The sequence below is a fragment of the Gobius niger genome (genome assembly GCF_951799975.1).
Source record: "Gobius niger genome assembly, chromosome: 6".
NCBI classification, from domain to species: Eukaryota; Metazoa; Chordata; class Actinopteri; order Gobiiformes; family Gobiidae; genus Gobius; species Gobius niger.
Genome location: NC_136857.1, coordinates 21958666 through 22017833, shown reverse-complemented (window position 1 = coordinate 22017833; position 59168 = coordinate 21958666). Strand labels below are relative to the sequence as shown.

General features: G+C 43.2%; 2 protein-coding genes across 3 annotated transcripts; both read left to right on the top strand.

Annotated features, from left to right (window-relative positions):
- The first annotated feature begins 9831 nt into the window (after positions 1–9831).
- cacna1fb (calcium channel, voltage-dependent, L type, alpha 1F subunit) lies at positions 9832–46407 on the top strand. Its single transcript, XM_079557532.1, has 51 exons — positions 9832–10080; positions 15853–16094; positions 17101–17201; positions 17295–17400; positions 19978–20117; positions 22836–22981; positions 23092–23244; positions 24349–24545; positions 24715–24818; positions 25542–25693; positions 25797–25868; positions 26277–26358; positions 26436–26462; positions 26541–26701; positions 26848–27073; positions 27631–27838; positions 28108–28228; positions 28383–28458; positions 28549–28603; positions 28735–28795; positions 28872–28974; positions 29123–29252; positions 31274–31333; positions 32232–32338; positions 32421–32508; positions 32614–32721; positions 32837–32889; positions 33050–33196; positions 35131–35332; positions 35528–35686; positions 36136–36246; positions 36367–36450; positions 36629–36757; positions 37819–37884; positions 37993–38084; positions 38719–38878; positions 39198–39325; positions 39431–39527; positions 39695–39797; positions 40284–40391; positions 40731–40861; positions 41456–41569; positions 41654–41699; positions 41958–42183; positions 42383–42484; positions 43059–43237; positions 43430–43539; positions 43628–43787; positions 43921–43983; positions 45552–45649; positions 45717–46407. Exons 1-51 carry the CDS (start codon positions 10059–10061, stop codon positions 45990–45992), a joined length of 6192 nt encoding a protein of 2063 aa, XP_079413658.1. The 5' UTR covers positions 9832–10058; the 3' UTR covers positions 45993–46407.
- A 2285-nt stretch (positions 46408–48692) lies between these two features.
- Positions 48693–57725, top strand: LOC306963888 (synaptophysin-like). 2 transcript variants are annotated; one of them, XM_079557646.1, is made up of 7 exons: positions 48693–48848; positions 52504–52569; positions 56047–56171; positions 56262–56460; positions 56629–56820; positions 57015–57224; positions 57573–57725. In XM_079557646.1, exons 1-7 carry the CDS (start codon positions 48831–48833, stop codon positions 57636–57638), a joined length of 876 nt encoding a protein of 291 aa, XP_079413772.1. In that variant the 5' UTR covers positions 48693–48830; the 3' UTR covers positions 57639–57725. The 2 variants fall into 2 exon arrangements, with proteins under 2 accessions (XP_079413772.1, XP_079413771.1); XM_079557645.1 differs by having other exon boundaries at positions 48694–48848; positions 57570–57716.
- Positions 57726–59168: the final 1443 nt, after the last annotated feature.

Genomic DNA, 59168 nt, shown 5'->3' with positions numbered 1-59168 from the left:
CACCTCCTCCACAGAGTCCAGGGGGCAGCCCAGGATGGAGCTGGCCCTCCTGACCAGCTTGTTCAGTCTGTTCTTGTCCCGCTCTGTGCTGCTCGGGGCCCAGCACACGGCAGCGTAGTGGAGAGCAGAGGCTACCACAGAGTCATAAAAAGTCCTGAGCAGAGGCCTGCTCACTCCGAAGGACCTCAGTCTCCTCAGAAGGTGGAGGCGACTTTGGCCCTTCTTGTACAGGGCGTTGGTGTTGTGGGACCAGTCCAGTTTATTGTTGAGGTGAACACCCAGGTACTTGAAACTGTCCACCTCCTCAATGTCCTCCCCCTGGATGTTCAGCGGTGTGTGCGGTAGTGGCTTCCTCGTGAAGTCGATCACCATCTCCTTCGTCTTACTGATATTCAAGCACAGGTGGTTGCGCTCACACCAGTCCACAAAGTCTAGGATGACTGACCGGTACTCCAGGTCGTTCCCCTTAGACACACAGCCCACGATGGCGGAGTCGTTGGAGAACTTCTGGAGATGACAGCTGTCCGTGTTGTATGTGAAGTCCGATGTATAGATGGTGAAGAGAAACGGTGAGAGGACGGTGCCCTGTGGGGCCCCGGTGCTGCAGACGACCACCTCAGACTCACAGCTGCGCAGCCGCACATACTGTGGTCGGTCCATGAGGTAGTCGATGGTCCATGCGGTGAGATGTTCATCCACTCCCGCGTCCTCCAGCTTCCCCCGCAGCAGCGCCGGCCTGATGGTGTTGAAGGCACTGGAGAAGTCAAAGAACATGACCCTCACAGCGTTCCCGGCGTGCTCCAGGTGCGTGAGCGCCCGCTCCGACAGGTAGATGACAGCGTCCTCCACTCCGATGTTGGGTCTGTAGGCAAACTGCAGCGGGTCAATGGTGGGGCTTACCACAGAGCGGAGGTGGGTGAGGATGAGCCGCTCCATCGTCTTCATCAGGTGGGAGGTCAGGGCGACTGGTCTGTAGTGGGCCGGTTCCCTGGCGTGCGCTGTTTTAGGAACCGGGATCAGACAGGAGGTCTTCCACAGGACGGGGACCTTCTCCAGGCTGAGGCTCAGGTTGTAGATGTGGCAGAGGACCTCGGAGAGCTGGTCTGCGCAGGTCCTCAGCAGCCTGGGACTGATGCCATCTGGTCCTGCAGCTTTCCCCCGCTTCAGTCGCCTCAGCTCTCTCCTCACCTGGTCCGGTGTGATGGAGAGGGGGGACTGGTGTGGGGGTGGACTGCCGGGGGTGGGGCAGGTGCTAGAGGAATGCTGTATGCTGATTCCTGGTGAAGGTGCCAACGCAATGGATGAGACATGCCAGCAGATTCAGAGTTAAAAGGTCATTTTATTGAGGTGGAGTTGTAAGTGGGGGTTATGGGCTTGGGGTGGAGGTATGGTGGGCCATGAGGGAGAGCAGTGGTTTGTCTAGGGAAGAACAGAGGGAGAATACATCAACGAATGTGACAGGTGGATGCACACTATAGCTTAAAAAGGTAACAATAAAGTAAAGATAGAGTTCTGGGGTTATCGGACTCACTGTCATTCACACACTGTCTCCTGGAAGTTGGATGGCTCCACCATGCAGCTTGAGCAGGACAAAATGGCAGAACAGGTGTGCTGCTCCCCTAATTATAGACTCTGGGTGGAGCCAGGTAGAGGCTGAAGGAGGGCCAAAGCAGGAGTAAAGGAGAGGATCCACAGGAGGAAGGGAATTTTCCACAAAAGGACAGCCGCCCCCAAATATGTACTACAGATTTGAACAAGAAAATCCCAAGGGTCCAATCTAAGGCTTTACATCATCCTGGAGCGGGGCTAGGGCCACAAGTCAACAGTGTAGGGCGTACATAAGTCTGCAGAACGATCAGCATTTGAACAGTGTTCGTAAAGGTTAGGACTGGCCAAGAAGCACGGGGAAGAAGAGGGTCTGAGGAAGGGCTGCTTTTTGCCGCCCCATTTGGAGTAGCTGGGTCAACGATGGTCAAATGTTCTAGCCTTTCGTCCACCAAGTCCCCCCAGGATTTAAACTTCTGGATGTCAGGGGGAACACTTTCCGGTGATAATGGAGGATTACCACAAAAGGCATTCCTTTTCAGCTTATTCCCTGCATCGTTAGAGGAATGAATAGGCCAGAAAGGCCACTGCTGGGAAGGTAAGTGCAGTAAGGGGGGACCTGTGTTCCATTGGTGTGGAGTGGTGCGTTCAGCAAGAGTTTTACCCCTGGAGATGTTTTTTATGGCATATTGGTCCTGGTTTGGTTGGGTAGTGGCTTTGGGGTCGAGAAAAGGCACCACATTCAATTTCCAAGGTTTCTCAACGGGCTGATACAGAGTGATGACAGGAGTAGTAGAAGAAACGAAGAATGATTGCACCCCCAGGTCTACTTGAGAAGGCTGATCATCAGAAAGCATGGTTGGGCCCTGCAATGCCCAGCCCAGGCGAGTATGAACCGCTGCAGGTCCTTTCCCCGGACCTAAGCGGACCTTCTCCATCGGACAAACAAGGTGGGGATGATCAGAACCTATGAGAATAAGAGGCTGGACCTTCTGGAAAGCAATCAAGGGCAAATCATGCAGATGCCTGTAAAGTCGGAGGACTTGGGGAGGGTAAGTCTGAGGGGCAAGCCCGAGTGTATCAGCTGTAAAGGCGATGCTTATAACAAACTTCTTGGTGGTATTACAAGCTGGCGCTATATTGAATGTAACTGCCGCCCCGTCAATGAACTCTGTACCTTGTTTCACTGTTTTTAGCAGCATGGATTCAGCCGCCCCATCTAGTCCCAGTCTACGAGCAGCATCAGGCAGGAGCATGGTACGTTCGGAACCATCGTCCAGTATAGCATAGGTATCGAGATTCCGTCCTCTATAGCTTAACTGAACCCTCACAACCTTTAGCAGAACCCTTGAGCTACAACTGGACCGGAAAAGGCAAGAGGTACTTTGCCCAGCTGGTGGCTGATTTACATCATGCAGGACTCCCAGATGTTTACTTTTACATTTGGGGCACGTCTTCTTCAAATCACAGTTGACAGCTCTATGTTGGCGCGCGCATCTCCAGCACCGATCATTGTTCTTTATCCATCTTCTGACATCCTCCAGTGATAACTGCCGAAAGTCCGGGCAAACACTGAGATAGTGATCCAAAGCTGCACAGAAAGGACAGGGCTGACTGTGACGATTATTCTCTTGATTCACTGGTGAGGCATGTGCCTGAGAATGGCTTGCTCCATGTAGGACTGTTGCAGAGGCTTTCTGTGGCTTCGAAAAACTGGGCCGGTGAGATCGGTTGTCCTCCTTGGGTGTTTGACCCATATCCCTGGACTGAGAGACTATCACTTGGCACTCTGCTTCATCCTCCAACCAATCAGCAAAATCCATCATGTTGTAGGGGACCCCGGGCCGATTAGTACGACAAAATCTTGCGTAGTTCGCCACATATTCTGCAGGCAGTTTCCCAAGTAACTGCTGGACATGTGAGGCACAAGCTAGCTCAGCCGAACCCTCTCCATCTTCTAAGGACTGTAGCATGCCCACAAGAGCACGAACCCGAATGGCAAAGTCGTTAAAGCCGCGGGGGTCACCGGGCCGGACTGACGGGAAGCCAAGAATTGCAGAGATTTCTCTCAATGCCAGCTGTTGTGGCTGCCCATATCGTTGTTGTAAAGCAGCCATGGCCCGGGTGAAAGGAAGAGGATGGTGGGCATAAGCTAGAGCTAGATGACGAGCATTGTCAAACTTATGATGGTCCAACAAAAGGTGATATTTAAACTGCTCACTCTCCTCAGGGGATACCAAGTTGGACAGGGCCATTTTAAGCATAACAAACTGTTGGGGGTCATCCCGATCAAAGGATGGAAAGGAGGGTGGTGATACATGGTAATGTCGAGATGGTCTCAAGGCCAGGGCAGGTGGATGCGGAGGTGGCTGTAACGGTGGACCAGGTAAGTATTGGTGACTTGTATCTCCACTATGCCTGTTAGAAGAGACTGTGTAAGGACGTGCATAGGAATCAGCTGAAACAGCACGATGTTGTGCCGAAACATGCACCGAAGGCACAGGCAATGCATATGGATTCAAGGGAGCTTGAGGTTGTAGGAAAGGTGGCTGAAAACGATTTCTAACCATTGCCTGCTCAGGAACATGAGGTGCCTCTGAAGGCCTAGAGCCAGCTCCATAAACTGGAAAGGCAGTACGAGTAGCCTCATTTAAAGAAGGGGGAGGGGCATTAGTTAAGACATTTGTCCTGCCCCTATCTCTATACTGGGTCTGATGCTGAAAGTCAGAAGCATAGCCCCCATGGGCCAAGGAGGAGGGGGGTTTTGGGGCACAGGCTGCTGAACTTAAAGCTGTAAAAGAAACAGTGGTTCTCGGATCCACTGGAAACCCATAAGCTTGAGATGAATCAGGCATTTTCCGATGAGGGTCCTGATAATGCACACCCATACGGTCTGTTCCTGGTTCTTCCACCTCTTCCTCTGAAGAATCATCATTAAACTGGCCATGTACAAAATGATTCTCCTCTTCATAGCATATGCCCGGAGAAGAATGTCCACTAGTCTGAGTGCCCTGGGCTTTAAATTCAAAGGAAGGCAGCCCAGGACCAGGAGGGGGAGGTATTGTGCTAAACAGACTAGCTGGACGTGCACATGCGTTAGGATCCTTAACATTATGTACAGATAACTCCCGCTGAAGCTCCATAACAATGGGGATATTCTGTACCCAAGGAGCTGAAGCCTGAGTGTCTGGAGGGGCAGGTCCCGGCCCTTGATCCACTAAAGTTTACACTGTCCGCCCCAAGTTGAATAAATCCTTTAGTTCATTAATTTCTCCTTTTAAATCCTTATATCTCATATCCTCTTCTGTGGGCCTGGATGGGGGTTCATCGCTGTGGTTAGAGGTTTGAGACATGGTTGGAAAGTTGGATTGCTGGTAAAAGTTGGGCTGGTAAGTAAGATAATTGTCCAGATATTTTGGTGGTTTAATGACACGCTGGGGTCTTGCTGGTGGGGGGTGCTCCTCATCCATTGAATTGGTTTATATCCGGAGTGAAGGACCATGAAAAATATAAGTAACTGTAGTCTTGTGATGTATGCTGATTCCTGGTGAAGGTGCCAACGCAATAGATGAGACAGCCAGCAGATTCAGAGTTAAAAGGTCATTTTATTGAGGTGGAGTTGTAAGTGTGGGTTATGGGCTTGGGGTGGAGGTATGGTGGGCCATGAGGGAGAGCAGTGGTTTGTCTAGGGAAGAACAGAGGGAGAATACATCAACGAATGTGACAGGTGGATGCACATTATCGCTTAAAAGGTAACAATAAAGTAAAGATAGAGTTCTGGGGTTATCGGACTCACTGTCATTCACACACTGTCTCCTGGAAGTTGGATGGCTCCACCATGCAGTAGGGTTGGGCGATGTTCCCTTAATTGGTCGTTGACGATGTTTACAGTGAACCATCGTGATGGACGATGATATCGTCCATTTCTCATTATAAGCATTTTTTTTTAAAGACATTTGCATAGCCTATATATGCTGCATATTACTATGTATGTTAGGAAAATGTGAGATTGCAGGATAAATGGATCTTAAATAAACATGATTTGAACAGAGTCACGGACACGACTTTTGCAAAAGAAATGTGTTAAAACTTGTGCGCAAAGTCTGAGAGGAGAACGACTTATTCAGAGCGTGAACTCCAAGGCTCTTCTCCACTAATACAAATGTAAATCGGAGCTTATTATTTGCATTTGCTCAATTTTAACGTAATGTTTAAGAAACAGTGGGTGAACGGGACAATATTTTGAAGTTTGCGTCGTAGCCACATTTTTGAAGCCGCTCCACGCGCCGCCCGGTCCGTGTGCTCTAACCTCTTAACTCCTGCTGCACCGCGCCTTTCTCTCTCCTCTCTCTCCTCTCTTGTTCCTTCGTGAGAATAGTCCACGCGCTCAGCTAGCTCCGATGTGAGAGCCATCTCATTTTAAAACGGTTTCAGTTTCAATACGCAGCAAAGCAAAACAAAACCACGCGCTGTTAAACTCTGAGCTGCAGAGAGAGAGAGAGAGAGAGAGAGAGAGAGAGAGAGAGAGAGAGAGAGAGAGAGCCCCGCGCGTCATAAACAGAGCAGCTGCGTCTTTACGTTAATAATTACGGCTTCACATCGTGGCTTCTGGCGGGCTACTGACGCTAGCGCGCATATTAGTTACATCAGTGATTTAATTTACAGTGCAATCCCTGCAAAGTTTGTAGGTTTGCAAGGCCTACAGAAGACCAGTGCGTGTTTTTGACGGGAGGGGGCGTGGCATCACGATGGTGGCGCTCCATCGTGATGTTGCTCATCCATCGCCGATGGACGATGACATCGTCCATCGGCACAACCCTACCATGCAGCTTGAGCAGGACAAAATGGCAGAACAGGTGTGCTGCTCCCCTAATTATAGACTCTGGGTGGAGCCAGGTAGAGGCTGAAGGAGGGCCAAAGCAGGAGTAAAGGGGAGGATCCACACAGAGCCGGTTCTTCCTATACGCAAACTACGCAAGGTGCGTAGGGCCCCCGCAGCCGCAAGGGCCCCGCCTCTCAGTCAAACTACGGTGTTGTTTCACCGATTAATCAACGCGTTGTTACGGGGACAGGCTCTTCCAGCGCGCACTCACTCTCCGCCTACTTCGCCGCATATAAAACCAAAATGGAGCAGTCTGCAAGTGGATGAGCAGGAGAGACCGACCGCCGTCCCCCTGTCTCTTCCAAAGCACGAGTGCTTCTCCGCTCGTGTCCCGCTCGGCCGTCTGTCTCCCGGTGCTTCGCCTCATGCGCGGCTCCTCCGCGGCTGCATCATGTCACCCGTGTCCGGGCGCTGCTCTCATGTTTTCTCTGCGCAGACTCTGGGCTGCAACTCTGGGCCTCACTCTCATTTAAACTCTCTTCTTATTGTGTTTGGTGAGTCTAGGACAGTAGTTTGGCGAGTAGACGAGAGTAAAAAGCCGTGGTCCGTGGTCTTTTTGTTGAGTTGAATCCACATGGTTCTCATGAGCACAGTAACTTACAGTAACTCTGGTTCTCTGAATGTGCAGAGTCTAAAACGGGTTCGGCGACTCACAGGCAAATTCTCAGCGGTAAGACAGAAACAACCGTCAGGAGCAGGTTTCAGTTAGTTTTAAATCAGCGGTTCCCAATCTGTGGGTCAGGGACCAGAGGTGAGAGAATGGGACCATTTGCCATTTACTATTTTAAAAAAGGAAATAGACTAGTAGTCGTCCTAAATACCAGTCTCACAGTGGTTTAGTGGTTGGTGGTCCTCACACAGGGGGCAGGGCCTGAATTGAGGTCTGTATGTTCTGCTTCTGCCCTGGAACAGTGGAACTGTTTTGACCATAAATGGATTCTCTCTTCGTCGAATAGCCATGGGACGCTACTGTAGGGCCCCTGTGTGGATTTTTGCTTAGGGTCCCAGAAGGGCTAGCACCAGCTCTGGATCCACAAAAGGAGGGGGGATTTTCTACATTATAGAAGGAGCTGAAGCTTTTTCTGAAAAAGACAGACTCAAACAGAGTACATTTTTGAGCTCAGTATAATCGTATACGCTCCTTTTAAGTCGACAATTTGCCATTTGGAGCAAATCCTGGTTAAAAAAAATAACTACAAATTTAATTTTCTTTTTTAATTTTGTAATTAATTAATTTATTGGTTTATTTGGTCAGGACAGTGCGTGCTAATTAACATACATGGGTCTCGTGCATGTAAACATGCCACACTGGATTGCAGCCTTGGGCTTATTTCCATCCGTTTTTAGTGGGAGGGGAAACTGTTTTTTGATCACAATTGTTAAAAGCACTTTTTGCAACATAATAAAGCCTTGGACGGGCTCGACCAAGCGCCGGCCGCAGTAGCTTTAAAGAGCAGCTCAGCGCGGCTCCACGAGAGTACCCGCGCTGGGCCTGAGCGAGTATATTGGAGAGCCTTTGGGGACCCACACAAGGAGAGAAGTGGTCAAACCAGGCGCACCTGGCTCCTCTCGGGCGCCACCTCAGGCTGACCACCACGGTGCCAAACCCGCCCTCCAAAACAAGTGCTGTCCACCTCCATGGCCTCCAGGTAAAAGATCGCCTCCATCCTGCGGTGTCTGTCGGCTTGGTGTTGAGCGCAGGCTACTCCAGCTCTGCCCAAAATGTCCCCTTTGACCTCGCCATCGCCATCCGTAACTCCGGCCAATGATTATCTCCATACATGTTACGTCTGGCAATTAGTGAGCAGTGGAGGCGGGGCTTGTAGGTGTAGCATTTGATCGCTCTCTTCACTCACTCGGGCGCATTACATCGCCCATGTGAAATCAGATCCAACCGTCTCAAACTATAAAAGGAGTTCACCCCTCCCACCTGAAAATGGAGCTCAATTGTGAAGATCCAGACCCTCTGTATGAAATGAGTATGAGGTAAGACCAGGCTAACTTTGACAATTTTTATTACATTATTTTTAAAAACCCTTCGTAAATCTATCGATCAGGCCAAACCGTATTAAGGTTAATTAGACCAATGTAACAAAGATACTCCATCAACTACTGTAATTGTCATTCACCCCATTTAAGACCTGTTAAACCTTAATAATGTTGATGCTTAAGTGTGTGTGTGACCTCAAATTTTGAATAAATATTCACATTTGCATTTAAAGTTTGGGTTTCTACGTGTTATTGTGCTTTGATTTCATCAGTATAGTTTGAAGATTCAAGATTTCATTCCTTCAGATATGTGTTAATAGATTTATATATGACTCTATTCCTGAATGTCCATATTAATCTGTCAAAGAACAGAGTTTGAGCGATAGTGTTCTAGGGTTTTGTTAGGATCTGGTTCTTTTGTATCACGCGAGAACAGTTGGATATGGCCAAAGCAGACACTGGAGATATAAGCTGTCTCAAAGAAAAGGCTTTTATTGCCATTGTTCCAGTTACAAAGAAGTAAAACCAGCTGGTGACTTCAGAAAAAGAGAAGAAGTCCAGACCTTTTATCTCCTTTTATCCCAGTCTTGCTCCTCTGTGCTGAGAGGGTGACTGTCTATCTGTGAGTCAGTTGTTTGTGTCTATGAGTTTGCAGATTATCTGTACTGTACGTTATGTTCAGAATGATTAAAGGCAGATTCTTTTTGCACAGGCTCGTTCAAAACTGCACTAGTTTTATTTTTTATTTTGTGTTAGCCGTATCCACCGTTACGAACACGGGGGTTTCCTCCAGTGAAGTCTTTACGTGTCACATAATGTTTTTAACCTGCTCCAGTCACTTTTACTCTCTGTCCTTTACGAAAGCTTGAGCGATCCCTTTATTGGTGTGGGACCCTGCTAATTTTGACTGTAAAAGATACAGGACAGGAAGTGACAACCAGCCCCATCCGATCACCTGATAAACCATATGAGCTTGAAATCTCAGTAATCATTGAATTCAAAGCTATAATTTTTAGCTTTTTGCAAGATAGCCTATTATTTTTTTATAAACTAATCGCCTTTAGGCTTTTTAAACAAACACATCCGAAGGACGTTTTTTTGAGTGAATTAAAACATATTTCAATCTTGTAGGATGTTGGGTAACATTATGAAGTCACAGCGCCCCCTAGAGTGTGGCTATTAAAAGATGTGTGACAACCAACCCGTGTGACGACAGCCCGGTCTCCACTACAGAGTAGGCTATAAACCGCTCCCTTCTTAACTCATAGCGACGAGCAAATTCCCTTTTCCATTCTCTGCCTCTGTACTACCATCTCTCCCTTCATCTCTGTCTCTAATCCCTCGTGCACTGCCGCACGTGCACTCTCAGAACCGGGCACACGCCTCTCTCACGCGTGCGCGCGCGGAGGCAGATTAGTGCCAGGAGCAGGAGCGAGCATCACCGCGGGACCAAACGGGACTGGGATGTTTTTATAATTTCGGACGCTTTTGTGGAGTATTTTTTGGGGGGGTGAAACAAAACAATGGGAATAATTTTGGTGGAATGAGCGGATTGAAGAAATGCGACTGGGATAAAAGTGTGAAATAAAAACTGAAGTGAAGATGGAGAGAGCAGAGCGGGAGCATAGAGTTTGAGACCGAGATGTACGACGAGAGACGGAAAAGTAAGAAACGCATTTTAATAAACGCCAACATCTTAACCAAACTAAAATAAACTCATGCTTTTCCCACAAAATAAACAGCCACATACAGCAACGTAACGTCATATGAAAAACAATTGAAGAGTGAGCCTCTTTACGTGCTTTGGTATTTATTGTGTAAAAACAATATAACATTGAACCATGTACAATTATTGTCTTTTATTGGCTCACAACGCAAAAAAAAAAAAGCGCAAAGAAAAAAAAGCATTTAAGTTTGTAAGAAACTGAGCTCTTTAAAAAGTCTTGTGGCTCACTTCTTGCCCAGCTGCGGGTAAGTGACCATCAGTTTCCACATTCTGAGGATTCCTATAGGTTTTATGCTGAAAACATAATCATGTTTTATATTTCTGTTGATATGCAATCCTATGCAGGTGACTTACTAATTTACCCTGGGGAGTTGAAATTATGCAGCCTAATGTGTGTGTGTTTGTTTGTTTTTGCAATTTAAGATGTCAAATATTTAAACTTCACACACCGCTTCATCATACCCCGTGGCTCACTGTGCCCTGCTCTCCCCTTAGGTTCAGTGTTGTTCAAAATGGAGATACCTAAGCCAAAACAATAACAATCAATCTTTAATTGTGTAGAGCTTTCACACATAAAGCTGTGGCTCAGAGTGCTTCTCACAACAAATTGACAGCAGACGACCAACCAAGCATGGGTCGGCCTGTCGCATGAGGTTAACAACATGGTTTCTTGATTGTATTATGTCAATGATTTTGTCACTGTGTTTTATCCACGTCTTCGATTAGTCCTTTTCATCACTTGTCTTAATAACACTTTCTTCACACTTTCTTACACAACAGCCCCTCAGCCGGTACAGTAAACAAAAAATCTCACTCACACAGTTCCAAGCACTGGATTCTCAAACCTGTCCTGCTATTTGTTAAAACGGTTTGGACATACACGTGTGATATTAACTCTTAAGGTTATAATTTTAAGCCTATATTGGCACACATTTTGCTAACACAGCCTAAACAAAAACACTATTATGACTTCAAAATGTGCCAGAGTTCGGTCGCCATGACTCTCCTAATCGAGCTCCATTTGAGCCACGTCATTTTTTTGTCTTTTTTGATACAATCTGCTGAAAATCTCATAATTGCTTAGATTTATGTTGACACTGAATTGAACGTCAATTGTTTACCAAAATGTAAGTTTCTTAAGGCTCTACACAAACCAAGACCACGAATAACCCTTGATATGTTCTACTCCCACACAAGCATGGACCACATCTACATTATTTCAAAACTAACCTAACCCTGTAGTTTGGACCTCTACAAGCATGTTCTGAAATGCATGTGATTCTTCGTTTTGCAGTTCATTTTTCTGTCTTCTCATACCAATATCTTTTTTCATCTTCAGGTCCTAAGTCGTTGATGATGAAACTTAATTATGCTCATTCCAGAACTTGCTGTAGACTAATCTTTTTTAAGCTTAATCTCAAAGTTTAACGTGTCTTTGTTCAGTTGATCACTTGGTTTGATCAGAGCAGTCAGAAAACCATGAACGAACCAAGACTAAATCAAATCTCCTTCAGAGACAGTATTTGGTACAAAATGGGTTGATTGATATACCTTGCTGTTGTCAGAGTAACAGTGATGTCAGTCACCCTGGGTCAGGTCTAAAGCCCTGTTTCCACGGCGACCGCATCAGCACCAAAGGCAGCAGCAGCCATTTTGGCTCGGATCCTCCTTAGGGATTAACTTCTCAATTTAGATAAAGTTCAGGAGGGTGAGGAGATAAGTCACAGAGAGGAATGGAGGCTAAACTAAAGGGAATGGCATTTCTCTGTCTGGCATCAAATACAAATTCTTTTGAAAGGATTTTTTATCTATGTACTGTGTGAAAAAAAAATATAAGCACAATATATAAGCACAATATTTGACAGAAAAATTCATGTTTTTTTCCCAAAAAATAATTTGTTCGCCAGTCTGTCAAATGAATGGCTTCTAGTCGCGAGTTAGTCCCACTTGGCTTCCCATTGTGTGCCAGCCAGGCCTGCACCGGAGTGCAGTGATGTGATGAGAGCAGACAGTGTAGTGGACTGAGTGAAGACAGTGCTTGGGATAATTGTCTGGTCCTCAGGCTCCACCAGCCCCTCAGCGGCTCATGTGACTCAAGTCATGTGAACAATCTGACTGCTCACTTAGTCCATCTGTCCCAGACAATATTTAGCAACATCAAACTAACAAAAGACAACAAGACAACATGCTAATGTCTGATAATTAGGTTCTTAGATCTTTTAACCTCATACCTGAGCTGCATCCCATCCTATTCTTTATTATGAGGTCTAACTCATGTGCTTGAGTAACTTTACAAAAGACTACAAAGTAAAGCATTTTTATCTCTTCATGAGTGATATTATTTTGAAGTATTGATACTAGAGTTTCCTAGTTTATTACGTGTGGGGGTGTAGCTCACCTAGACAGTTACTTACCTTTGGAAACACATACATAAGACATAATTTTCACATTGTTGTGTGTCTGGTTTTGTCGGAAAACATAAATGAAATATACATAAACCAGAATTTTCCACTGAAGCAGTCGCTCAGGAGTCCAGTGTTCACTACAGGCTTCTTTACTTTTGCATGAGTCATTATTTGGATGATTACTTTAAACCTGAGTGATGTTTTTTCAACTCTTCCCTTCTCTGTTTCTGTGTGGGTCCTGTACTTACTCTTGGTTTAGTCCTCGTTCAGTCCAGTTTAGTCATGGTTCAGTCCTGTATAGGTATACAGTGATTAGTGATGGTTGGAGTCAGATGTAGGTCACAGCTGTTCTCTGGTCACATGATTCAAACACGCTATTTCGCACCGCACCAAACGAACAGGAGGTTTTACACTCATTTTACATCAATATGTCAATTACGGCATATAATACCACTCATATCCTTGTCCACAAATCCAAAGGTCAATCTGATCCCAGCTTCATCCCCTGGATTCTTCTGCTGTGTCCTTAAAACAAGGCACTCGCCGACACCGAGCCGATGCTACGAATGTGGCGTGTGAGAGGAGATGCAGATTGCTACTTCTGACAGCAGCTACAATCACATTTTCCAGTGGCAATTTTATATAGAGAATAAATTCTGATAATTCTGATAAAGGAAGAGGGGACATCCAAATTCCAAGGATAGAACTGCTACATGTCACATCTCGTGCCCATTCCCACTAAGGAAGTAAAAAATTCTTCCGCAGTCAATTATTGGTTTTCATGTTCTTTATTATTATTCCTCTTCCATCTTTTTCCCGATTTTCTAGAGCTTTCAGCACCTTCATGCTTTGTGCAATTTATGCAAGTTATGCATCAAAATGTTCCGCATGGTGAGGAGAAGGGTGCTATTACTTTCTCGACTTCTGCAACTTACGTTTTTTCCGCAATCGGCCAAAATGTCGGAGATTTTTCCCATTGACTTATAATGGGGCTGCCGCAAATCCATGCTTTTCTGCACTTTTTTCAGCATTTTATGCAATTTCTGCACTTTGTGCATGTTCAGCTTCTGCAACTTGTGGGTTTTGAGAAAAAAATGTCCTTCTGCAGTTTTCCAGTTTTTTTATACAAGAGTTTGACATTTTTGCATTGGTGTGTATGGGGGAATCCAGCCAATGGGGAGACTCCAGGCCTTTCAGCCATTTGTGCAGCTTCTGCCAATCAAGCACTGAGGCCAGTTCAACAGTTTGACCAGTTTATGGAATATAAAAGTTTATGCAATATTAACAATTTATGCAAAGTAACCACTTTATGGGATTTAACCAGTTAATGCATTTTAAAGCGTTTATGCAACTTAAGAGTTTATGCCATTTAGGATTTATGAATTTTAAAGAGTTTATGCAATTTACATAATTTATGCAAATTAACAAATTCATGCATTTTACCACTTTATGCAGTTTATACAGTTCATGCAACATGACATTTTATGCATTTTACCAGTTTATGCAAATTAGATTATGCAAATTAAGCAATTTATGCAATTTGAACAGTTTATGCAATTTCTGCATTCGCTTCCCGCAATTTCGCAGTCAATCGCAATGGCGCAGCCAAGGTCTGGCGGTTGGTGCGGGTGATGGGAGTGAGGCGGTTGGAGTCGGCTGAGCGGAGGCGGCGGGTGGGTTGGTGTTGTTGCAGGAGCTCGGTGAGGTCGGGCGGGGCCAGGTTATGGAAGGATTTGTAGGTGAGGAGGAGGAGCTTGTACTGAATGCGATATTGAACAGGGAGCCACTGGAGCTGCTGGAGGACGGGGGTGATGTGTTCTCTGGACTGGGTGTGGGTGAGGAGGCGGGCAGCAGAGTTCTGGATGTATTGCAGTTTTTGGACATGAGTGGTGGGAAGTCAAGAGAGGAGGCTATTGCAGTAGTCGAGTCTGGAAGTACCTCAAGTGGAGGAGTTCAAGTATCTCGGGGTCTTGTTCACGAGTGAGGGACGGATGGAGCGTGAGATCGACAGACGGATCGGTGCGGCGTCAGCAGTGATGCGGTCGCTGTATCGGTCTGTCGTGGTGAAGAGAGATCTACGTTCCTACCCTCACCTATGGTCATAAGATTTGGGTCATGACCGAAAGGACAAGATCGCAAATACAAGCGGCCGAAATGCGTTTCCTTCGCAGGGTGTCTGGGCGCACCCTTCGAGATCGGGTGAGGAGCTCAGTTACCCGGGAGGAGCTCGGAGTAGAGTCACTGCTCCTTCACGTCGAAAGGAGCCAGCTGATGTGGCTCGGGCTTCTGTTCCGGATGTCTCCTGGTCGCCTCCCGCGGGAGGTGTTCCAGGCATGTCCTAGTGGGACAAGGCCTCGTGGAAGGCCCAGGACACGGTGGTGAGACTATGTCTCCGAGCTGGCCTAGTGTCGCCTCGGGGTCCCCCCAGAACAGCTGGAGGAGGTGTGTGTGGATTGGGAAGTTTGGGCATCTCTGCTGAGACTGCTGCCCCCGCGACCCGGACCCGGATAAAGCGGAAGAAAATGGATGGATGGATGGATGGAGTCTGGAAGTGATGAATGCGTGGATGAGGTTTTCAGCTGTAGACTGGGTGAGGGAGGGGCAGAGGCGGGCGATGTTGCGTAGGTGGAAGAAGGATGTTTTAGTGATGTTGTTGATGTGTGTTTTGTATGAGAGGGTGGATTTAGACACATTTCTAGACTGAGTGCAGAGCATGTCTAAACCAGAAAAACACGTACCACAGTTTAAGAACCTCTGTTCAAATAGGTAGTCTGACCTGCAATATCCAGAAACAGTGTAGTTACACAGTAGCGTTGCACACAACAACACAGCTGTACCAGTGCCTCCACATTCTCGACTGATGGCGAATAGCACTACAGGTGACATCAACCAGTGACACAATTACTGTATTCACTGTCTTATTCAAACGGTACATAAGGGTCCTCAGTGTGGCTTGCAGCGTGATAATTCCAGCAGTGACAAACATCTCACTTGCACTGGTCCATCTCGACCTCCTGAAGCACACGCAGAGCGTCGTTATAGGCCACCCGCAACCTTTGCAAAGTTCCTTTTTTAGAGTTGTGTACAGAGGTTGTGTACAGAGGTTGTGTGCAGAGGTTGTGTGCAGAGGTTGTGTGCAGAGGTTGTGTGCAGAGGTTGTGTGCAGAGGTGTACAATATGACTGACCTGTTGTCGGTGATTATTTATCTGTGTCTCGCTCTTTAAACATTCATATGTTTGAGCAACACTATGGTGATTCTGTGTAACTCTCAGTAACTTGTGCTTCTGCTTTGTGTCGCGTTCAGGTGTTGACCAAAACGGCTACACCAAAGGCATGGACGGCTCCGCTGCCGGGGCGGGAGATGAGGAGGGCGAAGGGGAGGGCGATGGAGGGGGCGGGGACACCGAGAACCAATGGGACGCAGAACTGGATGGAGAACCTGAAGGAGGACATGACGGAGTGGGGATGAAGAGGACGGACACTTTACATTCAACCACCAGTTCAACGGGGACTCAGAGACGGAGGGGCCAGCCGCACAAGAAGCAGGTGAGGGGCGGGGCTTAGGGGGCGCAACAGGCGAGGCTCCGCCCGCTGCCAAAAATAGAAATTCCATTCATAAAAATTCAAATATTAGTCTAATCAACATTGTGCTAACTACTGACTAAAGCGAATATTCAACACGAAAGAAAAAACAAATACCTTGTGAAAGGTTTTTTTCATTTTGGTGTCCATGAGTTACCACATTACGGATTAGCTGCTGTCATTATTTTAAACCTGAATGAGATTCTGAATGAAAATATAACTTCCGGCAACAAGGCGAAGCCTGGACTTCTGAGCTCCATAAGGGATGAGAGCAAGTTGCCAGGTCCACGGGTAATCCAGCGGAATTAGGCAATATTTATGATTTTCCACAAGTGAAAACCCAAATTCAGTGGCTTTGTAAACCAGGAAAATACAATGTTTGTCCGCAGGTTTCAGTGTTTTGTTCAGATACTTTTGGGCAGGTTTGGCCATTGATACCGGGCAACCCTGGTTAAGATCAAACGCTCAGGAAACAGCTATTTTGGATCTCCATAAATTGATGCTACTCCTTTCGGGGTTCTCATGAGCAAAATATACACATACAAACTGATACAATATTCAATACTGAAACACCATCATTGCATTTATTATTAAGCCATTCTCCCATATTTGCCATAGTTTGGTTATATCATGAACTGATTTGAACTTGTTACTGGCAACTATTACACCACCTCTCTGAGTGGTGGCCAATCAGATTCCAGGGATATGTTGTATTTCGCTCCCATTTATGCTTTCCCAGTGGCTCATGCAAACATAATTACAAGTCAGCAACCACTGATCAGCCATTAGTTCTTTTTTTTGAGTTTCTAGCTTAGAGTCAGAAGACCATGTTATATTGTCCCAAGAATATTTATTTATTTAGATTCATTTAGATTTGTTGAGAGATTTGTCTGGTCTCAAGGCACTGGTTTGAATCATTTTGGCTTCTATCGTTGTAATAGCGGCGTTTTTTTTCTTGTCTCTTGTTTAGGTCCAAGGCACAAATCAGGTGCAGAGAGCCCCCAGAGCTCTGTTCTGCCTCCGCCTCAACAACCCCATCAGACAGGCGGCTCTGCACATCGTCGAATGGAAGTATCCTTCAATCAATAAAAAGAGAAAGAAATAAGTTAGAGAAATAAAATGCATTCTTTCAAAACGCCTTTTTCTAAACACATTTCCCTCCAGACCTTTTGACATCTTCATCCTTTTGGCCATCTTCGCAAACTGTGTGGCTTTGGGAGTGTCCAAACCTTTCCCTGAGGATGATTCAAACTCAACCAACCACGACCTGGTGAGTTCCACTGCTCCACGGTCTGATCTCCTCAGCTCTTGCCCCACAAAGTCATGGTTCAAAGTAGGAAAAATACAAAAAGATTTGAGCAAGTTTAGAGATTAGATTACCCAGACGACCAGCTCAAAACATCTCTTGAACTGCCGCTGCTTTTGTAAGGTGTCCTCATGTTTATACATATTCTAAATTCTGTGTCCACACCCTTTCAGTGATTCTAAAGCTAACCCTTCCCCTCCGTGTCAGCCCTCTATAATACAACGCAGTGGGGGTCGGAGGTCCTGCGGTATGTGTGATTGACAGGTGGAGGATGAGAGTTGATCAGCTGAGCCATGATTGGGGCACGCTCTGATAACTCTCTCACTCTCCTGTGTGTGTGAGCGTCTCTCGACCAGCATCCACAGAGATGGCATAGAGAGAAGTGACAGCCCTCCATGCGAAGTAAACTCTTGCCTTTTTCCTGCTGCAATGGGTTTTCTGCACGTCCAGCTTTTTCCTCTCTATCCTTTTTTGTTTTTGTAATTGGATTTGTAATTGGCAGTAATTGGATTTGTACTGTGCATATATGAGTTAAGATGTGCTTGGTGTTCCGCACGAGCTCGGGAGTGTTCATCGTGTGCTTGTGTCCGGGTTGAAAAAATAAAACCCTCCTAAACGCTCACACTTGTTGGGAAAAGAACTCAATGATTCGGGTCAGAACGCGCTGCCTGACTCCCGCACCTGATGTCACCTGCTCCAGGGAGACTGTGGAAACATCAGCTGATGTGTTCGTTTGTGCTTCAAATATGAGTGTTTAGGTTATGAACGTCGCTTCTTTTACGAGTTTACTGTGAGCTCTCATTGTCCTCTGAGTAAAGCGTTGACATTGGTTCGAGTGATAGTTCTGTGGGTTTATATTTAATTATATGAAATTTAGGGCTGCACAATTTTGACAAAAAAACAAATTGACAACTATTGCAATTCGATTTGGGATTTTTTACATTTAAATGCATAAACTCCTAAAATGAAGAGTGAAGAAAGTCATGTTACTTTTAGACTTTAGTCAAACAACATATTCTTGCTGAAATTGCTCCACATTAGAACAATACACAATAATGTAAAAATAGCAAAAATGCTTAAAAAAAGCCAATACAAAAATAGTGTAGAGTGAGCAAGAATCCGAAGCACTCCGAAGGTAAAACTAAAAGTCCTTTATTCAAGAGGGCTTGATTCCACAGCATTACAGTATCAGGGCTTAAAGAGGCAATAAGTTAAATACCCATAAGTCATGTGACGTTATGTCACGTGAACAGACAACATGATACAAACATTTTAAAATATTATTAAAATATTCACAGTTAGTCGACACAGAAGACGTGTCGACACGAAATAATCACTCACAGAGTAACAACATATGTGGATATGTTGATAAAAAGGCAAGAACATCACATACAAGAGATACATATATATATATACATTTACAAATAAACATAAAGAAAACTTGCACAAGTGTGCTAACAATATAGTGCAGAATACACATACGACACCAGCATGTGGAATGTTGGTTCCACATGCTGGTGTCGTATGTGTGATTCATATTATGAATCACATTAGAAGAAAACTGAAATTTAGTGGCTTTCAAGGTCACAATAATCTACTTTCAAAAATATTTAGTTTATGTAAACAGTGCCATTTCTGGAGGAGTTCAGCTTCCACCTTTCCTCGACATTCAGAGTACCTCTGGGGGACAGCTACGTGACTAAAATAATAATAATATAATAATAAAATCCGGGATGGACTCACAGAGCGTCTGTCTAAACACTTTAGAATCTGCTTCATGGAGAATCAGAACTTTTATCTGTTGCAGCTGAACCTGAGATCACAAGGCGCCACAATTCTGATTGGTGAACATCTGTCACTTAAATGCCAGAGACAGAAGAAAAAAACTAGATAAAAATCTCAGCCTTTTGAGGTTAGTCATCAAAACCTTGATTCGATATCAATAAACCTCGCAGCTCTTATGAAAACCCCAAATTCCGAGGCAAAAGCAGCAAAGGACGACACAATCCGCCCCAGTCGGTGTGGTGCAGTTAGACATGTCCAAATTTATGTCTTCAAACGAGAGCTTCCGCCTGAATTGCAGTTGTGTCAGTTTTCATCAGGGAGTAGTAAGCATTAAAACACTCATAATTCTTGCCTCATGAATTGTTACTAGTTGTCCAGCCCAGTGAGGACAGGCGAACAGAGGCAGTCGGATGCTGCTCTCAGAGACAGAGAGATTAGAGTTAATCTGAGAGATGCTCCAGATTCTGTTGAGCGGGTCACACACAAACACACTCACTGTTACTATTCTGAGGATGAAACACTACTTATATCTGTGTGAAGAGGCATGTGGAGGTAGCTTTGATAAACAGGGCTGAGAACATATGTTTATGCACAATTAAAGTTGCATATGTTGTGCCAACAGCAAAATGGAAGAAGTGCATTGGGATTATTCAATACTTTGAACTGTGTTATTCCAGTGTAGTTTAAACTCCCGTAGGATGATGGTTGTGGTCGGGACCAGGGTCTCAGTATTTTGTTTTGGTCTGTGTTTTACAGGAGCAGGTAGAGTACGTGTTCTTGATTATCTTCACTATTGAGACCTTCCTGAAGATCCTGGCCTACGGGCTGGTGATGCACCCGAGCTCTTACATCAGGAACGGCTGGAATCTACTGGATTTTGTTATCGTCATTGTTGGGTAAGTTCTCCTAAGGACACACCAGTTTGAGCCTGTCTAATTTCATGATTGTTTTGAGCTGTAACTGTGGGAGCATGAACACATCTCTAGGGGCACATGCTTCACTGCAGAGACTAATATTAGCATAATTAATCAATTCAGCCTATTGGTTTGGACCTTGTGGCAATTTCTGACCTTTTTGTAATAATAGCTTTCATTTGCTTCAGGAGACAGTTTCTGGTTACACAGTTTAGGATATAAATATAAATCGCAATCTCAGTTTTGGTTCATCTCAATTATTGTTTGGAGTTTTGTCATTGTCAGCCACTCCTGTGGCAATAAGTAACCATTGTTTTGTGTGGTACTTTTTTGGTACTGGAGTGGGAAGCATTTGTTTTACTATGTTTAAGCAGAGAGATGTTGACACAATGAACGTTACGAAGCAAAATGGACGTTTTTAGAGCTTTTTATCATGTTGCAATGTTGTTCTCTCATCAAAAACACACCTGTTTTGAGCCACTCGGGCATCTTTGAGTAATCGCTGGCTCTTCCCCAGTGACTACTCTTAGCAAATCCTTTCCTCACCTCTCAGTTTCTTGCTAAACGTATTTCTTTCATTGCAATATAGCTTCTCTATTTGTACTTTTTTTCTCGTTATTGAAACAGCTGTGCAGCGAAGAGGAGCAAGAGGAGGGAGAGTGGCAGGCAGGGACTTATGGGGAGAGTGCTTGAAAATCAGGAAGTGAAACTGCTGGATTTTGTTTCAGTTGTTTTAGATATAATATTTATTATTTAGGATATTTAATTTTTTAACCAACAGATTGTAAAATAGTGATAAGATGTTTGAGATTATTACCAAATACCTGCACAAAGCATAATACCCACTAAAGGTCTCATGTTCCTAAACCCTAAGATTACTCAGAATATTTTCATTTGTTTTATTATATAAAAGTAAGTAATTGAAATTAGTTCTAGTTTTGCAATATACAAATTGCATGCTGCTATGTATTTATTGTACAACATTTTCACTAGAAAATTCTACTTATGTCAAAGATAAAAATCCTGATTTACTTTCCTTGTCCAGAGCTGTTTTTTGTGTGCCTTGTGCTAAAGCTTTGAACATCACTTTTGTAAGATTTTTAATCCCCTTCATTCATGCAACCGGCGTTGGACCATCTGTGCCTGGTCCAAGGCTACATGAGTATGGTCACTGAATGTACTTTGTTCGTTTAAGACAACGTTTGCTTTATAATTACATAAAAGTAATAAGCTAATCTATTTATGACCACGGACAGGAAGGGGTGGGGGGCTAGCAGGAAATATAGTAAGGAGAGCCCTACGTGACTTCAACTAAAACTGTACTTCCATCCTCGCAGTGATCAGCAGCAGTAGTAATTGCAGGAGCGGTAGTAGCATATGAGAGTGAGAATAGTACTTCCAGGTGACGTGTGGCATCGGACACATTCAGGGCACATTAAGGGCACACAGCTGGTGCTAACTCTGGTCTCATCTCTGAGTCATGGGATAGGGCCATTCTGTCAGTTCCCTGTGGCTTTTACAGCTCATGTCCCACGTGAGCAACGCCAACACAGGTGGACACTCAAACACTATAGAAGACAGCATCCATATATCCACCATCCGTTATATCGTATAAACAAACAAGACAGATATATACAGCGCCTTTACCTTTTTTTATGGCATTCGTTTGTTTTGCCATTGTTTTAATTTCACAAAGTATTCTACAGGATATTGCAAAGTACCTCACTGCGCTCGTTATGCAAGCTAGCTGAAATAAGCAGCAAAAAAAACATGTAGAAAGTAAAAGACAGATAACAGTTAAAATGACTTGTTACTGTATGTTATTGCTTCTTTTTTTTGTGTTGTCGTTTGATTTTGTGGTGTACTCTATTACCGTTAAATGTGGCTCTAAAGTGCCTTGCGGACGTGTTTTTGGAGAGTGGAACGTTGATTTGAAATCTCATGACGGCTAAATATCTCTCATTGTAATATTATGTTCTCTCTGGGTGAACTGGTATTTATCTGGGCAGCAGTTGCCTTTAGCTTCACGCTGCATTACTGCAACAACACAATATAATATCTGACAGCCATAAACGCAGCCACCAGCCCGTGTTAGTCCTGATTCTCTCTGTGTTAGTTTTATTTCCTCTGACACTGTGGACCAGACTCAACAGTGGCTACAAAAAGCACATTCATCTTTAGTTCTGCTTTGTTTTTAGGGAAAATTGTTTATTCTTGGATTAATTCCTTAAATCCTTCTCAGCAACCACTGGAGTCCACCAAGGTTGTGTACTTTCACCTAATCTTTTTTAATACACAATTTAGATCGTGGTTTACAACATGTATAATTATATATATGTATATTTACACATACTGTGAATGCCACTGCACAACAGGGCACACTGGTGTCTTCACTGCTGTGTAACTCAGCCTGGGGTTCAGTGTCAGCTTATCTTGCTTTACTAATGCTGTACTACTTTACTTTCTGCAGAATAGTAGACTAGTGCTAGTTGTAGTTTAGTTTACTTTAGTTTAGTTTAGTTTCCCAAATGCTGTCTAATAGCCACATATAAATTAGTTGGTAGAACATAGTTATTTGTTAACAGAGAGGGTTTTACTGAACACTTGGACCAAATTTCATGCTTGTTTCACAAACAGAAGTATTTTTCTTCTTATCCGTTTGGTTGGTTTGTCTTTTTTATGTTTGTATTTCCTTTTCAGACTGTTCAGTGTGGTTCTGGAGACAATGACACATAAATCCGGAGAGCAGACTCACCATGTGCCGGGTAAACCAGGAGGACTCGATGTGAAGGCCTTAAGAGCTTTTAGAGTCCTGAGACCACTGAGGCTAGTGTCGGGAGTACCCAGTAAGTACTAAAACTTATTATCTCTAAACTCTACAAGTGCTGCTACTGCTGTTCCTACAGAAACTTGTTGAAAAGCCTTTGTCCTGTTCTGATGTTGTTTATTTTCTCAGGTTTACAGATTGTATTGAATTCCATCATGAAGGCCATGGTTCCTCTCTTACACATCGCCCTCCTCGTTCTGTTTGTCATTATCATCTACGCCATCATCGGACTGGAGTTGTTCATCGGACGCATGCACAAAACATGCTACTACTTAGCCTCTGGTAAAGTGTTGTTTGCTGTTATGCTAGTTTGCCTACCCTGGCTTGCCTGCCACTCCTGCTGTTTGTCTCCGTTCAAAAGCAGAACTGTCTGAAACTCTGCTAACAGCCAATCGTATCTCGAAATGTTTTTATAAATTCCAATCAAACGTTTTCCTGAATGTAACGTTGCTTAACAAGAATGTAGCCTTTCCGTGTTGTCAATTTAGAGAGTTTAGGTGACAACAAATTTTCTTCATTGTCCTCTGTATTTTTGACAGTTTCGAACGCTCTCATGTATTACTTTCTGAAGAAGTACATGTTGATGCCTTATCTTCTGTCAGATTGTTTTCGTCTTGTTGTTGCCATCTATCGAAAGTATTTTTGACCGTAATTTCCGAACTACAAGCTGCTACTTTTTTCCCACCCTTTGAACCTTGCGGCTCATAAACCTATGCAGCTTACTTATAGATTTTTATGGTCATACTGAATATTGTGTCATGTGTCACTCTATGGCTGTCCTCCTCCACCGCGGGGGCAGCAGGATGTGTGTGTAAACACCGCTTCAAATGCTCTTGGAACAGCGTGGACAGCTGCGTCTTTATAAATTTTGTTGGTGCGGCTTATATTCAGGTGCTCTCAATTGTCCAGAATCTACGGTACTTTGAAACCGCTATTTCACATTTGTGTTGACCTGTCCTGTCATTGTAAAACCACTAGCTTCTCTGTCTACAAAACTCACACCATCTTCGTCATATCCGACTTTTGCCTCTCAATTTTTGTCCTGTTTTCTTCAATTTTTTTGTCTGGTTTTCGCAGCGATTTTTTGTCTCGTTTTTGTCATTATTTGTTGCTTTCTTCATCGCTTTTAGTCGCTTTTTTATTGTGTCGTTGTTGCTTTTCCAGCACGTTTTTGTCACTTTATTGTTGCTTCTTTGGCACTTTTTTATGGATCTTTTTTGCTTTTTAATCGTGTTTTTGTCTTATAGATTTGGGTAAAGCTGAACTGGAGAAAATGCGCTTGGTTCAGTTGCGGGTTAAAAGATTCACAGAGGATAAACCTGTACCTGTTGGTTTATGTGTAAAAGAATGCCACATTTTCAGAATACTTTTTGATTCTTCCTGCAGAAACCTATGTGGAGGACGAGCCTGTCCCTTGTGCGTTCGCGGGACACGGCAGGGAGTGCTTGGTGAACGGGACAGAATGCAGAGGCCGGTGGGACGGGCCGAACGGAGGGATAACAAACTTCGACAACTTCTTCTTCGCCATGTTAACGGTGTTCCAGTGCATCACCATGGAGGGCTGGACCGACGTGCTGTACTGGGTGTGTGATGCGCTCAGATACAACGCACAATTATCAGAGCGAGGACTGAGATCGTAATGTGTTACCAAGTAGTTAGTCAAAACACAGAGGTTATAGCTATCAAGTAGAAAGCAATATGAAATGGGAACCTGGACTGACTAATTACGTACTATTTTTTCTTTTTCCTCAGATGAACGATGCCATAGGCTTTGAGCTGCCCTGGGTCTACTTCGTCAGTCTTGTCATTTTTGGATCTTTCTTTGTCCTGAACCTGGTTTTGGGAGTCCTCAGCGGGTTTGTACTCCCTCAGTAATGAGGAATTTAACCTCTTAAGCGCCACCTGAACCGAGTGTATATTCTCCAGTTTGGCTTTACACAGATCCTAAAGCTTCTCAAGAAGAAAAATAGTTTTTTAATACAACAAAATATGACCGAAATGTGACGAAAGAGGGACAAAAATGGGACGGAAATGTGACGAAAGAGGGACAAAAATGGGACAAAAAAGATACAAAAATGCAACAAAAATGTGACAAAAATATGACGAAAGAGAGCTAAAAATGTGACGGAAATGTGACGAAAAAGAAACAAAAATGTGACGGAAATGTGACGAAAGAGAGACAAAAATGTGACAAAATGTGACAAAAATGTGAAGAAAAACAAACAAAAATGTGATGAAGATTCAACAGAAAAGCCACAAAAAAGTGTCGAAAAAGTGATGAAAAAGAGTAATGACAACAGGGCAACAGCACAAGGAAAAAGATCAATTTACATCGGTTTTGTAGGTCTTAGCTTTCAAATGAGCCGTTACTCTTGCCTATAGGCTGTATACTCTCCAGTCCAGAAGCTTTTAGATTTGGGTAAAACTGAACTGGAGAATATGCGCTCGGTTCAGGCGTTCCATAGTCTCAATATTTTTTTAAGTTCTTTTGATCAAGTGGTTGGATGAAAACTGTAAGTACAGTATGAACCCAGACAAAGCCTCCTGAATCTTCAACAAATTCCTTTCTCTTCTTACAGAGAGTTCAGTAAAGAGAGAGAAAAGGCAAAGGCTCGTGGAGACTTCCAGAAGCTTCGGGAGAAGCAGCAGATGGAGGAGGACCTGTGCGGGTACATGGACTGGATCACTCAGGCTGAAGACATGGACGACCTGGACGAGGACGGGAATCCACGTGAGAGCCAGGGTCTAGTGCTGGTTTAGAGACGGGGTTTTGTATGGGTTATTTGGTTTAGCCTTAAGCCCATTGCACATTTGTAACGGTTTGCATCTGTCAGATCCGTCTTTAGGTGACTTATCAGATAAGAAGAAGAAGTTTGGATGGTTCAGTCACTCCAATGAGACACATGGTGAGTTTAATCTACTTCTGTAACTTTATCAGACTTAAATTACAATTCTGCTGTGCATGTGGGGGTCAAACATTGGTCATTTCAGCTCAAAGTAGATCAACAGTGAGTAGAGTGACCTTATTTATATCATCAGTTGTTTGTTTACAAAACCTTATATAAGTAGTTCGTAAAACAGATATCAGTTTAGGTAACCACGAAGCTATCTTTAGGTCATGAAAGGTCTGGTTAAGGTGCCAGAGGCCTAATTTTGCCAATCGATTTTCATTCCCACACCTCAAACATCTTGGCTGTATGGATGAGTTTGTGTGATTTTGGGAGAGCTGTGGTACATCGAGAATTGAAAGAGTGAAGCTCTGCTGCCGTGTCCCCTTGTTGATTTGTAAACCTTTTTTTTTTTTTTTCTTGTAGCGAGTTTGCCGGCGAGTGAAACGGCCTCAACAAACACAGAGAACATTGATGAGGAGCACTACAACTGCTGTCAGGCCTGCTGGTAACATGTTAAAACTGATTTACAAATCTGCTGATACTTTTCTCCTTTTGAATATACTTTTTTCTCTGTGATTCCAGTGCTCGGATGATGAAGATCCCCTGCTGGTGAGTTCACTCAGTTATCTAATCTTCTTGCTTTACTTCCAATGGCCTAAACCTCATCTTTCTGTATTTTGTGTAAAGTCGTGTTTTCCGCCGTTGGAACCGCGTGTGCCGCAGAAACTGCCGGACTGCTGTGAAGTCCACCACCTTCTATTGGCTGGTTCTGCTGCTGGTGTTTCTCAACACGTCTCTGTCGGCTTCAGAGCACTACAACCAACCTGAATGGCTCACTCAAGTACAAGGTATGAACTACCAAATATTAAACTACATAAACAATTATTCTTCCTGAAGCATTGGATTCATGACAAGACATTGACCTGAAGAAGAAAATATGTTAGAGCTAATATTTAAATCTTAAAAACGTACTATCCTCTCCCTGTCTCCTCAGACATTGCAAACAAAGTGCTGCTGTCGCTGTTCACTGTGGAGATGCTGCTGAAGATGTACAGCCTGGGTTTGGCTCATTACTTTGTGGCGTTCTTTAACCGCTTTGACTGTTTTGTGGTGTGTGGAGGCATCATGGAGACCATTCTGGTGGAGCTGGAGATCATGCCTCCCCTCGGCATCTCTGTGCTGCGCTGTGTCCGGCTGCTGCGCATTTTCAAGGTCACACGGTAAGAAACTCTTCCTGTTTCAGTCGTTACATTTGATATTTACAAAATTCAAGATAAGGCCACTTTATTTAACTATGAAAATGTACATTTAGTGAGAAGGACTAGAATGATCAAGAATGATCTTCATGTGAGGTTAAGTAGCAAAACCAAAAATCAACTTATTTTCCCCCCTAAAATAAGTAATTAAAAAGAAAATACAGTGTACAATATACCTTAATGATTTAATGATCATATTATTAGATATCTCTAAAATCACCAAAATGTTTTTTGTACAACCCAACATTATGACGGCAGTTGCCTCAGAACAGTTTGGGAAATCAACAATGACACAGACACCAGACAGTGAAACAAACACTGGATATCTGCCTCAGGCATCCCCCGTCCTTAGACCCTTTTTGACGGCAAGAGAAGCCTTGAGGAGAGCCACACTGGAGCAGATATTTACTCCCATGGATGCACAGGCTAGTGATAGGGCTCATATCACACGGGAGAGGTTTACCGTTACTACAATTTTTTTTTAATAATAGTAATAAAATACTATTTAAATTCTACCACAGACACTGGGCGGCATTGTCAAACCTGGTAGCGTCTCTTCTGAACTCCATGAAGTCCATTGCATCGCTGCTGCTGCTCCTCTTCCTGTTCCTCATCATCTTTGCGCTGCTCGGGATGCAGCTGTTTGGAGGAAAGTTCAACTTTGATGAAACTCAGACCAAACGGAGTACTTTCGATGCCTTTCCACAGGCCCTGCTCACCTGCTTCCAGGTAACACTCACACATGGATCTTTATTCAAATAGACTGAATACGACCCCAGCAAAGGGCATAGTAAGACATGAGGGTGATGTGTCTGCACAATGGTGGAAAAAGGCGCAGCAGATGAATAAGGAAAAGTAGGAGAACGGGATTGAGTCAGTATTGATTGCGATCTATTAGTCCGGTGGATTCAGCATAGCAGCTGTCCGTGTCCTCCATAAATATGCTGTATATTTGAAACATATCAATATTTAATCTCTTCTTTCTTGTTTGTGTACAGATCCTAACAGGAGAGGACTGGAACATGGTTATGTACGATGGGATCATGGCGTATGGAGGACCAGTGTTTCCAGGAATGATCGTTTGTGTTTACTTTGTGATTCTCTTCATCTGCGGAAACTGTATCCTCCAAACAGATTACAAAGGTTACAAATGACAAAATGAATCTCTTTCACGCCAATAGATCCTTATTCATAGTGTAACTCCATTGGTCCACTGGCTTTGTCTAGTCTTTTTTACATTTTGGATTTTTTACCGTCCTTATTGAAAAGTCAGACATCCTCCTGAATGTGTTCTTGGCCATCGCTGTGGATAACTTGGCCGGAGGCGACAGTGAGGACAAGAAGAAAGAGTCAGTCTCAAAATAAAGCTAAAATAAATTGGGAGAAAAAGACTATAACTGAAGTGAAGGTTCTGACTTTCTGTTTTTTGCTGTGCACAGTCAGAAGAAGGAGGAAGGAGAGGAGGAGGAGGAGTGCGCAGAAGGAGAGGTCAAAGTGCGTAGCTAATTCACCTCTTTCTGTAGTTCTTTGTTGTGCATTTATTAGCTGATTTAGTTGTTTATATAAGGGGGGAAAGTCACACATTTATACTTAATGCCTCAAGGTAATTTTATTCTTATTTTCAGGTGGACATTGATGAAGACACAGAGTATGAGGAGGAGGAGGAGATCCCTGAAGGAGAAGATGGTGAGCTCTGAATAATTACGTTTTCAATATTACTAATTATTATTTTATTTCTAACCCCACAAAGAATCTGGTGCAGATGCTGGTGTGCAGTTGAAGATGGCCGACCTGGCTCCTCCCAAAGAGAAGGTGGTTCCGATCCCAGAGGGCAGCGCCTTCTTCTGCCTCAGCAAAACCAACCCGTAGGTCTCACAGTTGTGACATGAATTACGCTTTCACCAGAACAGCTCATCGTGTAGTATTTGTGTCTGAGAGCTATTTGGTTATTTGCTAATTATTTGCAAAGTGTTTATGGGTTTATGTCAAGGTTATTTCCCTTTTTTCTTGCAGTATCCGCGTGGCATGTCACACTCTGATCCACCACCACATCTTCACCAACCTCATCCTGGTCTTCATCATCCTCAGCAGCTGTTCTCTGGCTGCAGAAGACCCCATCAGAGCACACTCTTTTAGGAATAATGTGAGTTATAGAAACGTACAGAACTACAAACTGTAGAACTAAATCAGTGCACATTCAACGCACACTTCAAGGTGCTTCTGCGATACTGAGTAGAAGCCACTATTATGACTAAGGACAATAACACTGTATTCTTTTACTCATATGCTTACCCTCATTGAAAGGTGTTTAAACAGTTCAGAACAGATCTAAACTAAATTCTGCATTATTAGTGTTTTATTGCATATAAATCTGAAAAATCCAAGTAGGGTTGAAGCGAGAACTGAGGTAGTTCAAAACCATGACTACTTAAAGGGACTATACAGAGTTTAAAAATGTTAAAACTTATTATTTTTATCCCCCTACATGTTCCAGCCATGTCCTAATGTGGGTCATGAGCCCAGACCTGTTCACCACAACTGCCTGAAATTCTGCACTGTCACTCAAAAAGTTGTTACTTCGGGTCCGAGCTATATATAGAGACTGCAGTTACGCATAAGACCTGAGGTGGCAGTAGTGAGCATAAAAATGACCAACTTGCGTCTCATCCCTTTAAAGCTTAAACAAAGGTGCAGGTCCAGTGGATAAAAGCAAGGCAGGCTAGAATAATAATCAACATAAAAATGCCAAAGAAGCAGGACAGAAATAAAGCTGAGAGACTGTGTCAGATAGACAAGTGTTGGCAAATCTTTCAAGAGTATCTAGGTAACGCTTTATATTAAGGTGTGCTCGTTAATAACTACTAATAAGGCATAAATAAGCATTAGTAATCTGCCTATAAGTGTTTTATGAGCAATCCATGACACTATTTACAAAAGTATTATGTTAATAGGCCATGAACAATGTGCTTGTGAAGTAAATAATGAGCAGTTTATTAAAGGTATTAACCGCATTTTCCCCAGTTCCACTTTACCCAAATCTTTCTTTTCTTTTTTGTTTGTTTATTTATTTAAAACGTACAATTATCAGATTATAATGAGAAAATAAAAGATAAAAAATTGTAATGTAACAATCAATTTACATGCCTAAAGTCTAAAAAGGGGAAGAAGCAACGCAGCCTTAGACCTACACTAAGCTAAACAGATCTTTTTCCTGACTTTTTTTTATTGCATTTTTGTGGCTTTTTTGTCACTCTTTCATTCTCGTTTTTATCTTCTTTTTGTCTCTATTTTGACACTTATTTCAAGAAGCCAAACTGGAGGAAATGTGCTTCAGGTGGGAGTTAAGAGGTTAATAAGCAGCTTATTAATTTAGGCCTAATTCCAATCCCTAATGACGTGATTTGACCCCGTGACCAATTGACTTGGACTTACTTGGGACTTGGACCTTGGACTTGACTCAAGACTTGCATTTCGTGACTTACCTCTGGAATATGCACACTTACACCCTCCCAAAAGTGCTTTTTTAAAAATCATTATTCTATTATTCCAAATCAGATGTCGGTATATACCCAGTGTCCAGGTGTGATCTACATCTGATCTCTATCTGCTGCTCAGAGTGGCTCAGAGAGAAGTGGGTCAGTGAATATATGGGTTAAATTCTGGTTTGCTGTAGATGACATGTGTCCGCAGCAGCTGGAACACGCTCCACTGATGGTCCACTGTATTTCTCTCAAAGCAGTAACATTAAAGGCCTAACTGCTGACGAACACAGTGACAGAACAACTAATTAGGTTCTCATATACTGCAAGCACCTCATAAAAACAAAACTAAATGCACTTGATATTCGGTATTTGTTTTGAAGATAATAGGTATCGCCGTTATATATCTTGTTCAGAAGTCACAGCAGCTTCACATATAGATCCAAGTGTAGAACTATGGGGATCTCAAGTGTTCCCCTTTTCATGGTGGAAGTTTATTGAAATTGTACTTAATAGTGAGCAGCAGCAAGCCGCTATTCCAACAAAGGGCAATGACGTCATTATTTTTCCTCATTTGCATTCCCCTGTTAAAAATCTAATTGGAGTATGTTTCAGAAAGTACAATTGTGGAACCTTGAACATTCCCTCTGGTTAAAGTTAATCAAAAATGTTGTGCTATCCACAGATTCTTGGCTACGCTGATTACGCCTTCACCTCCATCTTCACCGTGGAGATTCTGCTCAAGGTACGGCGTTCATCTGTCTGTGCTCTAAATACATATATAATGCATGGATCCGAGTAGTTTGATCCGCTTATACTGTGGTCCTAAGAACTGAAACTCTTAATTTGACACGTTTATTCTTTTTGTGGGGAGTCATTTAAGTCTGGGGCATCAGTTATATCAGTTTTTAGAATGTTTTACCTGAAGCGAGTTCCCTAATAAAGCAGCTCATAAAGCAGCTCATTTGTTAATTGTTTTAATGGAAACAGATAATGACATAGAGCAGGGGTCACCAACGTGGGGCCCTTTGGGGCATGTCCAGTAGCCCTTGGGACTTTTTCTAAAGTGTAAAACACTTAATTTTCTTGAATCTAATTCTTAAAAATACAGTTATTTCGGTTCTTGTGACTCAGTATGAAAAATAAAGCTATTTTAACATAATATGGGGTCAATATCCTATAAGTGAACAGTGTACGTTTAAGTCTTTAGGATTTGTTTTTAACTGGTAGCCCTCGAACAACTTAATGCTCTTAAAGTAGCCCTCAGCTGAAATAAGGTTGGTGACCCCTGATATAGAGCATGATTTAATTGTAGCGGTGCAGTTATGGAAATAACACATCTTTCCTTCTTTTAACCCAGTTGCTCCAGTTCCTACCCTTTCTAATCATAACACAATCTAGTGTCCTAACCTTGACCCTCACTTTAATCAGTAACTATTTTGTAAAACTACAATATTATCTTATAAAGCCAACTGAATGTCCAAAGGGTGTGTGGCACATTTGTTAACGCACACCAATTAGCATACGAATTCTTACTGACCATGGTATAATATGCAATTTAACACTGTGTTGTCGTTAAAAGTACACTGTTTTTGGTTTGGATTTTTTTTTTTTTACCATGCCCACATTGTCTGATTGTCCAGATGACTGTCCATGGGGCGTTCCTGCACCAGGGCTCCTTCTGTAGGAACTGGTTTAATCTGTTGGATCTTCTGGTCGTCAGCGTGTCCTTGGTGTCTTTCTTCCTCCAGTCAGTATCCCACTCAATAAAGACAAAGAGTTCCAATTTGTTCATAGATTTAAGGTGGCACGCTGATGTTTTCTGTCTCCAGTTCAAGTGCGATCTCTGTGGTGAAGATCCTGCGAGTTCTGAGAGTCCTGCGTCCTCTGAGGGCCATCAACAGAGCCAAAGGGCTGAAGGTAAATACAGTATATGTGTTGTATTAAAGATGAAGTTGGCCGATTATTCCAGAGATTTGTCATGAAAATAGCATGATATCCACACCCATTTCCTTTTTATTTCAGCACGTGGTCCAGTGTGTGTTTGTGGCCATCAGGACCATCGGAAACATCATGATCGTCACCACTCTGCTGCAGTTCATGTTTGCCTGCATTGGAGTCCAGCTATTCAAGGTTAGGCTGCAAACATGAAGAGAACCACTTCATGTTTCCAAATACGAACAACCGATTTGAAATATGTTTGAGTGCTATGTTTTCCAACTACGTCCTGGTTTGTTTCTTGCCCCAGGGAAAATTCTATCGCTGCACAGATGAGGCCAAACACACTCCGGAGCAATGCAAGTATGTTCTGGACTTCTTTTTCTTTCTGTCTTTTTACTGTAATAATCCTTAGCTTCTATACGCTACTCCTGTCAATGTCTCCAGCTGCACCTTTCTTTTATTCATTATTTCCTACTGTCATTCACTGGTATGTTTTTCCTGCCCCTGTGTTCCCCTCCAGAGGCACTTTTGTTGTTTACAAAGATGGAGACGTGAATCTGCCAATGGTCCGGGAGCGAATCTGGCTCAACAGTGACTTTAACTTTGACAATGTCCTGATGGGGATGATGGCTCTGTTCACTGTGTCCACGTTCGAGGGCTGGCCCGCGTGAGTATTCCCTTCTCACCCTTTTCAAAGAATGGGCACTTTCTCCAAACTGTAATACAAAGTGGAGCTGTCCCGCAGATGCATGCTGCCGTTGTGTCCTTGAGCAAATCACTTCACTCACCTTTTCTCCAGTGTCTGCATACACTGGCGTATGAATGAGAGTGTGAATGGGTGAGTGGTTTCTTGATGTAAAGTAGGTGGAAAAGTGCCATATAAAAAGAGATAATTTACAGTGGTATTTCTATCTTTTATCGCTCAATAAATAATTAGGTGAAGACAATTTAACAAGATCTGTTTGTTGCTGTGTTTAGAATTCACCCTGAGATGGTCAAAACCAATTTACTTTTCAACAACAAAAAGTCATTTACCCCAGCTTTAAGGAGGATAGTGGAGTTTAAAGGGACTATACAGAGTTTAAACATTTTTAAATTAAGTATTCTCCTCCCCCTACATGTTCCAGCAATGTCCTAATGTGAGGAATGAGCCCAGACCTGTTCATCACAACTGCCTCCAAAATCCTGCTCTGTCACTTAAAAAGTTTTACTTCGGGTCTGAAGTGCCGTCATGCACAAACTTAATATAGAAGGTGCAGTTACACATGTGACCTGAGGTGGCAGTAGTGAGTATAAAATGGCTAACTTGCATCTTGCCCAATGGCCGCTGGCTGCCCTGCTTTTTGACCACAAACGTGGGGGCCGCCATTGCTCCGCCGTTGCTGCAGTACCTCCATATCGCCGCTAGGCCCCCATTGAAAAGCATTGGACTTTAGACACGTTAAAAACTACTTTAAAGCCTGGTTTCAATTGTTTCAACGCTAGACTAGGCTAGATCTTCCTCCTGAGATAACGCTGGGTTAATAACAATATATGAAACCAGGCTGGTTTTCGTAATATGATTTTTTGAAATCTCGTATTTAATGAGGCTCGGACTGTTAGCATTGGAGCAGCGCGAGCTACACGTCACGCAAGGGCCGAGTCTACGGTGAAAATCCCGCCCGTATGTCCTTTTTAGGAACATGCTTCGTCAGAGCTGGGGAGGGGGAGCCTGTAAATCCGCCATGAATTGCCCCACGGCCGTGGTCATTCTGGTAAACGGGGAGGAGTGAGGAGAAGACGTCCATTATTTTCTACAGTCTATGATCTTGCCCCTTTAAAATAGTTGTCTTTCAGGTGTTAGTGTGAATCCGACCAATCAGGGAGTCGATAGTGACGTGCATTTCCCGTCCTGTCAGTGGGGCCTGCGGCTGTCGGGACCTCACAGTGGAGGCCTGCATTTTTGCTGTTTTGTGGTCATGAGTTACTTTTATGAAGTCATGATTTTAGATGAATTATTAGGGCAGCAGGATATTGAAGTCACTTGCGATATGCAATACCGTGGTACAATATTGCAATATATGCAATATTATTGCGATAGTTTACCAAACCATTTCAACACAGCAAGTTCCATTCAAATTAAACACAAATTAAATGTTTTTCATCAAAACAAGGGGAAATTTAACAAAATTAAGAAATGTTTTACTAAAACATATAAAAAGTCTCATAAAACATATAAAAAATCTCAGTGAGATGACTTTAATGATGTTGTGATATATTGTGGCTTCTTACGATACGGATATTGCATCACCTAATTTTTTGCGATATATTGTGCAGCCTTCGTAATTACTACTTCATCATAGAGTAAAGATTTACTTTCATGGAGCAATTCATTGCTTCATAAAAGTTATTCATTGCTTCATAAAAGTTATTCATTGCTTCATAAAAGATTCACTAATATTAGGCTCCACTGAGGAATCATGTTTTAGAACTAACAGAGTGACCTGAGTTAGAAATGAATGAATCAGGTTGTGTTCAGGTCTAGACCTGGACTAATCCTAGGGTTAGTCCTGATTTATATTCTGTGCACACTCTCATCTCAATCACTCTTTTTGCCTGTAGGCTGCTGTACAAAGCTATTGATGCCAACTCGGAGAACTCAGGGCCCATCTACAACTACAGAGTGGAAATCTCTATATTCTTCATCGTCTACATCATCATCATCGCGTTCTTCATGATGAACATCTTTGTGGGCTTTGTCATCATCACCTTCAGGGAGCAAGGAGAGCAGGAGTACAAGAACTGTGAACTCGACAAAAACCAGGTAAACATGACCAGCCCACACATAATGATATGAAGAGGTATAACAAAGACAGTTTAATATAATTATAATATATCCCATATTGCTGTTATTTGTACTGTAATAACATTATCTCCTCTTCCTCCTCCTTCCTTGTGTCTCACTGTGGAAAGCCTTTCGGATGTTAAAAAGTTCTGTTTTTCCTTCTCTCTCGCTCAGCGCCAGTGTGTGGAGTACGCCCTAAAGGCCCAGCCCCTCAAGCTGTACATCCCCAAAAACCCGGTTCAGTACAAGTTCTGGGCCATCATCAACTCCACAGGCTTCGAGTATGTGATGTTTGTCCTGATCCTGCTCAACACCGTCACTCTGGCTGTGCAGGTGAGCGACATGCTGCCAGAGGGGGGCAGTAAAGAGTCACATCATTGCTACTTGAGTTATGTTTTTTTAAGACATGATGCTCTTACTATGTCATTTGGCCTCTAATCTTTCCGTTTTGCTTGTTTAAAAGATATTGCAATGACAGACCTTATTTTATTATATTTTATTTATTAATTTGTTTAAGGCGAGACACTGCAGGTGAATAGGGAAATATTTTAAATGTGTCATTTTATGTTTTCATAAAAAATTAGGCCTTTTATGCCCAAAAATGCCCAAAAAAATCCCATATTGTTGCCATATTTCAGTTATTTAGTTGATATATTAGTTTTTTTTTTATTATATTAGTTGTTTTTTTTGACAATCTGAGTGAAGAATGACTATTTCTTTCACCACTGCACACAGACATAGATTTTAATTTTAATTGCTTTAATTTTTTTCCCCCCCTGTAGCACTACGAGCAGTCAAAGACCTTCAGTTACATCATGGACATTCTCAACATGGTGTTCACGGGACTTTTCACAGTGGAGATGCTGCTCAAACTGCTGGCTCTAAATCTGAGGGTAATGACCTACATGCCTGTATTAACTCTGCAGCATGGGAGAATATATTACAATCCTAGTTCCACCGCGCAGCATTAACCATCTTTATTCGGTGTTTGCTCTGTGCTTTTCCCCTGGCAGCATTACTTTGTTGACGCTTGGAACTCGTTTGACGCTCTGATCGTTGTGGGGAGCGTTGTGGATATTGTGGTCACAGAATTTAGCGTGAGTGATTAATGTTTTTCTACATTCATATGGAAGTACCCAACTGAAAACATTTATTCTATGAAAGCCAAAATTGTCCCTGAGTTTTCCTTACTCATGCAAAGTATAGATTAATGTACAATATCCAGTGTAACCTTGAATGAAGTAGAGGTATCACTTAAATATTTTTCTTGTCCAGAGTTCGGAGGACAGCTCGCGTGTGTCCATCACTTTCTTCCGTCTGTTTCGTGTGATGAGACTCGTCAAACTGCTGAGCAAAGGGGAAGGCATCCGGACTCTTCTCTGGACCTTCGTCAAGTCTCTCCAGGTGAGAAAATCAGGACAAACACACCAGGACTGAATGTGATGACCAAGTACAAGCTAGAGCAGGGGTCCCCAAACTTCTTGTCTCCAAGGGCTAAAATGAAAATGTGCCTGTGGGCCAAACACAGCGATTTCAAGTTTAGTTTTAGTAGTTTATTTATAAGTCAATTTTTAACACGTCAACAACCTTTGCAATAAAAGTTGGAAAACTGGGGAAGTCAATGTATTGCTCTGTGATTGATAAACACCAACAGTGTTTCCTTAAAGGGGGGGTATTATGCAAAATCGACTTTTTCAAGCTTTACATCATGTTATTATGTCATTCCCTCATTAAAAACATGCCTGAAGTGTTGCCTTGGCACATTCAAGTATTTTTGAGTAATCTGTAAAAACTCTGATGGCAGCCATTTTAGGGACAGGTTTGCCTGAGTCCTCCTAGGAACGCCCCCACCTCCTGGAGACGCCTCTGAGCTTTCGTCACCAGCCGAGTAACCAACCACTGCTCCTCAGCAGAACCCCCTCCCCACTGATGCCACAGACAGCTGTGGAGGGGGCGTGTCGGAAAGGCTCAGAGGTTCTTAAAGAGACAGAGGCCTATTTCAAGACATTCACTACAGCCATTTTGAGAGAGCAATTTTATACAAAGCAGTTATTCTAATTTACTGCATTTACAGACCAACAGAAGGTTTGGTCATCATTGTAATGTGCTATAGACTGGTGCTATGTGATTGAAAAAAGCAGAATACCCCCTCTTTAACTTTGCGGGAAGAGCAAAACAGTGCCCCCAATTTGACGCTGGTGGCCAAAAAGTGTACTGCATCCATACTTTAAGGGCTTATCATTGAGAATGAAGGGGACAAGTTAAGTTACGATTAACCATGAGCAGCCACAAAAGTCGGTCACCCTTTTGGCGGGACCTTGGAATTTGGGCAGCACTTTGGTCACCCATGGTCTAGACTAAATATAGAAGTGAAGCAATACTACAATGAGATCTGAACTGCTGGTGATGATGGTATTCATTTTATACTGAATGACAACGAGACTAACCCCGTTGCTCTTGCTCAGGCTCTGCCGTACGTCGCTCTGCTCATCGCCATGATCTTCTTCATTTACGCTGTCATCGGAATGCAGGTATGCAGGCCGCACACTGAAGACTGATCTAGTCAAATTCTATTCTTGAACAGGATGTGAACTCTTCTTTTTTGTGTTTCGCTCTGTTTTCCGACCACTATGAATTAGACGTTTGGTAAAATCGCAATGCAGGACCACACTCAGATCAACAGGAACAACAACTTCCAGACGTTTCCACAGGCCGTTCTGCTGCTCTTCAGGTGCGAGAGTTTGTCCTGCAGTACCACTAATGTCCACACTGCTCACTCCTTCTTTTCTCATTATACCAAGTACAGCCCTTAAAAACCTCTTGATCCCCACCTGAATTGAGCACATTTTCTTCAGTTTGGCTTTACCTAAATCTTAAAGCTTCTTGAAAAAAGTGTCAAAATCCCGACACAAATAAGACGAAACGAGGATGAAAATGCCACATAAGAGCGACCAAAAAGTGAAGAAAATGTGGAAAAAAATGCACACATAAAAAGCAATAAAAAAGAGAAGTCATAAAGTGGCAACAAGGCGAGGAAAAGGGTCCCTTTAGATGACTTTTGCAGGTCTTAGCTTTCAAATGAGCTGTTACACTGCCTGTAACCTTTTAGATTTGGGTAAAGCTGAACTGGTTAAGGCAGGAGTTAAGAGCTTAAAACAGTGTCCTCTAAAAGAAAACATTTCCCATAAATACTATTGCTGTTTTTTGTTTGAAGGAATGAAGACAGACTGGTGTTCATTATATATATAAATTCATTTTTCCATTTGGCCTTTTTTGGGGGGGGGGGTGAAATTAGAGATCAAAGGATGTATTAATAGTGGACACACAGAGTAGATAGAGTGACTATGTATTACCTGTGTGCTCAGGTGCGCCACTGGGGAGGCGTGGCAGGAGATCATGTTGGCCAGTTTGCCGGGGAAACGCTGTGACCCGGAGTCCGACGGCGAACCTGGAGAGGAGTTCAGCTGCGGGAGCAACTTTGCCATTGTCTATTTCATCAGTTTCTTCATGCTCTGCGCTTTTCTGGTACTGCTACGACAACTACTGCTATTAATACTGTGATGCTTTCTCTAAACCGGGACTGAACTTATAATAATAGACAGTGGTCCTCAATGGAAGGACCAAGACCCAAATGTGTGAATTGGGTCTCGTTTGAGTTGGAAAGATGAGCGTTCAGGTTGTTTATCCCTTTCCATTTTAGTTTCATTTTTACTTTCTAATTCCATCATAAAAGCTAAAATAGTACAAATAACAGTGATTAAGTTACACATTTTACAATACAAACAATACAATATTACAAACCTGGAATCATCTAAGACTAAACCTGGTCCAAACTCCCTCACAGATCATTAACCTGTTTGTGGCTGTCATCATGGATAACTTTGACTATCTGACGCGTGATTGGTCCATTCTGGGTCCCCATCATCTGGATGAGTTCAAGAGGATTTGGTCCGAGTACGACCCAGAGGCCAAGTAAGAAACAATAACTAAACATATATAGTCTGACTTAAATGTTTAGCTCGTATATGCTGTCGTATATGGTGACATGGCATTGCGGCTTATAATTGTTTCGTTCAGGGGTCGTATTAAGCATTTGGACGTCGTTGCGCTTCTCAGACGGATCCAGCCACCTCTTGGCTTTGGCAAACTATGTCCACATCGCGTCGCCTGCAAGGTAACGCCATGTCTGCTTTGAAGAATGTCAAATGTCAAAGAAAGATCAAACAAAAGATCAAACAAAGAGTATAATCACAGCCTGTCCATCTGCTCTTCACCACCACTGTCTAAATATATATATATATCCATGTGGCAATAACAATACAGCTTTTATTTCTTTTGTAGCGTCTGGTCGCCATGAACATGCCACTGAACAGTGATGGAATGGTCACATTTAATGCCACACTCTTCGCTCTGGTCCGAACTGCTCTGAAAATCAAGACAGAAGGTATGGGTCTCACTCGTCCAGCTCAGAAAAACCTCCTCCTCTGCTCTCCTTCCTTCAAAAGAGTGCACAGTGAATCCTGGCTCGTCTAACCCTCTCCTTTTGACACACCAACTAATCTGGGCTGAATTTGTTAGCAATCCAGGCCCACACCAGAACTAAAGTAAGAAACTTTGACAATTTTAGGGATTCCCAATGCTTGGTGTTCCAAAGATTTACAGGGGGCCCCCAGAGTGTGAAGAAATAGGTCCAGGTAGATAGCCTAAACTGGGAATAAAACTAGGATTATAAACCTTGGGCTACGACTGGACTGAGCTCCTCCTGGAATGAGTCAAGGAAACACAAATCCAGGTCTAAACCCGGACTACAAAGTAACTGAACCAGGGACAAAGTTGATTTTAACAAGGCTAAAATTGTGTCTTTAGCGAGGGCTAAACCAGATCTAAAAGCAGCTTCAGATCATGACCAACTGCCTGTGGATATCTGCAGGTAACCCGGATGTGGAGAACGAGGAGCTGCGGGCCATCATCAAGAAGATCTGGAAGAGAATGAAACCCAAGCTGTTGGATGAGGTGATTCCTCCACATGAAGGTACAGGTACTGGTGTTTTCTTTACTAACACACGCTAACACCGGCTAACCACTGGGGTCAGAGGTCAGCCCCCCCCAATCAAGGTAATGCATGTACTACTAAATAATCTTAAACTAACTTCTACTGACAAAGCATGGCACGCCTGTAATCATTGTTTTGAACAATTAACTTCTTCAATATTAAACTAACATTGTCTGCTACTGTTGTGTCTAATACTACTACTACTACTACTACTACTCTTTTTGTAAAACTAATAAACAACATTCAGAGCCAAGGGAATTCTTTTGATCTAACCTCACCCGTCTCTTTCCTTGCGTCTTTGCCTCTCTTGTTCTTGGTTCTTAGGGGAGGAGGTGACTGTGGGGAAGTTCTATGCCACTTTCCTGATCCAGGATTATTTCAGAAAGTTCCGGAAGAGGAAGGAGAAAGGGGATCTGGAAGGTGAAGTGGAGGACACCAACCCATCTGCTATTCAGGTCAGTAACAAACTACAGCACCATTGCACCTATTTAACCTCATAACCTCCACCTGAACCAAGCACATTTTCTCCAGTTCAACCAAATCTAAAAGCTTCTTGACAATGTGTCAAAATGGCAACAAAAAAGTGACAAAAAAGGAATGAAAAAGTGACAAAAAGGTGATGATAAAGTGATGAAAAAGTGGGATTAAACGGCAACAAAACTGCCAATAAGAGCAACAGAAAAGTGACAAAAAGTGCTGAAAAAGTGACTAATAAGTGACTAAAATTGAGGAAAAAGTGACAAAAAATTATGGAAAAGTGACAAAAAATGTAAGAAAAAGTGACAAAATAGTGAAGAAAAAAGGTGACAAAAAAGTGCTGAAAAAGTGATGGAAAAGTGACAAAGAATTTATGAAAAAGTGATGAAAAAAGAGACAAAAACTAACCAAAAAAGTGATGAAAAACTGTGAGAACAACAACCACGTGAGGAAAGAAGCTCCATTGAGATGAGTTTTGTAGGTCTTAGCTTTCAAATGAGGCGTTACACTCACCTTTAGGCTGCTTAGGTCAACGTAGTGCAGCTTCAAATAAAATGTACTTGGTTTTTCAGTTGTGTAAGGCGGGACTGAAGACCCTCCAGGACCTTGGGCCTGAGATGCGTTTGGCTCTGAACGAGGATCTGGAGGATGAGGAGGAGGCCATGATGGACGAAGAGGGTAGACTGGTAAGATCTGTTTTGAAAGGCTATAGACCTGGATTGATCCAAGTATGGGTGAATATATTGCTTTGGTCTCTCTTCTCTTCATAGAGTACGCACAGCGGCGACAGAAGAGGCTCCATGCTGACTCCCACAAGTAACTACCATTCTCTCTCAGAAAATACTTTTTTTGAATCAGATGGGATAGTACAGTGTGAAAGGGGTGGAAAACGTAAAGACACATTGAAAGAGCTGAAGAGGACAGGAACTTAAAAGCCCACAACGCTTTATACCTGAGCGCTTCGACCTAATCGGCCACAAAATAGATATGAAGCAACCATGGAGAAAAAGGATCAACTGTCTCAGAGAAAAGTTCTGAAAGTGTTTACAAAATCCTGAAACCCTCTGTCGGTAGGTTCAGGAGGAGTGATTGGGGACAGCGCTGTCTCAAATGGAGGAGGTCTGATTCACAGAGTCGGGTCTCTTACCAAAACACCAAGCGGCTCTGAGCACGAGGACCTCAGTCGCCATGGAGACCGGCAAGCTGTCAGTCACCAGAATCACCAGAACCTGATCCGGAGGGGGTCCAAGGGCAGCGGAACGGAACACTTGGTCCGGAGGGGGTCGTACAATAAGTACAGGTATCAAACTGAGTGTCCCATATCTGAGCTTTACCACTAATATTTGTATTCTATTTTGAAATGGCATCCACACTGTATCAATCATAGTTTCATTATTTTATCAGAACAAAGGTACACATCCCTATCAATCAGTCTATATTTATTTATGAAGCCATGTGCACTCACGATGACCAAATTAAAAACATATCTGCTTTCACAGAAGAGACTCAAGGGACCGTTTGAGCCGGAACGACTTGGCCCCGTATGGGGATGGCTTGTACAGTCGCGAAGAGGATCAGGAGAGCCTTGTCTCCAGAGACAGGTAAATAGATGGAGGGCGAGTAAAAGAGGGTGAGGTATGGAATAAAAGTTAGTTACCATGTTGGAGGAGATGCGTAGCTGTCTGTGTTTACTTCAACACATGATTTGCGGGTTCTCTCTCATTCTCTCCTTCTCCTCTGAGAAGCAGGTGAGGGAGGGGCGAGTTTGGCTCATGGGGCCCTTTCAGGGAATATGCAACGGCCAATTGTTGTTGCACCTTGTCACTGCTGCTGTGCAGTGACTTTATTCTCTTGGTTGTTTCTGTCAAGTCTGTTGGCCCTCTGGGGGCCCCAGCTGGCTTGTTGGCCCCAGGCAGCTTCCTGCCTTGCCTAATGGCAAGCTACGCCTCTGCTAACGTAGTACAATTTATTCTTATGTGGCTTATTTGCATTGTAGGCAATTTTGAGAGCACTACTGTTTTCTCTCTGGACATTCAAGCGCCAAAACAAAATGGCGTGATCACTACGTATATAGAGCATTATATTGGGAATAGAGTGGACATTGAGACACAGACATGGATCGCTCTCCCCTTCAGATGATGATCCTTTACTTCAGTGATGTGTACATTCTTTCAGGCATCAACCGGATGAGCCGCCAATGTATAGAGATCGATACAACGGACAGTACAGAGAGCGCCACTATGACAACGGATACAGAGATGGCCACCCTGGAGATGGGTATGGTAACTATGGTGACGGCTTCAATGACGGGAGGCGGACCACACGGAGAAGACTGCTCCCTGCCACACCTACAGGTATTGTATCAACTACAGCTTCTACTACTTCTGTTATAAGGTTTTTACTAGCGCTACTGCAACTCTGACTGAGGCACACACACCTTTCGATAAGAAATTCCTCAGAAGTTTGTTAACTGATGATAAACTCCACCTCAAATGCACCTCCAGACTGTTGGCATCATCTTGTATCTCTGTAATTTTGTTTTTCAGGCCGTAAACCCTCCTTTAATCTCCAGTGTTTGCGGCGACAGGACAGTGATGACCTGCCCCTTCCCGGGACCTACCATCCCACGTCCCCTCCAAGACGAGCCAGACCCCAGGTACTGACGATCTGCCCACACAATTTACTCTCCTGGTTTAATCTGGATTATATTCTGGGCTCACTTCCTGGTTCTCTCTGCTTCTCAGGGCTCTCTAGGAGGCGCAGACCCTTGTTCTGCCTCCTCGTCCTGGGCTAACCCTAACCCCCGTCGAGGGCGGCTGTTGTATGCTCCCCTGATCCTGGTGGAGGAGCAGGAGGAGCAATGGGAGAGAGGCCTGGATGGAGGCGTGGGACACAAACCTCCAGGTCTGTACCTCCTTTCTGTAGAAATACCAACAGTTGCTAACGTTTTGCACTAAACATTGACATTTTGGCATACCTATAACAAACATAAAAGAAAGTGTAGGTTCACTAACAATTGACTTGTACTCTTTACCAGGAGTTAGTGTGACCGGAGCAGCCCCGAGTCCAACCTGGTATGGTGGCCCAGGAGGAACATCGGGTGAGATTTATTTTCAGGCTGAAACAGCTTAATGTTTAAGTTATATCACATTTAGTCTGGCTTTTGTGCCTCCTACTGTCTTCTCTTACGTAGACTTGTTTTTGTCCTTTTCAATCTGTTAGTAGGTAGGTAGTTAGGGTCATGCATTTTTTGACGTGGGCCAATCCCCTTTGGCACGGTGACAGTCACAAAACATAATTATTGCTCCGCCCTCTGCCCAACAGGAAGTCGGCCATATTGAATTGAAATCCTGGAGCCGATTTTGCTCACTGGATGTTTAAATTTACTAGTCCTTGGTTTTTCTGCAGAATAAGCTCACACCTGGCTCAATAGAATCAACAGACATGGGGCTACAAAAACAAGCCAGCTTTTTTTGTTTTACGGTTTTCAAATAGCGTCCCCACAAAACACATCCTTTTTCCCTGTACCTTTGACAACACCTCGCAGGCATGCGCTCTATCCAATCTGGGGCTGCGTCTGAAACCATCAAATTATAGCCTCTAAGCACTAACACTAGCAACTAACTCCTTAACCTTTCATGGGGTCAACTGTTAGACCTCTATGCAGTTAGTGAACTAGAGCTTCAGCAGCATTTGCACAATCCGTCCATCCTTAAACAGGGGAAAGGGAAGTGACATCACCAACAGCTGCTTTTCTTCTTCTTTAAAGTTATTGGTGGAGTGAGGCCAAACAAAAGTGCATGTCGCCCCCTACTGTACAGTGTCCAAAAACAACATAGTGTCCAAACAAAGACATTTAAGGAGAAAAATAAATCCAAATGATCCATACATTTTCCTTTAGTGTTATTTTATTTCAACAGCTGTTTCATAAAGCTACATTATGCAAATGATCCATGTGGCTTAAGTTTCTACTAAATGAAAACAAAAGCATTTAATCCGTTTCCTGAGTTTCCTCTTTAACACTGACATGTGACTGAGCTGTGGGGACGACAACATGGATTTTGTCACTTTTATAAAGTTTGGCTTGTGCAGAATCTTAATTTTTAATTATTATTATTTTTATTATTAAATGTGCTCCTGTCAATCAACAGTGGTTGCGCATGAATCACTCCAGGGTGGGGGTGAGGGGGGTGGGGGGGTTTGGCGCAGTGGCTTGTGGGATGGCACATAGCTCCTAATCACCGGTTAGTTAGCATCAGAGGTCCCTATGCTAAAGTGGCTATGATAGTTAGCATCAAGGCTCCTTTTCCTAACTACTTCCTAACTGACTTACCAATTCGGAAGCAACTTGCCATAGCGGAGGCTGACGCACATCCGGTTTGGCGTAAGAGCTCTTACCAATCTGCTCGTTTCGGACGCAGCATGGATCGTATTTGGCTGACATAAGGCCACTCACGGTCTGAACAGATAGAGCTCAATAAATGTACAGTGCTCACCACTATAGCGCCCCCTATCTACATCGCCGCTTGCGGCTTTAATTGCTTTTGCTTTTGTTTATGACTGGTTTCTATGAGCTGGTTAGAAACTCAGCTAAATTTACAACTACACTGATGCTCAGAAATGGAAACAAAAGACTTAGGATATGTCTTTTCACTCTCTTTCTCGTAGCCCCTCCTCCGTACAGAGCCTACACCACTTTGAGGGTCCCCTCTCAGCTCTCACACTTCACAGAGAAACGAGGATCTGCTGACAGTCTAGTGGAGGCCGTAAGTACTGCGCCCTGTCTACATCTGGCCCTGCTGTAGTGTCTAATCGGAATCTCTTCACACACAGGTCCTGATCTCTGAGGGCCTGGGCCTTTATGCTCGCGATCCAAAGTTCGTGGCGTTTGCGAAGCGCGAGATTGCCGACGCGTGCCACATGAGCGTGGACGAGATGGAGTCCGCCGCCTCCGACCTGCTTGGTTCCCACGGTAACCACAGCTTCCTTGGCAACGCGGCAGCAACGACGCCCGACCTGGACTCCATGTACAGTGACGACGAGCCAATACGAGCGGGCCGCGAGGAGGAGGAGCTCGCGGATGAGATGAGCTGTGTGACGTCATTCTGAGGAGACATGGACCAATCAGAGGAGAGAGAGATTCAAACGGTCCAATCAGAGGAAAGAGAAGTTCAAACAGTCCAAAGGTGGACGATTGAATGGACCAATCTGAGGACAAGAGTATTTAAGCCCAAAGATTAGAGGCTACAAATATTCATGTGATTGGATGGAATGGGAGAGAGGCAATTCAGAAGATATTTATGGGACGTGTATGCAACATAGGCATGCCGATGAGAGGAGAGTGAGAAATTATATGTGACCTATACAGAGCAAAGAGGTAAGAGATAAAAGATGAGCAGGCCTTAAACACGTGAGATATTTGAACAAACCAATCAGGAGGAGAGATAATGAAATGGACCAATCACTTGGCTTTATTTTTGTGTAATCGTGGTTATCAGGAAATTGTTTAATTAGGTGAAAGAGATTTTTACTATAAACAGAGTCGATTTAGAGCAATCAAAACAATAAACTTATTGCGCGGCAAAATAAGCAAGAAGAGCAAAGATGGACGTCTGATTTGTTTACGTCATAAGAGCTGAAGAGACTTTTCTGAAGCTGGGTTAAAACGGAAAAGACTTTTACATTCCAGCTTTTTACATTTACAGAAATTTAGGAATTATAAGGAAAATGTATGTTTCATCTGATGTCCTGTTACTTCAGACTGATGCCGACTTTTTTAAACAAATATTTTCTACATTTTGTTCTGTTTTGTTGATGCTTTTTCAGATAACGCCCTCCCCTCTGTTTCCCTGCTTTTGTTTTGTTTTACAAGTATCCTTCAGGTTCAAATTAAGGGCTCTTTCAAAATTGTTCCACCCAATGCAACAGACAAGACCCTTTACCTCAAATAAAACCACATCAACATGTGTTCGTCTGAAGTTTATTTTAAGAGTGTTTTCAAATGTTGTACTTTGTGTATCTTTTACAAACACTAGTTTTGACTTAACTATGGAATTAAGTTATTGTATTAATCAGCGGCGGAGAAGTAGGCAAGGCAAGGCAAGTTTATTTGTAGAGCACAATTCATACACAAGGCAATTCAAAGTGCTTCACAGTTGCATAAATATAAGAAAACAAATACAATCAATAAAAACATCAACATAGAATTAATCAATTACAGTAAGAGGCAAGAGTGCAGATAAGATTCTTTCAGTTATATGCATTTTTAAGTCTTGTTTAGATTCGCTCTGTATTGAGCACTATTTCGCTCTGTCTTGATCACTTTTTTTTTTTTTTTGCTCGTTCACACAAAGTTACCTAACCTCCTTCTCCTCTGGACATCAACATAAAATTAATCAATTACAGTAAAAGGCAGTAGTACTGTTACACAGTACTTTTACTGCTGCTTGGGATTGTTTTGAAGTAGCAGAACAATCCCTGTGACAAAAGCTCCATTAAACATATGAAAGTGAGTCATAAAACGTATACTTTATTGAGACATTTGATACATTTTATTGCATCTCATTAGAAAAATCTGAGCAAATTTTACTTATTCCTTGTTTTACATCTTCTCCTTGAGTAAAGTTATATAAAGTACCTCTACAGTAAATAGTTTGGCTACTCTACCACCTCTCTTCAAGTGCATGCAACTAAAGCCAATAATGGAAAGCTGCAGAGCCGGAGCCGAGACAGATCTACCGTGAAGCGAATCCACCGTGATAGTGCGCCCTCTGCTGGTAAAGACCCCTCCTCACTAAAGCTCCAGCTCGTTCTCTCTGTAGGTCCATGATGCTCACCAGCGTCCTCTGTGGGCCTTGCGCTGCCTCTGCAGCTCCGGAAGTATTACATTGTAAAAACATCTGGAGCCACATCTGTTGTTTAACTTCAAGAAATTGGGCAGCAGAACAGGGAGCAATCATAAATCGTATGTCAGTTGTTTTAGCCATTGCACATGCGTAAACCTATTCTCTTTTGTGAGAAATGTGTTTTGAAAAACCAGCAGCTGTCGGCCCATTAGATAAAAGTAAATTAGTAAAGTGTTTGTTTGTAACAATTGTAGGTAAATACTTTTTCAGGAGCACAGTTTGAAATCATTTACATCCAAATCAATAATTAATCTGAGAGCCGTAAACGCCATGACTGTTGCCATTTTTTAAATAACCAAACATGACCCCACATATTTTTATGTTATCAGAAGAAAGGCTTCTCCTTCATTTAGGTTCTCCTGACCAACATCCTATTTAAAATCTGGAAATGGTGGTGGGGAAAAGTAAAATCTTGAATTAAACTGGGATAACTATGATTTTTCCTGTCTAATGTATGCACTGCTGCACGAGCTGTAGTGTGGATGGATGTGTAACCTTGGGGATGCCCTGCGGAAATCCTGGCCTGCCCTCTTAAGCCCACTGTGCTTCCATGTCGCTTGAAATCTGTCTATTAGACTATTTAAGCTTTGCATATCCCCAAGAATGGACGAACAGACATCTCCTTTGTTTTGTTTTTTTTCCTGTTCTTTTCCTGGACATTGTCTCTGTATTTGGCATCACCTCCTACGTAGGGTATGACGCAAACGCCCTCCCATAGGACATTTCCCTGCTGTCTCAAAGCCGATCATACATTCTCACCTCCATTGTGTTAAACCTGTTCCCACTTAAACCGTCGTATCATCTGCAAAATTTAAAACTTTGTGATAGTTTTTTTTTTTTTTTATCGATTTCTCCACATAAATCCACGCACTTCCGGCCGGGCCTCCCTCCCTCTCTCTTCCCCAGCTGATGGTGCCAGACCCCCGCCCCACTCACTCCTCGCTCAACCCCCTCCCTCCCGCTGCTGGAGCTCGCATCCTTTCGCCACGATCCGCGTCTTTTTTCTCCTCAGTGTGCGCTGTAAGCTTCGACCGGCGGCAGGATGGACGTCGTGAATCAGGTAAATTGCGCGTCATACTCGCTCCTCGATCACGCCGTTGTGAATTGCCAGTTTTGAGCGTGGGGGGGTATTCGGAATTAAAAAAAACAATTGCGTCTGAGGCCGACACGTATTTTCCCCCCCTCTCCCTCGAGCTATTTAACCTCCGCAGATTAACCAAACGCATCGAGAGAAACCGCGCACGTACCCACGATGAAAGCTACTGTTTTTAGACGCGTTCGGGGTTTTGGGGGATTTATATTTTCAGTCACCGCTACATTCGCGTCGCACACAGACGCTGATGTTCGCGCGATTTCAAAACTGATTCAGCGCCGCCTTTTGCGTAACAAGAACCCCGGTGGTTTTCTACGACACGCACACGGACACATGAGTGCGCTACATGTTTTCGTGTTTTTAATGACAGAATTGGTGCTGTTTGGCGCGACTGTGCGTACGCTCTAAAATGGCACCCGATGCGCGGAGAGGACGGTGCGGATGGAGAGAGGATGGAGAGAGGAGGAGTCAGCTCGCGATGGTGCTGATGCTGTGCTCCGACGTCTTCGTGATCGCTCTCAGTATATATATATAAACCCCGTCTGAACCGGAGATTATGTAATGGACGTAGTAAACCCGGGTCCTGTTTGACGCAATGTGCGATCTCGTGACTGGGGCTGGTGGTCAGTTCGAGGCCTTGTTGGTGTTGCGCGAACATTACGCATCGGCTGTCGATTTCTTATTTGTCTGAGTGGCAACAAGGATTTTGTATAGGCTTTTAAAATATATATATTATTTACATATCGGCTATTCATTTGCCCTTAACGTAAAATGCGTTTTATGTCAAAATGTCAAGTTCATAATTAGTTTCTGAAAATGTTAGACCAATCATTAGCCTCTTTACCCAGTGCATTTTCTCCAGTTCAGCTTTGCCCAAATCTAAAAACTTCTTACAGCCTATAGGCCAGTGTAATGCCTCATTTGAAAGCTAAGACCTACTAAACTGATTGAAGCTTCGCCCTCGTCACGTTTTTGGTTGTATTTTCATCACGTGTTCATTAACTTGCTGTTCCAAACACACTTTTCTGAACAGACGTCTCTGCTCCCATGTCCTCAGGTACTACAGCAGTTAATAGGTGTGGCACAGCTGCTGAATATGCTTTGTAGAGCAATAGAAACATTTGGAATAACAACTTCAATTGACAAAGTTGTTTTGAGCTGTTTTGAAAAATACACTGTAGATTATGAGAGTTTATTAATCAATTAATTGTTTATTAATTAATTAGTAGTTTGGTAGATTAGCCTTAAAATTGAACGGGGCACCAGTTTGGAAAATAATTCGTCATTAGAACAGATCACATTTGTTGAGTTGTTGAATTGAATTGTCTATGAAGGAACTGGCTTATTACTCAAATCGGATGTTTGAGCATCAGTCTTTAGTCCAATTCAAAGGTCAATAAAGAGTCTTCACCTCTGGTGAGGAGCTATAAGATACGTCTATCACAGTCTTCATCGTCCTCAACTGTGTTTTTTAGATTTGACTTTAAACAGTCATTCATTGTCAAGACAGGAAGGCAGAGAAATTCCGGGCCACCAAATAGTGTAGCTCTTGTACTGGGGGTTTTGCTCATCATTTTGGTATGTGGCAACCATGGCAATAGGGCATAGGTCACCCTCACACGCTACAGTTAATGTCTTACTCAAATCACTGTTTTCTGAAAGTGCAAAAGACTGTTGTTCTCTCTGAATGTCTTTCACTATAAGTGAGTGCTTTATTGTCATTGTACAAGTGTACAATAGTGTTCAGGTGTGAGTCCTGAGCTGCTGCGGCTGAGCCGCGCTGCCGCTGAGTGTGAACCTGGTCCACATGATCTTAGAGGTCGGGGAAACTGTAGCACTCAGAAGAAACATGGCTGGCTGCCCTCGTCTGCGCTGGTCAGGTCCACCTCCTCCTTCCTCATCCTCCCTCCGCTCCACAACAGTCTTTCACCAGTCTTTTTTGTTTGCTGTTTTCACTATCTGACAATGGAGGGTGTATCATGTTCCAGTTTGCAGATGGATGTTTTTTTAAACACAGAGGAACAGCTGTGTGTGAAACTGAGCTCAAATCAATGCTACACAGACGCAACGTGATTATTTACACTGTAGTCTTCTACAGCTGCATTAATACTACATCAAACTGAACCATATTTATTGTGTAGTATCACAATATTTATTGTGCATATCAGCAGACAGGAGCAGTGGGACGAAAGCCTGTGAATGTGTCTCTTTAAGTGCAGTTTCTCTTCTATCTCTGTGTTCTACAGCACCATCTGGACCATCACTTTCACAAGTGTAAGAAGGAGAAGAGATGGTTGTGCATCGTTTTTTCACTCTTTTTCTAAGGCACAATGGACATAGACATGGAGCTTAAAGAGACAGAGATTTGTTGCTGCAGATTATTGTGGAAACTGCTGCTTGTTTTCTCTAAATATACAATGGGCAATCAAGAACACATCAAACCCAAAGGTTAATGCTGCTTTTTGTCCATGTGTTGGACTTCACCTTTGTGAGCGATAGACTTTGTATTAGACATAAGCGAGCAGCAGCCATGTCTCTGTCAGACTGCCCCAGGGCAGCAGTAAAACACTATTATCACCTATGTGTGGTGGTTGAAAAAACAAACAAGAAGACCCAAAAAGCACTACATAAATAAAAAAAAAAACAAGTACATTCTTACATAAATACACAAGTATTCCATTAAGCGGCATGAAATGTGTGCATGCTGTTGTTGGACACTATACAGTAGGTGGCGACATGCACTTTTGTTTGGCCTGCACTCCACCAATAACTTTAAAGTTTAAGAAAAACAGCTGTTGGTGATGTCACTTCTCCTTCCTCTGGCTAAGGACTGTCGAATAGTGCAAAATGCTACTGAAGCTCTAGTTCACTAACTGCATAGAGATCTAACAGTTGACCCCATGAAAGGTTAAGGATTAGTTGTTAGTGTTGGTACTTGGACGCTATAATTTGACGGTTTCGCAACGCGATCGCGATGTCGTCACATCTCAGGGCTGTGGTAGGCATTTTACGTTTTAAACAAATGATAAGAATCCCATGATCGGCAAAAACAATGTTCATAAACAGGGCATTACTTCCCTTGCGCTGTAGCATATCGATCATTTTATAGAACCGTATTACAGGCCTGGATGCATCAGCTGTTGCCTACCATTCACCAAAACAGGTATCTCCAACCAGGAGCTCGCCGAGCCTCTTCAGGTAGCTCGCCAAAGACTTTCTACATCTCTACACGCTTGATAACTCAAATTTAAGATGCCTTTTCTGTTTGTGTTCAGCATGCTCAGAACAATCTGTTGCCAGTTGGTTCAATATTGTAAAGTATAAGGACTAAACTCGAGTCATTTTCTTTGAAATACCATCTTGGCAAGTCATTCTTCTGGGTGAACTCCACCTAAGTTGCATTTTACATTTTAAGTGTTTTAGAAGCATAAGTAGCTCTCCCATGTTCATGTTGTGTAAAGTAGCTCGCTGGGTAAAAAAGGTTGGAGACCCCTGCACCAAAACATCGGGCGAAAATTACTATGTCCTGACTCGGGCCTAACGAGACAGATTTTATTGTTGTATTGCTCAGCCCAAGTTAAAAGACAAAGCTCATTTATTCATATATTTGTGTCTGTTTCAGCTGGTGGCCCAAGGTCAGTTCAGAATCATCAAAGTCCCTTTGGGCTTCATCAAGGTCCTACAATGGGTGAGTATTTAATAATATGTTTATTTATCTCATCACAGATATAGCTTAAGTCCATGTCAACACTATTTTACTTATAGTGTATTTATTGTCCTTTATTTAAGCGCTTCTGTCAGTCTCCCCCAGGGGAAACTGAAGCTACAAACGTAGTTTACCACCACCAAGTATGGAGTGAATGTACAATTGTCTCATGTAAAGCCCTTTGTGACTATATGTTTGTGAAAAGTTCTTCTTCTTCTTCTTCTTATCGTAACAATCTCAAAGATTGTCTCTGAACGTTTAGTTTCAATTGCACCATTGGAAAAGTTAAAGAAAAATGACCATTGATCCTTTGTGGTAGTCTGTAGTTTGTATAGGTTTAGCCTGTAAAGCAGGGGTAGGCAAGTTTGCTCGATGGAGGTCAAAAGACCAAGGGCCGGACCCTCAATTGAAGCAATTGAAGTAAAGCATCACTTTCTATATATGCCAGTGTTATACATCATATACACTGTAAAAATGTCCGTCTTAAATTAGATAAATGACTTAAAATCACTTGTATAAAGGTTTTTTTTTTATATTAAATTTGAGTCAGTTTGATCTAATCTCAGATCAGATAAAAACGCTAATGCCAATGGAACAAATAGAAATCCCACTGGAAATCAGGCAAATTAACTTTTACTGTAAAAAAATATTTATTATTCACTTGAAATTATACGAAATAATCTGAATTAAGAAAAAACTTGTGCTTGTTCCATTGGCAAGAATAGGTTTTATCTGCTCTAAGGCCAGACCTAATCTACTCCAACTCCAAACTTTAGATCTTAATTCAAGTAGATTTAAGTCATTTCTACCTATAGATGAGTGTTCTTTTAGGATTATGGCCTAAAAGGATGCTCTGCTAAGACATTTTAAGGTACTTTAACAGGCCTTTGATCTCTGATTTGGGTCATAATATTTCTTAAAATCATCTCGAGGGCCAGAGTTTGATGATGGAGGGCCGGTTTTGCCGGTTTTGCCCTCTCGAGGGCCAGAGTTTGATGATGGAGGGCTGGTTTTGCCCCCCGGGCCTGACGTTGCCTACCCCTGCTGTAAAGGGTCATAACAAGTTTGAAAAAGCAGTGACATGACATTTCAAAATTTGCAGATTTGCACAACTGAAAGAGGCTTCACACTGTAGTTTGTTCTGGGTTCAGTCCTAATTGATGCCAGTCATACCGAGGCCAACTCCACCTATGACTCTGATGACATTTCTTTGTGAATAACTTTACCTTTGCCCAGTGTCATCTGAGGTGATACAACCTCTACAATTAAAGCATAGCCAGACTTGAATGACCAATACTGCCTCAGAATGTTGAGTTCATGTCTCTTTGTCCTTTTCTGATGGTGAATAAACCCCTCTCGCTTTGATGATTTTGCCTGGATGAATAACATTAAATCTAAAGCAGACAGTTGGTTTTGTTTTCTTTAATTAAACATCCAGCCTCTGTACAACTAATTTCCCTTACGGTCACCATTAGTTCTGGATTGGTGGTTTATTTAAGAACTCAATAACTACTCAATGACTAAGTCGTTGTTTTTTTCTTTGAATCTTTAATTCCCTGCATTGGTTTTACATGTGTCATTATATTACTTTTCCATGAAATACAAAATGTCCGCTTCAGGTCAAGGTAACAATAGAGGTGAAACTGGGAAAATTAGAATATCGTTAAAAGTGCATTAATTTCTGTAATTCAACTTCAACTGTGAAACTAATATATGACTCATTACATGCAAAGTGAGAGATAGCCTTTATTTGTTATCATTTTGATTATTATGGCTCACAGCTACCCTGGTTTTACCATACTCTCGTACTCATTTCGTACAAGGGTCTGGAACTTCACAATTGAGCTCCGTCATCAGGTGGGAGGGGTGAACTTTTTTTCGCTAGCGTTTCATGACGTGACGTATGTAATGTGCCCGAGTGAGTGAGGCAGCTATCATAACTCTATCATAACTCTATCATAACTCTATCATAACTCTATCATAACTCTATCATAACTCTATCATAACTCTATCATAACTCTATCATAACTCTATCATAACTCTATCATAACTCTATCATGACTCTATCATAACTCTACCATAACTCTATCATAACTCTATCATGACTCTATCATAACTCTATCATAACTCTACCATAACTCTATCATAACTCTATCATGACTCTATCATAACTCTATCATAACTCTATCATAACTCTATCATAACTCTATCATAACTCTATCATAACTCTATCATAACTCTATCATGACTCTATCATAACTCTATCATAACTCTATCATAACTCTATCATAACTCTATCATAACTCTACCATAACTCTATCATAACTCTATCATGACTCTATCATAACTCTATCATGACTCTATCATAACTCTATCATAACTCTTGGAGCATTTCTTGCGCATTCCAAGTTTTCAATTTCATTATCTGGACATTTGGGAGCCGAGCCAGAACGGATTGAAGAGCTTCCATTTCTTTCATAACCGCCAGCATTGCCAAACTACAACCAGCAAATGCGGCGCAAATGCTTGACGTCACCTACAAGCCCTGCCTCCCCCGCTCGCTGAATGATAGGTAGAAAGTCAAACGATGTAACGCGGCCACTGAGATCAGACCCAGACGTACATGAGGGGAAATGATACTTGACCGGAGTTTACGGATGGCTAAGGCAAGGCTAGCTCACAGCTTGTAAAAACCCCAAATTAAAAATCTCAGAAAATTGGAATATTTTGAAAATGAACTGTAAGCCATAATGATCAAAATGATATCAAAGGCTTGACATATGTCACTTTGCGTGTGATGAGTCCAAATCATATATTAGTTTCACATTTTAAGTTGACTTACAGAAATAAATGAGCTTTTGCACGATATCGCAATTTTCCGAGTTTCACCTTTAGTTCTCACTCAGAACCAGAAGAAATCTGCCTCGAGCCGGTCTTGGACCATTTTCTGGACTAGGCCCAGAGAACAGATGGTTCAAGTCCGACTCTGTCTATTTAAACAGTAACTGCATGAGTGGGAGGAGCCAGATTGGTCCCCATGGAAACACCACGGCTATGGGTGGGGCCAGTGGGATTACTATAGCAACTGCATCAGAGGGGCGTTCCCCCGGTCCCTCTCTACAGAACCGTGTCCCTGGTCCTGAAGTTTCAGGGGCCTGTTGGACGGAGTCCTCTCAGTGAAGGCTTCAGCTTTGGAGGTGATGTTTGAGGACCACGACTGTGACGAAAGATTTTGTGTGGACATGATGAGTCATGATTCTGCAGAACAAAACCAGACTCTTTTTAAAATGTTCTTTAGAAACAGCTGCAATGCTGTGAAAAGTAAAACTAAAGTATGAAATTAGAAAACAAGCCGTCCCTCCAAGAAAAGGGTCGACCAAGGGGTCGACCAAGGTGCCCTGTCCTGCCTATTGACTTATAGTGACACTGACTTGATAATATGTTTGCTATTTTCAACAGTTTTTTGCGATATTCGCCTTCTCCACCTGTGGCAGTTACTCCGGCATGTTCCGGATGTCGGTGGAGTGTAAGAACCGCACGGACAGTGACCTGAGCATCGAGGTGGAGTTTGAGTATCCTTTCAGGTCAGACATGGCCACCGCACACACACATGTCATTGGCTGTGTCATTTCTGACTGTATGGTCCGAGCCTAAACCTCTCTCTCCTGCTCTAGACTGCACCAGGTGTACTTTGACGCCCCCACCTGCCGGGGAGGGAACACTGAGCGCTATTTCCTAGTGGGGGATTACTCCTCTTCAGCCGAGTTCTTTGTGACGATCGGAGTGTTTGCTTTCCTCTACGCCACGGCCGCTCTCAGTGTCTATGTCTTCTTTTATGAGAAGTACAAGGAAAACAACAAGGGACCCCTCATTGTGAGTTACTCTGTCATGTCTGTTCATGCTCCTGACCAAACATTGTCTGAGATACTTATTTTAGAAAAATGCTGTATCTCTCCCTCTCTCTGGATAATAAACTGTATGTGTATCTATAATTCTATGATCTGCCCTCTGTCCTTGGCTCCTCTCTCTCTGCTCCTGTAGGATCTTGGTGTGACTGCATTCTTTGCCTTCATGTGGCTGGTGTCAGCCGCTGCATGGGCCAAGGGTTTGTCTGACGTGAAAACAGCCACAGACCCTGAAAAGGTGGTGACTTTGATCCAGGCCTGTGACAATGAGGACAACCGCTGCAAAGAGGTGCACGACCCCGTCATGTCTGGACTCAACACTTCGGTGGTCAGTACTGTTGCACTGTTCATTTTCTAGCTCAGGGGTTGTCCTTTTAGGGTCAAATTGGCCCCTAGTGTCTTAGCTCTTGGTGAAGGGCCAAACAGTTCATATACGAGTGTGGTTTGATAGACTCAGTGTTCCCTGATGCTTGACTGTCAGGTGCATGTGCTATACAAACCCTCATCTTCTCTTATCTGCAGGCGTTTGGCTTCATTAACCTGATTCTGTGGGCTGGAAACCTCTGGTTCGTCTTTAAGGAGACTGGAATCATTGCTCCATTCATGAGAGCTCCTCCCCCTCAGACCAAACCTGAAGAAGCCTATGGCCAGCAGGGGGCGTACGAGCAGGACCCCTATGCCTCAGGACAAGGGGGTTACCAGCCCGACTACAACCAGCAGGGATACAACCAGGTAACGGCTACTACCAAGTCAGTATTGGGACTAAATAGATGTTTTTACCTCATCAAAAATGCGTCTGGAATAAAAAGCCAAGAACTTAGTCTACAAACAGCCAGATATCTCATTAGTAGCATTCTAGACTGGATTTTAACTTATAGATGATCATGGGCATCGTGACCAGGACACTTCCTCTTATGAATGGGTGAAATGCAGTGTATAAATTCTTCTTGTTCAGCCATAAACTACCCTGACCTGAAAGGGAGCTGTCAGAAGCTGTAGACTGGAATAGTAGCTGAACTTTGGCACCTTGTTCATTGATTCCTGCCTCTGCAACTGATGTTTTTTGTTTTATTTTAGCAGGATCCAGAGTACGGTCAGGGTTATGCCCAGCAGGGGGCGCCAACCTCCTTCTCCAATCAGATGTGAGCCCAGCATTTTAAACAGACAGGTGAGCCAATGTTTACATTTATTCATATGGCACTAATATGAGAGAGAGGCTTTTAGCACCACGGAGAGAGCTTTTTTATATATAGGTTAATCTCAGAATAAGGCATTATTTGGCTATATGTTTTCCTTTTTATACTTGTTTAATTAATATTAAAAGTCTCTTTGGTTAATCTTAATATACAGGGAGGGCTCAATGAGAGCACGAAACTCTCTTTTTCATGAGCGCCCTGTTTTATAGCATTATAGCAAGATACACATTAGATACATATTCAATTACAGCAAGTACAGTTTTGTGTATATGTGACCTGACGGGGGCGCAGGGGGGTGCATTATCTTACCATGATGTTACCATTTAAAAACCAACAACGCCAGCCCAGCGTTATACTGGGCAAATGAAAATATCCCCACGCTTAAGGCACCACAGGTTCGTATTAACTTGGGACAGAGACAATAATACAGTCGGTTAATTTATTAACGTTTCGTTGCTTTGCCTTTAAAACATAGTTCGTTCGTAGACAGGTTCACAGTTCCTTGAGTTACTGACAGGTATCATTTCATGTAGCTGTCAGTCAGTCCAATGCACAATGTCCATGTTACCAGTCCGATACGGGTCTCGACCACCACGAGACGCCGTGTGGCGGAGGAAGGACCAGGTGACAGACACGAGACAGAAAAGGGAGGCTCTCCCGCCGACCAGCAGCCGGGTGGCTGTGACACATCCAGACACACACACACGCGAAGGCTACAGCCGCGACGCCGACCTCGCACAGCCGAGAAGCGAGAGCACATGCTACACCGCATGCTCCGAACACTGGGCTTGACGCCTTGAGACAGTGACATTTCCTCGTTCTTAGCGACAATCTTCATACATGTTACACTACGAGCTCTGACAGCCATGCTAGCTCCTGGTCGGCGGGTGACGTCACGGAGGGGAGAGGTCAGGTGGGACGAACAAAGGGGAATGCTGCCCTATTTATACCCCGCAGGCAACCACGCATCATTCATACTGCCACATTTCACCCCCCCAAAGGTATCGGCGTCCCGACGATAAAGTTTCATAAACCATCCATACTACGTACGTACAGAGAGAGAATGACACGGTGAGGCACTCCTCTCACAGGATGATCAAACCTCGACCACGCCCTGACGAACAAACATAAAATCCGTGCATGCAGCTGCCTCATCTAAACACAAGATTCGATGCTGACGAGGGGCCCTTAAGGCTATAAGCTGAGCCATGCAAATGAACCACCCCAAAATCCGTACCATTATGATTCCTGCTTGGACTACACGGTGCAGTAATAACGGCCGCGTATGATACGCTGTCAGTAGTTGAGGAACAAGCGGGCCCTGCTGCTACAGCAGTCCCTACATCTCACCCTACCTACCGCTACCTGGATGGGTTTGAGCCATCCACTTTGAGGCAACCACTTGGCACTCACGTCACAGTTTAAAAACATTTTAAAAAGTAGCTGACCAAGTCACGCTTCAGACTGTCAGTGTCCTCGC

Excerpts from the sequence above, each read along its gene's own strand:
- LOC306963888 (XM_079557645.1), top strand. Across the intron at positions 56,172-56,261 it reads GAGTTTGAGTATCCTTTCAG|ACTGCACCAGGTGTACTTTG; the intron begins GTCAGACATGGC and ends CTCCTGCTCTAG. Across the intron at positions 56,821-57,014 it reads CTGGACTCAACACTTCGGTG|GCGTTTGGCTTCATTAACCT; the intron begins GTCAGTACTGTT and ends TCTTATCTGCAG.
- cacna1fb (XM_079557532.1), top strand. The coding sequence starts at position 10,059 with ATGTACGACGAGAGACGGAAAA. Across the intron at positions 27,074-27,630 it reads CGCATTTTCAAGGTCACACG|ACACTGGGCGGCATTGTCAA; the intron begins GTAAGAAACTCT and ends ATTCTACCACAG. Across the intron at positions 32,722-32,836 it reads TTGGAGTCCAGCTATTCAAG|GGAAAATTCTATCGCTGCAC; the intron begins GTTAGGCTGCAA and ends TTCTTGCCCCAG.